This window comes from Tauraco erythrolophus, chromosome 4, assembly GCF_009769465.1.
Source record: "Tauraco erythrolophus isolate bTauEry1 chromosome 4, bTauEry1.pri, whole genome shotgun sequence".
Taxonomy (NCBI): Eukaryota; Metazoa; Chordata; class Aves; order Musophagiformes; family Musophagidae; genus Tauraco; species Tauraco erythrolophus.
Genome location: NC_141468.1, coordinates 60455062 through 60525523, shown reverse-complemented (window position 1 = coordinate 60525523; position 70462 = coordinate 60455062). Strand labels below are relative to the sequence as shown.

Here is a 70462-nt window from a genome sequence, read left to right as displayed (position 1 = left end):
ATGATGCAGGTCTCTGGGAGCCATGCCAGGATCTTCCTGAGTTTTTTTTTTTACCCTAGAAAGGAGCCCTGCTCACAACTAATGCAGTTTTACGTGACCTTTTCACTGCTGGCAATCATGACCAGGAAAAATAGCCCTTTTTGTTAATATTTAAACATCCACCACAAAAAGCACGGGGCCAGCCTCAGCACCTGTTCGGGGCTCTTCCCTGTGCAGCACCACCAGCATTGCTACTCTGATAGCCCCAGTTCTTCCCTTACCTCGAGGTCCTTCCCTCCAGCTCTGCACCCTTCTCTCCCCTCCTCGCCTTCACCAGCAGCTCCTGCCGATGCCTTTCCCGCATCCTGCCCTGCGGCCTCAACAGATTTCCCAGCTCCACTGGCTGTGCGGAGAGCGAGCCCCTGATTGCCATTCAAGCTGGATTCTCATTAGGCAGAAATGCCCCTTCAGGAGATCCATTAACAGTCCATAAGGTTAACTTAATCCAGCCAGTCTTGTGTGGTCTCTGCCCAAATTCCCTATTACATTAACAATCTTGAGCCTTAATTAGCATGTGAGGCAGAGGTGGCGTTATTAATGGAGATAATATGGAGCATTAAGAATAAACAGGCCAGGCTGTCTCTCCCCGACCATGCATGCAAATCCTCTTCTGTGCAGAAATGGCGTGAGCTTTCCCCATGGGCAGCACACACTGAGGGGCTGGTGTGCCCCAGACCAAAAATGAGCCCTGAGACATGCAGCCAGGCTGGTGCAGGAGCACGATGGAGAGGAAACAGGATCACAGAGAGACCCTTCACCTGCTCGGGAGAAGGGCTGCTAATGAGGGGGTGATGGTGTGGCAAGTCCTGGGAGGGAAACCCTTGCACCGGGGAGGAGCAGTCATGTCCCTGGCTAATCCAGCCATCCCATCTTTCTGGGAGGCCCGGGAAAGCAAGGCCAAGGTTGTGTGAATCTCCATTCCCTTGAATGTTTGATTCACACTGCCATATGTATGTACATAGGATGACACGATGGGCATATGCCCTTGAACACCATGAACACCACATACAAGGAGAAGGTTTCTGCCTGATGAGGAACAGGCTGTAGTAACTGGCTGCAGCCGAGGAAGATGCTCTTCACAAGGTTCCTTTCTGGCCACAGAGCCCCAGTACATGGTACAGGACAGGGGGATTCAGGTGAGGGAGGAAAGCAGTCACCTGTGGGATTGGAGAACAAACGGACTGGGACTCCTGCTCGGTGCAGATCCACTGTGCGGTGGGGAAGGGATGAGTCCCTCTTGGGGCAGGCTGGTGGCTGGGTGAACAGGTGGCCGGTCAAATCACCTTGGTCATCACAAGTGAAGCGGCAGCCTGGTGCAGATCCTCTCCCACCCCAGGCAGAGCCAACCACTTCCCTGGGGAGGAGACATCCCAGCTGAGAGGAGGGGAGAACTGGAGCTGCCAGCAGCAGCGAGGCACTGGGGGAGCAAGGGCCATGAACCTCACAGCCTGCCGGCCAGGCTGGGCAAGGAGAGCCCGCGTATGGCCTGCTGCCCTTCTGCCCTCTCGCCAGCAGGAAGCTTTCTTCTAAAACACGCACTTGCAAAATGACTAAGACAAAACAGGGAAGGGGGGAAGCAGAAGAAGCCAAGCCGAGGAAGCGGAGTCTAATGACAGTGCCTCTGGACTGATAATTCACACCTCCAGCAGCACCCAGCCGGCTGGGGAGGGAGCGAGAAGCTTGCCACGGGGACCTGCGCCCATGGAGAACAGCATCCTGCCTTGTTCCTGAGGCCTGACCCACGTCGTGCCAGCCGGACGTAGCTCCGTTGTGGTCAGTGCGTCCCTCCAGACTTTGCAGAGAGGCTTGTGCTGGCAGCAACGGCCCCTAAGCATGGAGTGATATCCCCGCGCCTTGTCCCTAAAGCACCTGCCGGCACTGGGCAGCCTGGCTCAGCGAAGCGGGGTGCTGCTGGGACTGCTCCCTGCCAGGGCAGCCTCAGGATCACGCTCAGCATCAGCCCAGCTGCCTTCGTGAGCCCAGGGGTGCAGCGGGCAACCATGGAGGCCCTGAGGAGAGCCTGGCTCACCCACTTCCCAGCACAGCGAGCTCCTGCTCCCCCGGGCCCACCAGCCAGCCCCTGCCAAATCCATTTGTCCAGTCTTTGGATTGCTACTAATCCTGTTGAGCCATCCTTTAAGTTGCTCTGAGGCAGAGATAGAAAACACAGCCGATGCCTTAAGATGCTTCCCCTGACCTTGTTCAATTCAAGATAAAGGGCTTTGATTTTAAAAATTACAGCGGGGGTCTGTCACTGATCCATCGCACGGATTAAAGGAAAACAAACAGAGACAGAGGATGCAGCTGGCATTAGGTGAGCAGGCAGGGAAGGGGAGGGAGGTTGCAACCAGCATGGAGGAGGAGACAGAAGAAAGGACAGAAAGTAAGAGGGGAGGCAGAAGAAAAAATACCTTCTCCCTCACCATCCCCACACTTTGACTACAGGCGCAAAAGCTTTATACACACTTGTTGTGAAATAATATGACCCACCACCTTCTTTAGTCCGCAAGGAAGAGCAAGGTATCTGCACTGTCCTGTGTTGTGACCAGGCTGGGAAAAGGCTGCTGGAACTGGAGAAGAGCTCCTTGCCTCGTGAGAGGCACCAGTAGGGAGCAGAGATTGAAATTTCGAGGCATAAATGTTTGCTACAGAGAACCTGCCACCACTGTCCCTCCTTCTGATGCTGTTCGGGCCTTTCTGCCTTCACCCCTTGCCCCTTCCTTCACACCAAACCTCTCCCCTCGTCTCCTGCCCTTGCTGACAGCACTATCCCTCACTCTCCCTGCTGCCTGTCCTGACCCAGATCACATTTGACAGCATCTAAGCAGACTTTCCACCACTCACCTCAGTCCCCAACAGCCCTTAATTCAAAGGCTACTCAGAAAAGTTTTCCTCTGTAGGAAATGTCATAAGGGCTATGGAGGGCACCTTCTTCTTTCCCTGTACCCTCCAGTATTGCAAGGTTATTGCAACCCACCAGGGCCTTTTTCTTTCTGGCATGAGCCTGTTTCCTCCCTCTGAACCTCTTCTGTTCAAAGACCACTCACAAGGTGGCGGATGTTTCATTTTAATTCAGTTTTTCTCCATCACCTGGCTGAGGGTCTCAGCTAGCCAGGAAATATGAGAAAATCTTAAATTCAGCAAGGGTTTTGTTACTAAATCTCTCAATCTGCTGTAGAAGAGCCTAGTCCTGACCTGGGAGATGACTCTTGGGTATCTCTTTCAAGCAGATCAAGATGTGCCTGTGCTGTGCTTAGGCCTAGAGACCTCCTCAGTCAGAGACAGAGTCCATGTCCTCTTCTCCTCCCACCCTCCTCCACTGCCCATCACACCAACAGAATATCCAAGCCGTATTTTCCCAAGACCCTTGTGTTTCCAGACTGTCCCACCATCAATCTGCTTATCTGAACATCCTTCAGTCAGAGCCCCAATCAGACCTCCATCACCTCTCAGGTATGTCAATTTCCACCTAGTGATGCCGTGTGTCTTTCTGTCACTACAAAGCTGCATTGCTGTAGCCAAGAAAGAGGCAGTTGGTAGATGTAGAAAAATGAAAGGTGAAGGGCTACTGGAAAAGAGACAATAGAGACTATAAAATGAGACAGGTCTGTAAAACCACAGATGACACAGGAAGGGCAGAGGCAACAAGTATTGACTGTCTCTTCCCACCCAAGAACCAAGGGTCAGCAAATTAAACCAGAAAGTAACAAGCTCAAGACAAATGATAGGAGGTCTTGCATTGCACACTGCATGTTTAGGCTGCAGAACTTCCCACCGTGAGATTTTGTGGCTGCTAAAACTTTAAATGATTTCTTCCCTGGACAAATTCAGGGAAGAAACAAATCCATAGAGACCTATGGATCGTACAACAGATCTTCTAGCACAAGGTTCCTCAGCCACGTCACTGGAGGCTAAAATTCAGAGGAAGTGCTCCTACACAATCGTTCTATCTTTATGTTCTTCCCTCCTTCAGCCACTGTTGGAAATTCTGGACCAGAAGGATCTCATGCCTGGCTCAGTAGGGTCCTTCTTATATTACTACGGCGTTCCATAGCCAGGCTGATCCAGAAGTCACAGACAAATAATAACTATGAGTAACAATATCATTTTGATGCCTCAGATCATATCAGAGATGGATGGACAAGGGAGCAAACGACAGAGCTCGTTCCAAGAAGGATTTTTTTCCCCTCTGCCCTAAGGCTGGAAGGAGAGCTGAGGGTCATTTCAAACAGTGATCCCAGTACACATCCTTGCTGGGAATAACCTCTGTGCTTGAGTGCTAGCCCCCTCAACGCCTTGTTCCAGACTTTTTAAGACCAAGATCCCTTTCCATGTTGACAAACCCAGAGCCCTTTCAGCAGACCATCTGTAACAGGGCCAGCCCCCTTGAATTCCCTTCCATTTCCCTGACCTGTCTATCACACAATTCACAGCAGCCTCTCCACACTAATCCTTTTATTACGATCTGACTCAATTTTCCTGGCCTGTGACTGCAATGGGGAAAAAAAGGAGGGGTGTTAATCCTTCTGACCTTGTTGTCCCAATTCTGGACCATCTGTGACTAGAAAGTCAGAGAGGGGAAATCTGATCCTCCTGACCCCACTGTCCCCATGCCAACTCATCTTTGTCTGGAAAGATAGAACCGCTCGCTTCGCTAGGTTCAGCCTATACTCTCCTAAAAAGTTGTTGTGGCAAAGCCCTTTGTCACCAAGGAGCACTTCCTACAGGATTGCTTCCTAGACTAACTCTCCAGCCAGAGAAGATGGAGGGAGTAATGACCTCCACCTCCATCAGCCTCCATTTCCTCATTCTTCCTGTACCACCTCTCTGCTCCTTCAACAACTGCGTCTGCAGGTTCTCCCCAGCCATGAGACAGGGAATCAATAACAGGAGAAAGATGATCAAACATCTCTCAAAATTTTCCTGGCAATGTTGCATGTGAAGAAGAGGCCTTGCAGATCACTCCACCTTCACCACTGGCCAAGTAGCTTGTTCCTTCCACCTCCTTTCACCACCACATGTTTCCTTGCTGCAAGCAGCTGTGCCTCCATAAACCTGCCAGACTGTTTCATAGTCGGTCTGAGTGCTCACACCAGGAAGCTCGCATGTATCCTCAGGGCCAGCCAAAAATCCTCCCCTTTGCTCAGCCTCATCCCATACCTCTGACTTTGCCCATCTTTTGCCACCTTAAATAATCTCTTCCTTTCCTTGGCATTTACAATCCTCAAATACTTGTAAACTGTTATCATATCATCACTTAGCCAAGCTCTGCATATTTAGTTCTTTTAATCTCCCCTCAGAAATAAGTCCCCCCAGCCCTTTCATCGTTTTTGTTGCTCTCCTCTGAATCCCCTCCAATTTATCACCCTCCTTCAGCTAGCGTAGCACCCAGGTTTGAATGCCAGGTTTTCCAGACTGATCTCTCTAAAGCCTTGGAAATAACATGAATTGGGCCTTTTTTGTGCTTCAAGGTTTGGTGTTTCTGGATGTATTTGAGTGCACAGATGTCCAGAAAGCTAGCTCACCTCATACATGAGGCACCAGATAATACAACTCAAGACTATCTCTTAAAGCACAGGATCTCTCCCCAGCGAGAGGAAGAAGCAGTTTCATGAGAGGTGGGGAGAAAAAGATGCGTGAACAGGTAGGATGGATGCCCTCCAGCTGAACATGGCACACAACTATGAACGCTTATATACTCACACACCTCGAGAAGAGACATCAAGTCCAAGAGATGGAAAAGGTGCATATACACACAGATACACATGTGCTCACGCCACAAATAAACTCACATACAATTACCTGCATCACACACACAGATGCACACAGGAACATGTATACATGGATAATATAGATGAAGCTGAGAAGGAGGGAATGACATACGTGCACACACAGACTTTGTGTACACACAGCTGTAACCTGTGCATACAAGAGGATAGGACAGACAAAGTCTAGCACAAAATGGTTCCCTGCCTGTTCACAAACATACATGTTCTCATACATAAACCAATGTTCTCAGAGGAAGGGTAGCTCATGAAGTCCTCATAGCAACCTGAAAATACACAGACAGCTGTGACCCATCTGGTCTATGGACTGAGTGCATGAGCCACAGAAAGAATGAATACAAACTTATGACACCTTGCCTTAAGGCAACTGGTAGCCTGTACACCATCCTGAGATAGAGTCTGCATATCTATAGCATCTTCCACAGTGATTAGCTTATCACCAAAGCCACTCAGAAATGAGATCATAGAATCATAGAATGGTTTGAGTTGGAAGGGACCTTAAAGATCATCTAGTTCCCCACCCCCTGCCACAGGCAGAGACACCTTCCACCAGATCAGGTTGCTCAAAGTCTCATCCACCCTGGCCTTGAACACCTCCAGGGATGGGGCAGCCACAACTTCTCAGGGCAACCTGTTCTAGTGCCTCACCATCCTCATTGTAAAAAATTTCTTTCTTATATCTAACCTAAATCTACTCCCTTTCAGTTTAAAGCCATTGTCCCTGATGAGTCCTGAGGACTACAGAGGGGAAGAGATTTCCCCATAGGCCAGTTGTGGCAGTGCTAGGGATCCCTCCTGCTTCTCCGTGTCCCCCTCCCCAAGTCATGTTACTGGTGATCCTTCCTCACAACAGTATTTTCTCCATCTCTCTGCTCTCAGACTCTCTGATACCTACAGAATTCAAAACCACCCACAGTTTCTTGCAAACAGTCCTTCTCCTACAGCTTACCAAAACCAGACAGGTGTTAACTTTATGCACACATCTCAGTGTAGGGAAGACCATGGATTCTTGGCCCCTAGACACTTCTTCTCACCTCTGAGAAGTTCATGTTGTGCCATCAGCTTCCCAGAGCATTGCCTGGAACTGAATTCTACACTGAAGGGTTGAAAAGCTGGAGATATACTACCCGAGGTGACTGCAGATGGGAAGGAATGGCCCCAGCACATCAACTGGGTCAGCACAGGAGGATGGATGGGCCTCATCTTCAACAGTAGGACAGATTCTCCTGCAGGGTTTTGATCGTCTGGCTATCTCCGTGTGATTTGTACTACACTATAAAGCACCATGCAGCTACTGTGTCTACCCAAACCAGGGCTGCCTGGGAACCTTAAAGACTCCCTGCAAGAGGCAACAACTAGGCACCAAACCCATCAAGTCATTCACCTTTACCTGGTTCTTAATAGCTTGTTTCCCACCCCTTCTAATGCCATGGAAAGCATGACAACTGCCCGCCCCTCCTTCTGTACCTCAGCTGATCAGCTGGAAGAGGGTTTCCTCTTGGCTTGTGAGTGTTGAGCAAATGAGGTCATTTCTCCTCAGTGACAGAAAATTATTTGGTCAGTCCTGTCTGTGAGGAATGCAATTCACCTCAGGCAATGGCTAGGTACCCCCAAGCTCCCAGGAGACCCAAAGAACTGCTACGATCCCTTAAAGAGGACATCAGGGAACAACAAAACAAGCCATAAAACTAACACCAGCTGGGGAGCACAGGAAAGCCGGGGCACAAATGCAGCTCTTCTAAAGTGAAGCTGTAACTGCTGCCGGACCATCTTGCAACCAAAGCAAATACAACAGCAGTCTTACAGTCACCATCACCTCCAAAGTGCCAAGCTTGACTCATCTGGGTCTTTAAATACAGCTCTCATATGGTTCACAGCTGCAGGAAACCCATCCTGAGCCAGCAGAGAGACAGGGCTGGAGGCAGGTCACAGCCCTTTGGTTGGCTCCCTGAGCTTTGTACTGTCCCCTTCCAGCCCAAAGAGAGGACCTCATCCTCCTAGCGCAGGAGCTGGCTCCCATGCGTTCAGCCTGCCTCCTTCCAGTGGCTCAGCTCCATGTCCTCGGTCATCCCTTTTCCTGTACAGAAAGGCATCAGGGGACACCAAGCTCTGCCTCTGCTCACAGGGTGCTGGGTGAAACCCAAGGAGAGCTCAAGCACCTTCTGTAACTCAGCATCGGGACCAGCTCAAACAATTCCCACCAGCAAAACCTGCAGCGCTACCAGGCAACCTCCAGCTTTCCCCAAACCTGCCAGCAGCCTGGGATCCCTCACTGTTCAAGAGAGCTCTGTTTCTCCATGGAGGAAAAAAGCAAAAGCTCCTCCATTCCCAGAAAAGGAAGATTTTCCTGGAGCACACTTGCTGTTCCTGTCCTACTCTGGTGCCCAGGCATGGATGAGGGCAAGTGTGTTTAAGGGATGTCGCATCCCTCGCATCCCTCTCTCAGAGCTGAGTGCCTCTCACCAGCTCCCAAGAGTGTGAGAACAGAGGTGTTTCCAGTGTGTCCTCTGCCTCCCTCGCTAATATAAGAAACAACTTAGCCCAGGCCCATACTTGCAGGGGACAGAGGAAAAAACACAATATCTGGGATGAGGCAGAGAGCAGCCGGGTCTCTCCTTCTCAGCAAATGTGCTGATATTTTCTGACAGAGCTGCTGACAACTCTGGGAGGTCTCAATAGCCCCTGATGTGACCACTAGCTTTTTCCCCAGGTGAGCAGGGCATTCCACCACTCTTTAACAGGGTCAGCTGAGGCAGCTACGCTCTGCCTGGAGCTGCATCTGGCTTCTGACATGACCCAGGTAGGAATAAACATCACGGACACCATCACAGCTACACTTCCCTCCCTCCTGCCTTCCCCCTCCACCTGTCATTTTTACCTTTCCGATCTTAACCGCAAGCTGCCCCCCAGCAAAACCTACACCTCTGTATGCCCCCCTTTCCCAAATGCCCTCTCTACCCTCCAAGCAGCTTCTGCTCCAGAGCCTGGCTTTGCACCGGCGCAGCGGATCACACAGCATATTCCCAAATACCCGCTTTGCCTGGAGCTGGGTGAAGAGAGGGAAAGGCCACGCATCCACAGTTCTTCCCTCGGTGTCGTAGTTTTTGACGGGGGAAGAGCAATGAAGGCAGCTTGCTTCATGCTGATAAATCCGCATGCTTGTGGGTCAGATGGCCTGAAAGCCAGCCACCTCCCAAAGGAAAATAATGGGGTGAGGAGGGTGGCAGGTGGGGAAGGGGCTGGAGGGGGAGAAGGTTTCTAGGCTAGGGAAATCAATGGGATTAAAGTGGCTGTTTCTCACCCCCGGCACTGCATCGGCACCCCTCTGCTCCCTGCAGCTTCCTTGCTGCTGCTGGTACTGTCTGCACAGAGGGGGAAGGCAAGAGGGGGGCTGTATTTAAATATATTAATAATGCATGTTCCATGCAAATGAAGCTGCCTTTGAATATTACATTACGGATGCTGTCAGGCTGCGCTTCCCGGGACCCAGGAGTGATGGTGTGGGGGGGTCCGGAGGAGATGGGGAGGGATGCAGGTCACCCAAAATTCCCTCATACCCCGGCACAGCCCCCTTTCTCCCCCTCCACTCCAGCTCCCCCACATCACACACACTCCCGCTCCCTCCCACCTCTCAGTGCATGACAAATTCCTTGGCTCACAGCATGCAATGCAGCCAAGCTCCCCAGTCCCCTAGGCCCCCTCCAGGGACATGGACCCCCTCCTCCTCCCTGCTCCCTACATAATCTTTACCCCCGCCTCCTCCAATCTCAGCAATCCTCTCCCAGCTCCATAGCTTGGTTTACAGCTCCCTACCTCCAGACTCGGGAGACGGGTTGTGCTCTCCAGCCTTTAGGGGCAAAGGAAGGGGAGCAGCTCCTAAGTCTGGCCTGCACATGTGCACCCACTTTGCGTGCAGCCAGCAGCAGACGCTTGCATGAGCCCAGCGTGGGTACCAAACGGGTCGTGGGCCATGCGCGGCTGCAAGATGCACGCGCCTGCAGCGCGCAAGCGATGCTCTCCTCCCCGTCGCCGACACCTCCTTCCCTGGGTGCTCGCAAGGGTGTTTGCAAGCGTCTTGTTTGTGCACAGCCACCCCCCGCCTCCACACACGTACACACATGCGATGCACACACGTGTGCTGGCATGCCTGCACGCAGAGCTAGGGGGAAGCCACACCAGCACACACGCGAGGGCATTACGCACAGCAGCTCCCGAATATGCTGCCTGCTGCAGCATTAGCAGATTTATGCTGCCTTTCCCCAGCCAGATCCAAGCTCTGGAATGGGAACAGCAGCAGCTGTGCACTCCTGCCTGTCCTGGGATGAGAATAGGATGCGTCTGTTCGGCTATCTCCCCCACCCCCATGCCTCCTCCTTCCCCCCTCCTCTTGCTCCCATTCATTCATTCATTCAGCTTCTCCTCCCCCCATCCCATGCCCCAAAGCAGGAGGATCCTTATGCATAAAAATGTGGGCATGCTTTCTCTGGTGGAATAAACAGGCACGCAGACACTCTGCAAGCAATGCATATACACGTACATATGCATTTGAGTAGCTGTCCTGGGCCCCTACATAAATATCCAGCTACTGACACCACCACACGCACACTCACACCCGACAGACACCACGCAATGACTTTTCTGCAGCCAGTCAGCCTCCCAGCAGAGCGGTGTAAAAGCAGAGCAGAGACTTACTCACTCCCCTCCATCCAAGCCAGGCAAATGTTCGCACACACACAGACACACACATACACACACACAGACACACACATCACTGTCTGCAAAAGCTCCCCGAGAAAGTTTGCAAAGAGGCAGGGAGCAGGGGGTGGTGGGAAGAGGCTGTCTCCTTCTCCCTCCCAGAACTGCAGGCAATATACATGTATGTCTATGTATCTCTATCCGTGTATGCACATGCACGTATGTGTGAGGGTATATACCTATACCTATACATACATATGTATACACACACAAAGACACACACACACACACACATACATACACATGTATCCCCTCCTCTTGCAAGGTCTGACTAGAGGCAGACCAGTCAAACCCAGCTGCGTGCACCAAGCCCTGGACCTATTCAGCATCCCGAGCCTAGGCGAGTGCACACACACACACACACACACTGAAAGGGAGACCTGTCCCCAAGCCGCTCTCCCTCCCATCACCCATGTGGGCATTAGCACACCGCCCCCCCCCCGCTCCCTCCCCCCCCGCCTCCCCCCAGCCGCTCGCCCATCTCCCTTGCACTCACCCCTTGCCTTCATCCCCAGATCAGAGCCATCCACCCCCCGGGGAGCGAGTGCCTGCACGGGCTGGAGGAGAGAGGCAGTCCATCCATCCTGCCCTTTCCCCCCCCCACCCGGTCCTCCCCCTCCAATCTCAGCCGCGTCTCCGAAAGGCGACACCGACGACAAGAGGGAGCCGAGGACACGCGAGGCGGCTGCACAGGGACCGCACACACACAGACGAACGTGTCACACACACACACACAAATGTGTCACACACACGCACACGTACCTGCTTCTGGAGGGGCGATCGCTCCCGGCTTCCATACGGGGCATGACAGAGGCGAAGCAGAGGCACGAAGGAGCCCGGTCTTCGAGCAACTTGCAGCCCTGCGGATGCGGGGCGGGATGGAGGGGGGAGAGGGGGGATCGCCCACCTTGTGTCACCCCTTGGAGCTGCGCTGTCCCCTGCCCCGCAGCTGTCTCATTCCCGGCCGCACCTAGGCAGCGCTCCCGGCCGCGCACACAAGCGACAGGCGGGGACGGAGCGGCAGCCCGGGGAGGGCACGTACAGCCGGAGGATTTGCTGCCTTCGCCGCAGCCGCATCACTGGGGGAAGAAGGCAGAAAGGGCTGTATTGGCATTTAAACCGCGAGTGATTAATTCGCCACGGGCTCGGCTGATAGGGCTCTGGGACCGGAGCCGGCACCGCTTCTCCCGGCTGGGAAGGCTGTGACGGGCGAAGGTCCCTCTCCCATGGAGCCAGCTCCGAGCTTTCCTCGCCTGCACAGCCAGGGCTCCGGTGCGGGCGGAAAGGGGTGGGCCTCCACCGGAGATATGAGCACACATGCAACAGCTGCTGGGGAGCTGCACACACACACGCACACACATACACCATTTCCCTTACAACAGCTGCCGAAGAGCTACACACGACATACAACAGCTTCTCAGGAACACACACACACACACACACACGTACAAGCGACAGCTCCTGAGGAGCTACACACACACGTATGCATGCAACAGCAGTAACACCTCCTGACACCAGTTTGTCCAACAGTCATGGGAAGGTACACCTTGATACATGCCCCTGAAGTGTTTGCTAAGAAAATCAACACATAAAAATGCAACAGGAGGTGGAGGAACCTTTCATCCACACAAAAGCTGTTGCATTTCTGAGTGTGGCTGTGCTGGGGAGACTGTCTTTCATATACCCCCTCAAACGAGCACACTCAGAAATGCAATAGCTCCTCAGAAATCACCCGAAACCGCATAAGCCTCACGTACACACAACAGCTCACTGGAAGACCTTCCATCTCCCTATGCCCAAACCCACACGTGCTCTTACTGATGGAGACCTCGCCTACAGCCAGAAACAAACATCCATGTGCTGGGGAGGCACAGCTCAGCCCTCAAATACTGCACACAGGCAACAGCTGCCAGGAAACCACCTCAACAAACACAAGGTGACTCTTGAGAAACTACTCGCCAGCCCCTTCACAGAAAGCACAAACACACCTGACAGCTAAATAAATAATCCCTGTGCAGACATGCAGACACACAGACCGGGACTGAAGGGACACGATGCATCCCTTGCACTCACCACAGCTGTGGAGGGACTGCCTGTCTCACTCGGACACACGCAGACATGCAACAGCTGGAAAGAAACTTAGGAACAGAGGACATTGGATGGGAGCTGGCTTCCTGGGATGTGCAATCCAGTCTCCTGCTATTCCAGGCAACCACATCATATAATCTTGCTCAGAAATGTCTCCAGGTCCACCCTAGCACCGAGAGGCTATTTGCTCCTTGCTCAGAGGCTGTTCTGGCCCCTGGCTGCTCTGATGTTCAAAACCTGCCCCAACACCTACATTTGCTCAAGACCAATTCACACCCACATGTTCCTGTGCCATTTGACTGTGTCCTTCGCACAGGCATGCACAGAGGTTGCAACAACAAATGAAAATGCTCCGAAACCTCCACTTGCAGCTGAACAGACACCATCTGCACCCCATCCGCACGCAAACATGCACACACGTAACAGCTGGGCGAAGACATTCCCCTCACCGTAAATATTGATGTGCTTGCAACAGCTTCTAGGAAAACAGATGTCTAACCCTGCCACCAGCAGCACCCACCTGCACGCAGGTACGAACATACAAATGCATGAAACCTCTGATGGGAAGCTAAAGACTTTCTTCATGCAGTCCAAGAACTGTCAAGAAATTACTCTGCCACACATCCCACACTGCAAGCAGCACTGTTATTAAATGCGTTACGTTGTGATGTCCAATTGCATCTAAAGAAGCTCACCTGTGGCCCACCTCCCCTTCCTACTAGTTATGGTATAAATATAGAACAGTGTAGTTACCCCAGGTATCTTATGCCTGCAGACCTATGGAGGAGGATGAGCTCTTTGACCCTCTGCACATCCTTCTCTCTGTTCGGAGATAAATAACCTCACGTAAATCCAAACCCAGCAAGTACAGGACTCCCCCGGGTCTTCTCACATGCATACAACAGCCTCAGGTGCAGGACAGCAAACCCGTGAATACTATACACGGAGCAAACAATCAGTAGCCCTACGGAAATGAGTTGCCTCCTGCAACAACTGCAAAGGACCCATTTCTATTCCTCACAATCAAATCCCAACGATGTAGCAAAAGGAGCCCCAGGCATCACACACCATCTTGATGGCATGAAGAAACAAACTGGTCCACCAGGTACAAACACACAAGGGCAACAGCCCTGTTGAAAATTACACATAGAAAACTTATTGTATCCTCTTTTACTCTAAACCTGCAAACCCAAGGGGGAAAAAACACACACACACAGAGACACACACAGTCATCAGAGACACAAGAGGTGAGCAGCTCTGAGGACATTTCTGGATGTTCCCTGGCCCATTTGTTGATGTTTGTTGCCAGTGGACTAAATGCGAAAGCTACTAACTCCACCTGGGATGAGAAGTAAGCTTCTCTTGGCGACTACAGACTTTTATTTCCTTGCCTTCATCACTCATGACCATGGGGTTTTCCCTCCAAGCTCTTTTAAAGCTAAATGCTAAAGGAAGAGAGACTTGCTTTCATTTTTTTTCTACCTCCTCCAAGAACAGGCACTATCTACTCTTGGAGGGCATTGAAGCTGGAGGAAAGGTTTCCAACTCCGAATCAACGCAGGATTTGCTCCTGCTTGAGTTCGTCCAGCATCATCTCGCAGTCCATTCTGGATGGGTCTCCCAGAGGCTTTCCTGCTGGCACAGGTCCATTCTGGACTCAGAAGTGCTGGGGCAGGATCCTTGCCCTTCCAGGACCCGTGGGGGTCAAATGGGCCTTGCTCATGTTCCCACTGACCCAGCAACAATCCTTAAATCCATCAGAACAGCCTCAAGAAACAAGCAGAAGTAAGCATTGCATCCCCAGCGGTGTGGGACATTTGGGTCCTCGATCTGATTGGAAGCCAGAGGCTTATTTGTCCCTTTGCAGGTGATCATCCAGAAAGTACAGAAGCTCACCCCCATGTTTATTTTGCAGAGGCTCTGACCTTGTCAAAAGCCCTGGAAAGACTCTGTTGTTTGTTACTTCACAAGTAAAAAAAAAAAAAAAAAAAACTTCACCAAGAAAAAAAAACCTCCTAAGGACGTCATAGATACTTTAAATCAGCTGCAGAGGTGCCTCACTCTCTATGTCCGGCCCTACAGAAGAATAATCATCTTTTAATTCTTTTCTGCTGATGTCTCTGAGACCACCACCTCCAGCCAGGCCTGACCTCTTTGCCCCCTTAATGGGGATGGAGATAGCGCTGAGAACCACCTTAGTATACACCTTTCTGCTCAGCTGCTGCTATGTTGGGCTGCTACATCCTCTAAGACCAGAGATGCTGTTAGGGGTGAACAAGGGAGCTGACCTTATTACAGCAATTCCCTAGTGTTATTCCAACATATGCCAGGGAGCTGTTAAGTCCCAGAATAGCCCAGAATCTGAGAGTCACAAAGGTGATGATAAAACTGATTTTTAACCCTTTGTGCCCAGACTGGAGAATCCTGGAGGTAACGTTTGGCATGGACGGTACCTCTAGGGAGTAGGAGCTGGGAGCAGAGGCAGCCGTGCCCCCCCCTCCCCCATCACCTGGCCCTTGTGCCGTTTGCCCGCGTGAGGAGGGAAAAGTCAGGCAGGGAAGGCGGCCAAGGGGTCTGCCTGAGCTGCCTTGGGTGCCTGCTACCGGAGAAGGGAGTCTCGCTGGGACCGTTTCCAGCTCACAGAGCCGGCGGATCAGCCCTTCTCCCTCTCTGCCTCTTTCACTGCCCGCCTCCCCCAGGGGTACCACCGGGTCCCATGGCTGGGGAAAACGAGACCCCAGGAGAAGGCTGGGCTCTGCCCTCGCTGCAGTCAGAATCTCTCCACTGATCTATACTGCGGTGAGCTGTGACAGATTGATTTTACAGCTCTGCTTGGAGCCGGCCGCTGGCCCTGGGCTGTGGATGAATCAGCTTTCTCTGGGCCTTGGCTTTTATTTCATTATTTTCTTGCAACTTCCCTCACAGGCAGCTAAAGAGAGAGCGAGAGGGAGAAAGACAAAGTTGGCAGATTTCCTTCCCTGCTTGCGTGCTCCCAGCCTCCCAGCTTGGCTTTGGGACTCTGGGAGGAGGGAGGGAAGGGATTGTTTTCCAGGGACTGACAGCTGTCAGGAATAAAGACATGAGGCTCCTTCTACATGTTGCAATGGCTGTGGGAGACGGCAAGTACTGCGTAAGCACCACGTAGCATAAAAGGTTCCTGCACTGTTACGCCGATTCCTTGTTCTTTGCCAAATGGAGGGGGACCCGTTTTTCATTACAAGGGGCTACATGTTTGGAAATAACATCCCATGAGTGCATTGGACGTTAACCTGCTCAGAGCCTCCAGGACAGAAGTGCTTCCAGGTTCTCCTCTCTAATAGCTGTGGACCTAGAGGAGGAGGCAAGGGCTGTACACTGCTGTCTTTATCAGGCTGAGAGGTCTCTGAGCATGCTGTAGCTAGGAGGTTCTCCTGGGATGAGGTAGCACCTCCAGGCATGGAATCAACCTTCTTCTCTCTCCTGGCTATGGATGTTGTAGACATTGCCCAGGGGGAGCCAGGCTCAGTCTTAACTCTGTTGGGTTTTGTGCTGTCAAGAAGAAGAGCAACAGCGAACTCAACCACGGAGAGGGCACTGAATCATAGAATGGTTTGGATTGGAAGGGACCTTAAAGATCATCCAGTTCCAACACCCCTGCCATGGGCAAGGACACCTTTCCCTAGATCTAGTTGCTCAAAGCCTCATCCAGCCTGGCCTTGAAATTAAAGAGCAGAAAGATGTTGGGTTTTCCAGCCCTAGTCTGCAACCACAGCGGGACGGTTCAAGCCCTCAAAGGCCCCATTAACAGAAGGCAATCTGGAGCAATTGGTGTTCTGAGGAAGAGCAGAAAATAGAAAGACCAAGCCAGCATGCAACTATCATGTTCCTCTCCACACCCCTAACACCTCAGGAGTGAACAGGAGTGAATCTCTGCTCTATCAGACTTGCTGCTGAAAAATACCATATTCAGAGCTGAAGATCTACTCAGGGGTCCCTCATCTGTGCTGACACCTGCCCTGCAAAGGGAGGAATAACAAAGGGGACCCACCACCAGTTTGGTCAGCTGCAGCCTTCTTCCCACATGCTCATCTCCCAAGAGAGGCTTCACATCAGCATGTGGGGTACGTTCATCACAATGGGTTCAGAATGCCTTGGAGCTTTTTCCTGCCTTGTCACAGAGCTCTCCAACAGTATAGACTGCCTGGTGAAGGAGAGTTCCTCAGAGAAGAAATGGTAGATTTGCTGGAGATAGACAGCTAGGACATGACGTCAGTGGCTCCTCCAGTCTCACACATATCCTTTCTCTCCCCACCTGCTCTTGAGCAAGGATCAGAGAGTGGCCTTGAAGATGGCCAGAATGGCTTAAACCCTCAGAAGGCAAGGGCTATTTGATCTGTAAAGATCAAGGGGTGGGAGGGGAAAGGGAGGGGAAAGGAGGGGAAGGAAGATGGAAAAAGCAGGAGTGAGAGGTTTCCCAGAGGTCTGTCCCAGCAAGAGGGAGGGAGGCAGCAAAGTCCATCTCATCCACTTTGTGTAATCTTTTAATCTCTTGGGTTTTAATCTTTCACATCAGGAATGAGAGACATCATTAAAAGTAGAAGAAAGCCCAGCTGGAAGGGAGATGGGGATGGTGAAGGAGACAAAAAGGTCTTATATTTCTAGGCCTTCTGCCTTCTTCCCTTTCTGTAAGTCTCCCCCACACACGCCCTTTTTCTTCTCTGCTTACAAGCAGTAACATAGGTAATGACCGGACAGACACAGAAACACACACTGGCCCCCAGCACCCGGAGAAAGGTCAGCACCATGGCTTCTGTGCGATGCAGGTCGAGCCCTCCCATGGTGACAGCCCATGGTGGCACAGAGGTGCAAGGCTCAGAGCCCCAAGTTGTCTCAAAAGGCTCTTTCAGAGCCAGAGATGAACAGCAAACGTTGCCCGTGAGGTCTCTTCTTGTTAGAGTCAGGGTGATCTGAAGAAGCCAGCCCACTCCTTACCGGGAGAGAAGAGACAAGTTTTTGGAGGGCAAGGGAGGACCTGGTGGCATCTGACTGCCTCATCCCACAGCATCTCAGCTTGCCCCATCTGTCCAATCCTGTGGATAATAATCCTCACCTTGGAGGGTGATTGTAAGAGGTTAATGAATTAATGTTCATAAAAGCTTTAGATAAAGGGCTAAGGATTATTACTGTTGTTATGCATGGAAACAGCTCCTAAGGAGCGTTTCCCACCTCCTCCCTCCTGCAAGCCTAGGGGATCGTCTGACACAGATCCTGCCACACAGAAACTCCCCCAGAGACCGAATTACAGGGGGGGTAAGGAGAGGGCTGCAGGCTGCCAGGGACACTAATCAGGGGAAGGCAAATTGAGGGCACTCCAACCACCAACCCACACTGGGCCATGGGGCAGAGAGCCTCTCCACTCGCTCTCTAACCCACAGCGACAGGTGCATCCCACTCCCGTCAAAGTTCAGCAGAACAGGGGCCGCTGATTTGGGATCACAGCAAGCCAGCCCCTCCTCTTCTCCTTTCAAGGCTGTCAACTGACCTGAGATAGTTGTGCAAGATACGTTTGCTTTAAAGAAAGCTCAGTCCCAAAAGGAAACCTCTGTGCTGCTGGCTCAGGGCACGATTCAGACACAACCCAGACAGACACTCCCTTCGTGGGCTAGATAGGATCAGATTTTGGTGTCTTAAATCTTGTGCAAAATGTTTTCCAGGCTAGGGATGGGAACTAATTCAATGCAGGAGTCTTAACATTATACATCTCTCCCCTACACACAAGCATAACCTCGAGAGAGAAAAGCCCTTCCTAACTTGCCTACTATAAATACTCCAAACCACTTAAAAAGGCCATGTAAAAAGAGAGCTGGTAATTTGATAGTGGTCTCCACTTAATTAGATTAGGCTCTTCTTGAACTCAAGGGCTGCAAGCAGCTGATCCTCCTTTCTTTCTCAGTATTATCCTGTCAGCTGCCATGCTGACGTGACCATCAAGCTTCCCTCCATGGTTGGTCCTCATGGGATGCTGACAGGGAAACCCTGGGGGACCAAGAGCTGTTGTCAGTCAGTGATACCCAGCAGAGCACTTAAATATGTGCCCCAAATCCTGCACTGAAGTGCCTATTTGATGGAGCAGGGGCAAAGTGTTCCCTTGGTCAGGGCGAAACTTTGGGGCTTGCCCTGCAGCCAGGGTCCGGCGGATGCAGCTGAGACAAGCTTTCTGATGAGACAATAGTTCTTACTGGTCAAGCAATGCTCTTCCTGGCTTTCCTTGTGCCTTCACTTTCCAAAACCTGTGTATCCACGGCAAGAAAATACGTAAACTGGAGTATAGCAAGGAGTATGAAGGCCACAAGGAGACAGAGACTGACCAATTTTTGGCCAAGGTGACTGGCTGAGGACCTTTACAGAACCACATGTGAATGCATGTTGCCATGACATCCTACACTAATGACGAGGGGATGGATAGGTTAAGGGCAAATTATGTTGTCACTGATGACTGGAGATGAAATCATGGTGCTCGCTCATACTCTGGGCAGCTGGATCATGGACCACATCTGTGCCACACAGTGTAGAGCTCCAAATCCCAGAGCAGAGTGTCTGCACCCATACAGCGCCCTGTCTGGGCTACTGAGCACTGCTGAAGATAAACAATGTTGTGCACAGCTCGGTGGCAAAGTTTTTCAATCACATCTGGCATAAAAATCAGCCTCTCTACACTGCAGTGTGTGGGAATTTGCACTTGAGCTAGGCAAATAGTAAACAGCACAGTTGGTCTTCCCTGCAATGAGATACCAAAGGACAGCACTACAATGGTCTTCTCCTCAGGAGACTAGGGCAGATGTTAGTAAACCATACACATAGCCAGAATCTTTTTTTAAAATATCTTGTTTTTCTTATTTCTCACTTAGAGGGAAATAAGTGACCTGTTTGTAGGTTACTGGGGCTAGTTGGCAGAATCTGTAGCCTGAACATCATTGATAATAAGGCAGAAGGTCACCTGGAAGGGAGAGGTGAAGTTGTTCTGGTCTTAGGGCGGCGGATGGACTTGGTCAGTTCTTGAGAACCTTGTCAATTGTCCCTAGCAATGCAGGCAGCCAGTCAGTACCTTTCGCGTGCGCCCAGGTGCTAGTCTCCCTGGACTCTGATCCAGTTCTCACTCAAATCCAGGCTAATTGTGGCACTGCTCTTAAACTGCTGGATTGGACTGACATCCTTCCTACCCAGGTCCTTCAATCTCTACTCAGTGAACTTTATTCTGTCCTTAGCAGGGCTGTATTCTGCACAAGTTGTGCCCTCCATGAAACATCCACAGATTTGGAGGATTAAAATTCCCAGACCTTTGGCTCTCCATCAACATTGGAGGAAGTTGGCTTTAACGACAGATAATTCGCTATTCATTGTGTTCTTAATTAATATTAAAATCTATGTCATTTTTTTTGTTGTTGTGGGTGGGTTTTTTTTAAATCCTCTATCTCTTTGTTATTTATTTGTTTCGATTTTTTTATTTTACCTCGTTAATGTAGTGGTGATTTAGATGCAGTTTCCTCTCTCTGCTGCACTTAATGAGTCGTCAGCTTTATTCACTCTCACCCGCGTCCTCATGGGAGCATGCTTTGATTTTCTAGTGGGTGCATGAAAACACAGATTAAAGCAATTAGACAGAAATAATCTTAGGGAAAGGGGAGAGAGATCCAGAGCGCCTAATTATACCATTTTAATCAAGACACAATTATGCAGAGACTTTTATAGATTATAAATTAACCAAACTCTAAAGGCAGAAAAAATATCATTTTAAATATGGTTCATTATGCTTGTTGTTTCCGCCTTGTGATCTCTCACAAACTGGACTTCAGGGTTCATTTAGAAAAAGTTCAGGATGGGCTTTGCAGGAACAGAAGAGAAATAGACTCGGGAGACCCTGCTTGCGAGGACCAGCGTCTGGAAACAAGCCTCTGGGAGACGATAGGGAAGCACAGCTGCATTTCTCACTCACTGATCTCACCAATCTTTTCCCAATGAACCGAGTTAGTGCACCTGCTGGTAGGCCAGGCTTGGCTGAAGACCTCCAGCTGCCTGCACGGGTCAGGAAAGACCCATTTCTGAGGTCTGGGTTTTGCTTTGCCCTAGCAGGCTACGCCGAGCTGCCAGCAAAGGTCTGTGGGTACTGTAGTCTAAGAAGCAATTTCGCAAGCTACAAACATTCCAATTAGAAACACAGTGAGTGGGCAAACAAAACACATCAGGCTGGATGTGTTTTCTTCTGAACCCTGGAGGAACTTAAGCCAGCTGCTCCAGATTTATAGCTGCTCCAGATTTATAGCTGCTCCAGATTTATTACAGCAAAACTGCAAGGCACTCACGCTCTCGGAGCACGTAGGAAGGTGCTCTGCTCCTGCCATCTCTGCAGAGAAGCCAAGGAGATCCTCCCTCCCCAAGAGCTCCAGGGAACCCTGGTTTCCCATGTAACTGTCATACTGCTTCATGATGGGGAAGGCATCCAGAGCTTAGGCAGAAACAGGCAGGCCAGTTCAGGCACCTCTGATTCTGTGGCTGCAGCCCAGTGAAGCACCATGCTGCCCACTTTTAATGTGAGTGCAGCACTAGCGATCCCTCCTGCACTGCTGTGCAGCACTCCCCGAGCTGTTCCCAAAGAGCTTCCAGGTGTTCAGGAGACAGGAGAGGACTCACTGCAGCAATCCTTGCTTTCCTGTGAGGTTTGCCAACAAGTCTCCTGAAAGGTTTTGTTGCACCGTGGTCTGCACAAAACTCTCCTCCAGAAGAGTCTGCTGCCAGGCACCTCTCACAAGGATGTGTCAACCTATCAGGGCTTCAACAGGTCCCTCGCCATCATCATGGGCACCCTATGCCTTGAGCAGCAGCGCTGAAAAGGCTGCTGTCGTCTCCGTTAAGGGCAACTCTCTCATCTGCCAAGGGACCAGCCTTGACCATCTTCCTCTTGCAAGTCAGTCCTAGTGACACTCATGCAGGTGGGGATGGCTGGGATCTGCCCAGAGCTGGTCTATCCAAGCAACAGGGACACCACTGGGATAGGCAGCTGAGGAAGGACACTGACAGGACTCACTGTTGAGCCTGAGGCTCAGCAGTCCTTCCAAGGAGAGAAAGGCAGCACTTTCCCTCAGCTGCCCAGTGTCGAAGCCATGCTGCACCCGTGGTCTCAGAGGGGAAAACCCTGGGCTGCACACACTGTATCCACCATCCGTGTCCGAGTGGCGAGACCTCTCTGAGCTGACGGAGGCAGACATGGGTAACCGGGAGATTCCTGGGACGTCTCTCCCTTGCAGTCTCCTCACCTATTTACTCCTTCCCCTTCCTCCGGTGAAGAAAGTAGGGCTGCATGTTGCTGCCTTTCATCCCCATTGCCTCCTACACCTAGGACAAAGCCGAGAAGGGTTGTAGGCTTTTGGGGGTGGCCCCGCTACCCACCTGAGGGCTCAGTCCCGTGGGCGAGCGGTGGTACCGGAGTGCCCTCTGCTGGCCCCCAGTTCTGCACTATTCGGACTACCCAAGCCTTGCACACCTCCAGTACCCCCGACAATTTGGGTTTCGGCTTGCCCCTGCCAGGCACCCCCATCCAGCGTGGGCACCGCTCCAGCAGTGGCAGGAGCCAGCACAGCAGCGGGACGGAGTCCTGTTGGTGCTGGATCACAGCCCCAGAGGAGCCAGCACGATGGGGAAGCCGGGACAGGAATGATTTTAAGTCAGAGTTGGGCTCTCCGTGGGTGGATGGGTGGGAGAGTGAAGGCATCACTGTCGCGCTTAGTGGGTGTTACTGCAGAGGTGTAGCAGGGGGTCCCAGGGGCTTTTTGGATATGTTCCCAGTTCCGTGGGAGGAAAAGGCCATCCCTTGCTCCAAGAGGCCAAAAAATATGAGGTGCATTGAAAGGGGCTGAAGAGGAGCACAGTCTCACCTATTAGGCTTAGTGCCATTCAGATGGTTGACCCTGTGGTGGGATAGAGTGGTCCGGCCACTTTGAATGAGTATCCACAGAGCTGGGGCGAAATATCCTGGCCATCCTCCTGCTCTGGGTGTCTATGAGCCTCCACCATACTGAGATGTGCAAGCCTTCATTCTTCACCCTAAATTTTCCTCCAGAGCTCCCCTAGATATCTCCCTGTGTTTTGACTATCTCAATCTACCATGATGAAACTGGCAGGGAAGGCTGGGATCATTCTGCCTGGACTCAGAACACTCAGGTTTGGACCTACCGATGTATTCCTGGGTGTGCTAAGATATCTCCCAAGACTGTGCACTCAGAGTGTGAAGTCCCTCTGCATCTATGCTGATTTACACCAGCAGAAAACCCAACATACTGTCTCTGGGCTCCAGAACTACAGAGGTGACCTTCTATTGCTATCAGCAGAGGACAGAAGGAGAGAGCAACATTACAATCTAAGGAGTTCAGGTCCCTCTGTGGAGCTGGTCACTTTGTGCTTTGGTATCTAAATCATTCAAGCAGGGATAACACTGACCTGACAGATAAGATGTGAGCTAATTAGCAGTGCTTTCTTTGAGCTCCCTCCAAGCTCAAGTGCTGCAGAAATGCTGAATACTGGGTCTGGTTACTGTTCAGGGCAACTGTTAGCTGGAAGGAGGTAATAGAAACTGGATTATCCAGGGAGATGGCTTGGGTTTGAGACTGGGGTGCTGTGTTGAGGTATTTGGGGGCCTATGAGGGAGAGATGCAGTGAGGTGTTGGACATGTCAGTACCAGGGAGCCTGATGGAGGAGTCCCAGATGAGCTCTGGAGGAGAGTCCCTAAGGAGAAACCTCCTCCCACATGTCATGGGTAGGCAGCTGAGCCCTGTGAGTGCTTCCATCAGGAACCGCCTTTTGTAAATGTTACAAAACAGTGACAGTAAAAAAAAAAATACATTGCAGGGGAAGGAGTTTTTTTTTTAAAAGGAGCAAACGAAGACGTCTTTTAGCCTCAGCAAGTGGAACAGTGTTGTGTCTTGCACTGGAGGAAGGCGTTGAAATTGCTTAGACATGCAGTCCATCAAAAGACTTCAGCATGAGATTAACACATAGTGTAGCCACCCTCACTGGGACTGCTCGTGGTCTTGAAATGTCATGCATGGCAGCTCTCTGCTAGGGAGGGAGCCATGAGTGGATATCATTCTTCCCTGGCCGTCATTAAAGTAATGTAAAAAGTAAGCTGACAGCGTCCAAGGTGCAGTAAAAACTTTACTTTCCTTTCCCTCAGCTTTTCATTAAGCACTGCTGAAACCACTGCCCTCTCTCCCCCTCTGACAGTCATCTAAATGTCGAGCCTCAGACAACGCGGAGCCAGCCTCTGCTCCTATTAACCCAAAGTGCTGGAAGAATCACAGGCCAGAAAAACTTTGTCTGGTAGAAATGTAAATGTTACTTTACAGAGGACAACTCCAGCTTGACAGAAAATCCATTGCCTCTTCCAAACAGTTTGTGAGCTTTTGTGGATGCCATGATGTGGCTTGTTGAGCAAGCAGGGTGGAACACAACTGCTATTTTTCCAGACCCATCTACTCAATCTCCAACTGCTGCAGTCCATTTACCTGCAGATAGGCCTGTCACTGCCACAAGGGATCCCATTTTAAAAGGCATCAAAAAAAGTGAAAGGCAGCCAGGACCTCCTTCCCTTCTCCTCACTACTCAAATCCAGATGCCTAAGATGTTGGCATGAATCCCCTTCTCCATGGTCCTCTGGCTAAATCCCAAGCAAGGTGATGTCGTGCTGGGAGTTCCCTGGGCTCCTGTAAATGAAAATTATTTTCTGCAACTGCAATTGAGATCCCATTATCCCAAACTGGATCACTTCCAAGTAGCACGGAAGCCCGCAGCCGGTTTTCTTGCCCGCTGGGTACCAACTCCTACCAAATAAGTCAATGCACATTACTGATGTCCTGGAGCAGTGTTGGAGACCTGCTTCAGGGACATCTCAGGGTTTGAAAGCTCCCAGGGGGAAGCCAGGGATGATTTCTGTGCCACCCAGACTGGGCTCTGAGGAGAGCGGAGAGATAGAAATGCACACTGGACCGGTGGAATGAGCCCTGACTGCAACTCTCTGCAAGCTGCTTCTTTCTCTCCAAGTCTCTAATGGCCTTCTGCCCCATTCCTAGACTTCTTGTTCTGTGTGAGCACAGGCTGTGAGGTAAACAAAGACCAGAGTTCTGCTGAGATACGGGAAATGTTTTTTATCAGAGCCCTACCCAATCTTCCCATCCATCAGTCCAACCGTCTCGCAGGCTGCCTGTAGTTTTAATACCTTCTCTGTGGTTGCTTTCTGCCTCCAACACCCTGGAAGTTCCTCCTCAGATCTGCTGGAAGGCAAGGGCTGTGTGTGAAACAGTTGAGTCCCCTGCAGAGAATGCCAAGCTCCATCAGCTGTAGCAGGGTCCCAGAAAACAAGCACATACTAGGTATTTTGTGCCTGATCTCAACATGTAGAACTCCAGGGCAAAGAGGGCTCTCTGATAAACTCACAGCACTGTGGAAATGACCACAAAGAAACAACCAGGACAGGGAGTGCAAAAAAGAGATAAAAACAGGAAAGCAGTAAAATACATACATTTGAGGGCAGGGGAGACATGAAGAGTAATGTGGAGATGCAGAGCAGCAGAAAGTGAGCAGATGAAATGATATTCACAGAGAGTTAGCTGTAGGGAAAGAAAAGGGGAGAGAAGCATATAGAGAGAAGAGTACAGATGCAAGGAAAGAGAACACAGGGCAGGGAAGAGAAGGGGGAAGTCAGACAGGGAGAAAGGGAGGGATCTGGAGGGATTGCCTGATGTCAAATCTGATAGAAAAGAGGATTTATCTGCAAAAAATAACCCAGATCTAAGCCACAGCTTCAGAGCAGCTGCATACAGAGCCACAGCACTGTATATTTGTTCTTAAGCATGAGCAAAAAAGGGCTGGTGCAGGCTGCAAGCCAAAGCAGGGTCGTGCCACACCGGGAGGCTGTCCGCCAGCCTGTACCAAGACAAAGGCAAAGCAAGGCAAGAGAAGGAAAGACAAGGTGAGACAGAGGAAAGCAAGACGAGGCAAGAGAGGGGAAGGCACGGCAAGGGAGAGGAGGGCAAAGAGAGGCAGGGGAAGGCAAAGAAAGGGAAGGGAAGGAAAGACAAAGGAAGACAAGGGAAGGGAAGGAAAGACAAAGGAAGACAAGGGAAGGGAAGGAAAGACAAAGGAAGACAAGGGAAGGGAAGGCAAGGCAAGGCTGTGGTGGGTCCGTCCCTGTCCAGGGTGCTGACGGGCACCTGCTGCCTCCCAGCCCCAGGCACGCAGTCCTTCTCCTCCTGCCCCCTTCCCGGCCCGGAGACCAGGGGTCATTCCGGGGTCTTCAAACAGTTCCAAAAGCAGTGTGCTTCCTGGAGTGAGCTGAGCAAGGGAAAAAGAAACACACAGTCAACCTTTCCTCTCTCCTGCCAATAATTCCAGCAGCAGGGCTGGACTCTCTAAGGGCAGGACTGGATGACGGGTCATGAAGTGTGTGCCCATGGCTGGGGAGCTGAATGAACATAAGGCATCTCTGGAGCTGCATTTCTGACCTGTCTGGATAGGTCATTGTAAGGATCAGCCATCCTCTTAGCCTCTCTGTGAAGGACAGACCTCACTCCTCCTCAGGCTAGGGTCTCAGTACTCCTAGCCTGTGTTGCCCTGGATAAGTATGGGTGCTCTGTGTCCTCATTGCTGCTGGATCCCAGGCTCTCAGTATCCACACTGGAAGAGCAGAGATTGAGATGGGAGGATGGACTCGGCTGTCCCACCTGCACTTGATCTGTCCAGATTGTATGACCAGGAATCGGTTACACATGTGCTGTGTGTGTTGGGCCACATTTACCAGTAGGGAGCGTTTAGTGAGGAGATTTTTCTCTACATGGCTTACAAAAGGTTTGGTCTGAAAAGTGGTCTTAAAACCAGTCCACCCATCAGGTGGAGAGGTGGTCTGTCTCCACAGCAGCTCAAACCCCTACTGTGGACTTCCAGATCATTTTACAAGATGAAAGGGCTGGAAGGGAGTTGACTTCCTCTGCCCTCAGCTCTAGTATGTGTCTCTGCCTCTTTTCAAACATGTCCTGGCTTCATGGGGTCATTTTTGTTTCAGAAAATTGCAAATCAGCTGCCCCACAGAGGAGAAAGGAGTGCCCAAGAGCCTGAAAGTTGCTCCAAGGGCATCTACAAATTCATATTGGTACAGAGTTGCAGAACAAACCTGTCTTTCCAAGATCAACCTGGTACCCGTTCTTTGTTACCAGCAACCTTGTTTTCCAATCTGACACCAATAATCTGGACCCGAAAAACATGTTTTAAGAGTCAGTCAGAAAAACATCTGACAGAAGGGATGTGAGGTGGCTGGCCCTGCTGCAGGACTAGATAACCTTCCGATAGCTTCAGAACACCACCTCCTGAACTCTCTCTGATTCTAATACGTGACCTAGTCAGAGTGCAAACTCTCTACTCTTGTGTTACCAGACTAGTAACAACATAAACATTTATTTCCAATGCTGAAATCTTGCTCACACTTTACATGTGGCAGGAATCGCTACGGATTCCTGCCACAACCATATAAAACCAAGCACAACTTCATAATCACTATTCTCCAGGTTACCGTGTAAGGCAAAATGCCCTTCAGGGATGCAGATGCACGAGGCATCAGCTGAGTCCCTCTCCTATCAACAGAGCAAATCGAGGAGTCTTTAACCCACTGGGTCCACATTTCATGGGGATGTGCTGCCTGCCAGCAAGCCAGCCCCATCTTTTGGGATGACTGAAGCAAGGAAAATGCACCAGGAAAAGTCAGAACAGAACAGCACAGTCCCAGGCCAGCAGGGATGAACTACCTGCCTTGTGGCATGTCCCCCAGTTGCGCTCTCCTTGGCTGAGCTGTGCCCAGCAGCTGGCTGCCTGAGTCGCTGCCCCTTTCCTGTGGGCCAGCGCCACGTGTCTAAGTTGGAACATTATTCTCCAGTTCTAGGAAATTGGATTAAGGGTCAGAGAATACCGACTGTTATTTACCTTTGATTAAAACCAGCCCTCCTCCCTCCCGGGCTGGAGAGGCCAATGTTGCTGTTATTTACTCTGCTGCCAAACCTGGAGTTCAATCCCTGCCCTGCGGCACTCAATAAAAGCCAACACGGAGGCGGGGGGGGGGCGAGGGTGTACAGCAGGCAAGCAGGCAGGGCTGTGTGGGTGGAAGGGGAGCGATTATCCAGGCCACTAAGTTCAGTTTGTTTCTTTTGCAGTCAGGCTCTGGTTCAGCCAGGACAGGGATGCTGGAAGCGCCCCTGTGGCTCGCAGCGCTGATGGAGATCCAGCCAGGGTGATCTCAAGCCAGCCCCGCTTGCCTCCATGACTGTCTCTTGGTCTTCTCCCCTCACCACATCCCCACCTTCACACAGCTCCCCTTTTTCTTTACCTCCTTCTCTATCTCCCTCCCCTCAGCCTCCATCTTCTCCTCTCCTCCCACTTCCGCGACCTCCCTGCTTCCCCTTTCTGCCTCTTCCTCTCTTCCGCTCCCCCTCCTTCCCACCCTACCTCCGTTTCTCATTCCCTTCATTCTCCTCCTTCCCTCTCCCCCACCCTCCAAGCCGCTATTCCAGGACAATAGAGCAGATGGCAGGCTGTTTGTTTTATGTGTCCCTTTGGAAAATCAGCTCAGCTGTTGATTCTGCGACTTTTTCTAAAAACAGACACCGTCCAACACTAGCTGAATGCTGGGGGAAAGGGAGGGGAGTATGGAGGGGCCCAGCTCTCCCTACCAGCTGCACTGAGACCTTGTCTGTCTGCACCCCACACCATGCTTTTGGGAAGCAGGACTGTCTGAGAGCCTGGAGAGGAGCATTCTCCCCTGCACGCTAGAAGAAACACCATCACAAGCAGACAGAGCCTGGCCAGCTTCTGCAGTCAGCCTCACTCCAGTCAAAGCTGATGGTAATGTGGGGAAGGTGGGGGAGCAAGGAAGGGGCAGAATCTTTTCAGCATATCCATCCTGTTAATTGCCCCACTCTGCTGCTTCTCTGAGTGTTCAGGAAAGTCAAGTTACGTGCGCTCTCCCCAGGCAGAAGACACACAGCACAGAGTAGAGGTTGATGTTCTTTCCAAGACCCACATCTCCTCCTGTGCTACTGGAGTAGCCATAAGTGAGAAGCCACAGGCCAGCATTGAGTGTGTGTGTAGGGGAAGACAGTTCTTGCCTTTTTCTTTCCAGCTTTCCCCTCTTTTTGTCAAACCCCTAAGACCCAAGGTACCAGTCCTCAGGCCAGCATTCATCAGTTGCCAACACAACCATGAAGAGGATGTAGATTTTGTCTGGTTCTTTCTCTTATCCAAACCACTTTCTTCATCCCTTACCTTTCTCTTCCCATATGCTTCTATCAACCATCCTTCAGATCTGTTACTCCATGGTATTTCTAGGCAGAGATGGATCTTTGCTCCTGAACTCCTTCCCCCACCATCCCAAAGACTATCATGTTCTCCCTCCTCAGATGTGACAATACTGTCTCATTGATCTTGTTAGCCCTCCCCTCCTTCCTCACCCTTGTCTGTGCTTGTAAGTGCTTTGGGGTAGGCACCATGTTTCTCTCTGTGCAGCACCAAGTACAACCTGGCCTTGGCTCACAACTGGGGCTGTTAGATTCTCTGCCAGAGCAAATGCTGGATATTCCATGGCATATTCTCCACCCGATATGCTGTGGCCAAAGGCACTAGCTGCAGCTTCTCTCTGTGCCCCATTTCTAGGGGTGGGATGGGGAAAGGAGGGGTTCAGAACAGCAGCATCTGTCCCCATCCAATTGCCCTGTTTAGTTGCACTTTTTCTTATGTTGCTGAAATTAACACTGTCTTCTTCTCAAGCAGCAACAGAAGGGTCAGGGCCAGCAAATCCATGTACAAAGCACTCAGTTTAATTTGCTCTCAAAGTTCACTACAAATCAGATGCAGCTCCCTGCAAAACCAAGGGAGGCTTGATCAAACCACAGCCAGATGTAACATGTGAAAAGGCGTCTTAGCCTTGCAAAATCCTGGAAGGCAATTTGAACATGAGAGATAGGCAAGAAGCCCATTCTTGGGGTCTGCTATTAATCACATACAGCTCAAACAGGGAGAGAGATGAGTTCCCAGATTACTTGGAGTCCAAGTTGGATCAAACAGGGAGCGAAAAAAATCTCAGGCTGTCAAGGAACAGCCTTAAAGAGGCAATACTAGCAGAGCAACAACAGCTCAGCCCTGCACTCCTTTAACCTCCCAGGTAATGAGGCAGAAAGTCTAGAGGAAAAACTCCTGCATCAGCTGGTGAAAACAGATACAGTTATTTGTGATGCTGATCTTATTCCTGGCCTTGTTTATGCCTATGGTAATGCATCCTCTTCAGTGTAGCCGTAAACTCAGCAGTATTTGGGACAGAAGAAAGTCCCAGTTAGTGTGAGATCCCATCTCTGGCACCAGCTGCTAGTAAGTGCCTTTAGGAAGAATATAAGGATGGTCCATGCCTCTCTCTGCATATGCAGTTACCAAATGGAGGAGTCAGTCACCCTCCTTCACCTTTGCATCCTCCCCAGAAGTGTGCTCAGGTGTATACAGCCCAAAAGGCCAAGCCTTTAGCTTGCTGTCTTGTAGGGTTTTTCAGGGATTGAAAACAAAAGAAATTAAATAAACAAATGACAAGAGCTGCCAATCCCACCCCTGGACTGTCTGAAGAGCCTGCGCTTTCAGCAAAGGCAGAGGAAGCCTTGAAATTAAGAGGCAAAATCTGCTGTAAGGAATTGAGTATAACTGTCAGATGAAAACACATCGGCTTCTCTGGAGTGTTGTAAAAAATAAAAAGAAAAAAAGAAGAAGAAGAAAAAGAAAAAGAAAGAAAAAGAAAAAGAAAGAAAAAGAAAAAGAAAAAGAAAAAGAAAAAGAAAAAGAAAAAGAAAAAGAAAAAGAAAAAGAAAAAGAAAAAGAAAAAGAAAAAGAAAAAGAAAAAGAAAAAGAAAAAGAAAAAGAAAAAGAAAAAGAAAAAGAAAAAAAAAGAAAAAAAAGAGGTTTGAGGCCAATCAACCTGATGTCACCTCTTCTGAGGTGAATGCTGACTTGCAGGCCGGCAACCTCTCTGGCACTAGTGGGCTACAATTGCCTTGATCACAAAAAACATCCAGACCTGGAGGTGCAGGCAATGCCCCCTTTCCCACTATTGCTGGGCAGCTCCCAAACAGCACTTTCAGTGCACAGCTTAAAGTCCCCTGCTCTCCTGCAAGGCCTCACTTGGTGGTTTCTTTCCTTCCAATCTGCTTTCTTCTTGTTCCTCTTTCTCACCTTTTGGCTTCTGTTTAGTAAACTGCTCGTCTTTCGAAGGTCGCACCTTTAGCAAGAGGCCTGGGGAGAGAGCCGAAGGCTGCGATCTGAGTACGAGTTGGGTAAATCCCACAGCGGCTTAGAAATCTGTTTTTCTTTGGCAGCAGAGTTGTTAAGAGGAGTTGGCACCAGGGACAGAAGCATTGTCTAGCCTTGCTATTCTTCTCCCTCCCCTCCAAGCCTTTAGCAACAACTACAGTTTCCCACCTATTTCAACTAACTTCTCTTTTCCCCCTAAAGAAAGGATAGTCATTAGCATTTTTTTTGCACTGTCAAATGGGGTTTCCTTATAAAAATTCTTCACAGCTAAGGGGAAAGTGAAGAAAGGATATTGTTAACATGAAAGCCTCACTTAATGCTTTACATTTCAAATACTGTAACTGCTTTTTTTCCCCTCCTTCTCCTTTTTCTGAATCTTCAGTATACAGCTTCAACATCATTAATAGTGTTGGTTGCTATGGTGTTGGGCAGGCGGAGGTCTCTGTATTTGAAACCTTGAACAACACTTAATGTTGTACAACAGCAGGGTCATGCCAACACCTTTGACTTTGACCCCATTTTTCCCAGTAAAATAAAAAGACCACGTCTCCATCCCTTTTAGTTCTTGGGATAGTTTTTTCTCCTGCAACAAGAAAAGGGAGTGTGAGAGAGGGAAGAGCAAGCAATATAAAAAAAGAGAAAGGGGAAAAAAATTAATAGACCTAGTGGAACCTTTCCAAAAACTTTAAGAGCTACATCAGAAAATCATGAAGGAGAACAAAACAAGGCAGTCCCCTGAAAAGTTTCATGTGAGATTGTTTCTCATTTTCCCAAGCAGCTAAACATTTTAATAAACTAGGAAAATGAGGCTGTAAAACCGCAACATCTGACAGCCAGCCCCAGGGGCAGGAACCATTCCTGAAACTAATTTTAACTCAGGTTTTAACGTTGACCAGATTTCATGTGGTGAATGTCCCCTTAAGCTGTCTCTCTGTTCTTAGAGAAAACCTGGTTTCTTTTGTCGACTCCGAGAAGCTATTTTCTTTCCAGCGCATTGTCGTCACAGCCATAACAGGACGTTTCTGTTACTCGTTTCTCTACAGCCCAAGAGATGCCCTGCCCCAGACATCTCCTCATCTGTTCTCAGTTTCCTTATGAGACAAGACATTTTCCAGAGAAGTGGCACTTAACTGCTCCAGCAACGAAGCCTAGTCTTAAACTGGTCTCCTCATGGAACTGCTCAAGGACTCAAGCCGTTTAACACCTGATCTTCAGCCATGCAAAAGGCACCAGGCCAGTTCAGACCACCTGAGGCCAGAATCCAAAGTGGGCTTCCAGTTTCTGTGCCTTGCGTTTCCCCAGATAACAGAGTCTGCTCTACCAGTTTCTTTTCCCTCTCCAGGCACACAAATTGCATTTTGCTTTGACTGTCACCAGGACACCTACAGATAGGACTGGCTTTTTAACTCAAAGACTCAATTAACAACAGTTGAGAGTTTGAAGGGAAAAATAAAGAAGATATATGGGTAGTGTAGATTTCTCTTGAAGATGCTCACTTCTCACGGAAGCATTTTTCATCCTCTGGTTAAGTTCAAACCAAATCATCTGCCCTGTGGGGTAGGACTTCTTTATGCTGCACCTGCATTCCAATAGTTGGGTATCTCTGTTTCAAGCTGTGTTGTTCCTGGGGTCACAGAGCTGCGTGAGCCAAGTGCTTTGCACAACTCAAGGAGTGGCCATTGGCATTAGCCAGTCCCTGTCCCTGCTCAGGATGAATTTCCAGTACAAAGGCACGTTGTGTAAGAGAAGAAAACAGGGCTCTCTGCTGCTTCACAAGCTGGTTAAATGCCAGTAAGAATGACCAGGCTGCAAAACAGTTCTACAGGCTCCTGCGCTGTGCTTCTTCATAAAGTGCTTGTTCATTTCTAGGTCCCCCTATGCTGAGGTGGAAGGTCATTCTGACACCTTTCCTTTAAATCTCCTGTGTGCTATGTAGGAGACGCTGGGGCTCGGGGGTCAGAGTTGGAGGGAGGCAACAGTGTGGCCAGTTTTCTGAAGGGTAGAGACAGAGTGATAGCTGCCCTTGGCTCTTCCAGCCCACCAGCCGCAGGCTTAGTCACACCAGCAGCATCAAAGCTAAGCAGCTCTTCGGAGAAAGGGCATCTGTCCTTTCATCTGGAGATTACAGGAACCTTTCACAGATCCCAGCAGTGTGTTTCGAAAGGCTCTTTAAAGAGAAATATCTGTTTGTGGCACCACCTGCCATTTAAAACGGGCTCTTGGCGTTCCAGCTTTCCCCGCAATGCTCTCCCTCGGCCGTTTAACTGGGTATACAAGGGCAAAACGGTGCCCAAGTTCACTTCCCAGCCAGCAGAACTGCCCAGCTTTCATGCCAGGCTCTGTACTGAGAAAAGGACTCTCCACAAACATGCCGGAAAGCTTGTAACCTATTTGGGCCTGCTCCTTCCCCGTGTTGGGCTCAGCAGGGAGAGCAGGAAGGCAGAAAGCTGCTCTTTGCATCTGGAGGAAAGAAACGCAGAGATATAAAAACTCTTTGCCTTGCTGTTTCCCGTTCCTTCATGGCTTCACCTTTTTTTTTTGGTCAGGGCACAGAGAAGATTATAAAACTGTAACCTCTAATCCGCTGCTGAGCGCTCCTTCTCCATCTCTTCCTTTCTTCTCTCTTTCAGCCAGTCTTAATCCTTTATGTCTCCTCTCTCACAGGTAGGAGTTGGAGTCTAATCTCAGACGACAGGTCGGTAATTAGAGCAAGAGATTATCCTGACTCCATATCAAGAAGGTAAAAAGAGAGGAATAATGCAGAGCCATACACGATCAAGCCTTCAATGTCGGTGCAGGAACCACCTCATCTAGGTCTGTCTTGTCCTGGCTCTCCCACTCCACACCCTCTGCCTTGTCCCAGCAGAGGAGAGGATTCCTGATTCTTTGTACTTGCCGCCCGTCTTCCCTCTGCCGGGCAAGGACTACGCTGTTCCAGCACTCATTCAGCACAGAAATGGTCACATTTTCCATTCATAGACCTCGACTAAGCCAAGACTCAGCCAAGGGGCTGTTGCTGGGAAGAGTGGGCGGTGGGGAAAGATATGGAGGAAGAGGGTCTGCTCAGAGAGGCTGGAGTCACGACACACTATCAGCCATCCTCAGCTGGGCTCTGGTTATCCATACCCAGAGCCATTCTAGTCTAGTGAGAAGAATCCACAGTAAGAAGCTGCAGCAGGTCCCCATCTCTACCCAGATGCCAGCAGTCACCACCCAGTCCTTGATCTGCTCAGGAAGGCATACTGCTCCCATTCCTTGCATGTATCCCAGCACAGGTGGGAAGCCCATCCATGTGTCCAGCCCATGTTATCCATCTTTGGGACAGATCTTGTCTCTTGCCCTGTCACCGGTATTCAGAGAGGACCAAAAAAGCCATCACACAGCCCCAAGACCACCACAGAAAAGGGCAAGTTGGGACCATCGAGCTTCTTCAGTGTCCCACCCACTACACGGACAAGGTGGACGGATGTCACTAGGACCCTCTGGAGCTGAGGTTCAGGCATCACCAGCCGACAGCCTGCAGGCACCAAGGGGTGTCAGGATAGAGATGGCAGTGGAGTGATCGAAACCTGCTGGGGAGAGAGCAAAGGAAGGTCAGGTAACAGTTGTTTACACCAGCACACAGCTGGAGAATGGAAGACCTCTCCCTCATGTCCCATCCCACACCAGATGCCCACCCTGTGCACTACAGAGCTCCAGTCAACACAAGATGTCTTTTCTCAGCAAAGCCAAGCAGTCCAGCCTCCCTCCGACACCTGAATCCAGCTCTGCCCATGTCACTGAAGCCCACGGCTCACCCTGATCATAGGCTGCACCAGCCCCTGTTACACGATTCTGTCGATACTCTTTGTCGCCTAGCTGCTTCCCACCCCTGCCATCTCCAGCCAGGAGCTTCCTACCCATGCTCTGCAAACAACTGTTTCAGGTTTGTCCGCTGAAAGCAGAGAAGGTAAATCAAAGAACGCTTTTGTTTGCAGTCAGCCTGAAGAGAACCTTTTTCTTTTTTCCCTTCAGTTTTCTCAGCAAAACAAAAAAATGAAAAAGCAAGCAGAAATTTCTTTTCCTGAGTTTAAAAGAATATTTCTGTTCCTGTCCCAGAGCTAAAAGGTTAGCTTGTTCAGTCTCAAAATGTGAAATAAACGGCAATACGTTTGCTCAGGAATTGTCCAAATAAAATAGTTTGATATTCCTTTCCTTCCCACTCATCCAAAAAGGTTTGCAAAGCTTGTAAGAGTTCACAAACAGCTCAACACTGGTGTGCTCCTCATCCAACAAGCCATGTGACTGCAAGGTTTCCATCCCTCGCTCTAGACCTCCTGCACCCCATCTGACCTCCTGCACCCCATCCAGACCTCCTGCACCCCACCTCCCTTCCAGTCTATTGTTTGAGGGCTCACACCGCAGCAACACCCAGAGCACTCATGCTTCATACCTTGAGGGATCCTCTTGGGGTGAGAAGGGGCCACTGAGTTCAATGACGTTGAGCTTGTTCTCAAAAACACCGTAGCTGAGGGTGACCTGCAAAGACGGGTGGTAGGAAAGGAGCAGGGAGGATGAGGTGAGTATAGGAGCAAGGAACTTGCTTTGGGCAACAGAAGCTCTTGATCTGGTTCCTTCTCTGCTGGCTTGGCCTCTGCCTTCCACATCTCTGCTGTCTTCCTCCCCATGATGGTCCACTGTGCTAGTCCTTTGCCTCTCCAAGCCCCCTACACCCCTTTTTATCTCCCCATGCAAGGCAGACATGGTGCCATGTCAAAGCCCCTTACCCAGCCAATCATCATTTCTGCTTGTACTTGTGCCACGTTCCCCCAAGGATGCCCGCAATCCTCGCATCGCTCCCCACACATGTGCTCCTCACCACTGAACCCAAGGGAATTGTGACTGGCATCTGTGCTGCTGGCAACATCTGCTCCTTATTTCAAAGAAGCATTTGTCAGGAAATCCTCCCCAAACGAGCAGATGATCGATTCAATCCACATCAGCACCACCAATGGAGCACTGTGCCTGTAAGCTCCCCTTCACTTCTTCCTCACACACCTCCCTCTTGCTCCATTTCCCCTCCTCACCTGCTGCGTGAGCCGAGTTGGGGGGATGAGCTGCAGGTTCTCCAGGTGGGAGTGGAAGAGCGCGTTGGGCAGCAGCTGCCCGCCGACTTTGCACTCAATGATGTAACCCACCGTGCAGTCATCCGGCAGGCGGATGAGCTCCGAAGTGCTTAAGAAGTTCCTGCCACTGGAAGAGGGTGGGTTAGAAAAAGGGTAGAGGGGGATATATGCATGCACTTGGGTGGGAAGTAAATTAAGAACTTAACTGAAAACCAGAGTAAACCTTGGAACTATGCAAAAAATTCCTGAGTTCCACATGCAAAGATTTGGGATTGTGTTTGCTCTTTGACTGCTCCCACCCGTGCTGTCCCATCGCTTGTTGGTGCTGTCCCTGATACCTGTCCAGCTCCTTGGTGAACTGATGGAGAGAGCCAGCAGACTTTGCCAAGTGGCTTTTCCACCTGTTTGGTGAGCTGCACTGAGCCCCTGAGGGGTCAAATAAGTCAGCACAAGAGAAATGGTGGCATCACATGGCCAGGACCAGGAGGAAGAAAAATCAGGACGGTCTCTTGGAGCTTGAATAAGCCATCCATGGCTCCACTGTAATGTAACATCATGCACTTGACCATCCTTTGATGACAGGCTAAATCCAATTTTAAGGCTCTTTTAACTGGAAGCAGCCACACAACATGAAGCATTGTCTACTGTAACACCCTTCAGCTAGCTCAAATGTCTTTTAAGCATTTTAAGACAGCAGTGGCAGACTTCATGCCAGATTAGGTGTTATCTATCCATGCCACTTTCATTTTAGCCTAGATCACAGATCATCCTGCTGTCTGGGTCTACTACAAAATACATATCATGGGCTTCAGCTAAACCAGCCATCTGGTGTGGATCGGATCTGTCTTTCTGGGTATCCACAGACCTGGTTCAGGCTGGCACAGCCTTTGCCTATCAGCGTATGTACATAGAGCCTGTGGTATAACCTAGGACATCCTGGAAAACATCATCTTGTTGTAGGCTGGTGTCCTGGTTTTGGCTGGGACAGAGTTAGTTTCTCTCTTTAGCAGCTAGAATAGTGCTGTGTTTTGGATTTGGTATGGGATTTGTTATGAGAAGAATATTGATAGAGCACTGATGTTTATAGTTGGGCTGAGACATGAAGGACTTTTTCAGTTTCCCTTGTTTTGCTAATGTGCAGGAACACCAACAGGCTGAGGGGAAGCATAGCTCCACAAGGGCCCACAAATCCTCTTATGATTTGAACTTAAATTTAGGATTGAGACCCAAATCAACCAATGGGATATTCCATATCATGCAACGTCATGCCCAGTATATAGATGAGGGTTGACCAGGAAGTTTGGTTCATTCTATCTTTCTTCTGGGGGCACTCTCTTGAACTCGCAGTCTCTCAGAGTTCTCTCTCTCTCCCACTCTCTTTTTGGGCATCTCACTCATATGGAATTGCGGTGTTGGGACTTATTTGTTTTGGAATCATTAGTCTGGGACAGGACATGCGTTGGTCACCAAGTGGTGAGTGATTATACTCTGTATCACTTTTTTGTATATATTATTATTATTATATATATTCATATATTATTATTATTAAACTGTTCTTATCTCAACCCATGAGCCTCCTTCCCTTTTCCCCTTTAATTCTCTTCTCCATTCCCCAGGGGCTGGGGGAGGGTGAGCGAGTGGCTGCGTGGTGTTTAGTTCTCTGCCAGGTTAAACCATGACAGCTGAGCTAACACAAGACTCCGGAGTCTACCTCTGTTCTTCACACATCAAGCTAAGGAAATGGCAGTGGCCACTGTAAGAAGCTGAAGAGGGTTTGGGGTGGGGGAATGGGAAATAATCTCAGGAGGGAGGTACAGGAGGTTGGAAAGGGGCAGATTGAGGAGAGAGGAGATCAGCAAACGGGGAAAGCACTTAGGAAAAGAGTCAGAGGAAGCTGAAAGGGATGGGAAGGAGTGTGGTGAAATAACCCAGAGCTGAAAGGAGTTGGGGAGGGGGGAATATGTCATCCTAGGACCATGTTTGCTGACGTGCTGCTCTCACCTCTTTTAATCAGGGGGCAGACCCACCCACTACATCCTTCCTCCGGTCCCATGTGCTTGCAGATGTACAGCACACGGCGCCGCGCCCTTGCAAACATCCTTGCAAACACCACATGCACAAATCTCGATCTGACACTGCCAGGAACTGACGTGCGTCCGTGCTCCTTGTCCCCACGGACTCCCATACCCACCAGCGGCACAGCTCACCTGGCCCACGGCACCATCTTGCTCGCCAGCTTGCGGCTGATGCAGAAGCCAGCCCCTCCTGTGGCAAACCAGAAGCGCACAGACTTCTAGAGAGAAACAGCAGAGAAAATCCATGGCAGAGGCTCAGATGATACCATGCTCCCTGGGATGGGAATGCTGGAAACTCAGCTTTGATGTCGGGATAAAGACAGCCCTCTTGTCACCCCAGAACCCTGACTGCTGCCCAGAAGAAGGACTCGCCAGCCGTATAGCACGGATTTTGACCTCATATTTGGAGCAGCCAAGTTCCTGCTGGCAGCAGCAAGTGAGCTGGCCAAGGCAGGCTTATCTCCTGGCAGACAAGGTACCCAAAGGCACAGTAGCAACATGGGACTCTCCCTGGGTATATCAATTGAGTCAAGACCTACAACCACATTCAGGCAAGACTGATGAGTTTTCAGCTGTTGCCTGTTGCTCTTTGGACCTGTCTCTCATTGGGGTACATCTATGGCCAACGAGCCAGTGCACTAAAAACAACCCATCAGCCCCATCATTACCACCACAGGCTGTACCGTCTGGTTGTTTGGCAGCGTTTCAGAGGCCCAGATGGGTCGGTTCAGGCTGGGTTTCCCCAGGTAAACGTCCCACATTGCCGAGTAGGAGGACAAGAGCTTCAGGAGGGCCTGAGGGTTCAGGTAGTTGTCGTCATCCAAATGGCAAAACCAGCTGAGGGGGAGATGGGAAAGAAGACACGAGAGGTTTGCAGTAAGGATGGTGCCTCTTGCTCTCAGGGGTCAACCCCAAGGCAGCCCTGCCTCACCTCTGGCTGCTGGCCAGGAAGGCGTCGAACTCAGCAGCCATTTTGCAGGAGAGGGCCAGGTGGCTGTGCTCAGCAGAGCAGTTGGTGAAGATGGCATGGTCGCCTGTCAAGAGAGAGAAGGCTGTAGCTTGGGGTTGGCCTGCTTCATGTAGTCATGGGGAGAACCTCTGGGTGGGAGGGAAGAGGTTTGCTCACAGCCAGCCTTCTCGCGGGCCCCCCCAACAGGCATCCAAGCCCACTGTAACATGGGCTCCATCCTTCCCCCTGCCAGGCAATGAAACCTGGAGAAAGCCAAGCGTCCTGGCCAAGACTAAGCCACATGCCAACCACACTTCCACCCTGCCCACTGCCAGCTAGGGCGCAGGGGCTGAAGGGCTGTCTCTTGGGCTGCGTGTGCCATGTGGCTTCCTCCCATGGATGCTTTAAGGCAGACAGCACCCTGCCTCGAATCAGCTGTGTGCCCTGGGGTAACTCAACTGAAACAAATCATCACCTGGGGTCTTTGTATGTGCCAGACCCCCTCCCGAGGCAGTGACAAGTCAGGGGCTGAAGGTATGGAGGAGAAGGTGGTCTTATAGGACAGGTCATTACCCATTCTCCTTTTCAGGGCATCGTCTTCTTCATCAGTGAAGACATAGGTCTGGGGAAACGAGAAAAGGAGGTTACTCTCAGGGCTAGAGCTAACCCTGCTCCCGGCCACCCACCCCTTCCTCCCCACAGCCGGACTCCCTCCCCGTGGTCACCCTGCTCCATCCCCTGCTGCCATGTCCCTCTCCCAAGCACCTAGGTGACCAGAGGAACAGCCGCGCTCCCTCTTCCCGCACACACTATCGTCAGCACTTATGTTACTTCATTTCTCCCTGCTACTGCCCTGCAAACAGGGAGAAGGGGACCCATGACACCGAGTGAGGGGGTGAGGGAGCCCGGGCTCAAGTGTCAGTGGCAGAAAAATGAAAGCACCATGGTTGAATGATGCTCAGGTTCAAAGGAAAACATCTGTTTGTGTATTAAGTGTGCACAGCCCCCTGCCACTTCCCACCTCCTCCTCCTCCTCTTCCTCCACCCCCAGGCCTCCCTAATCCCCCTCGCTGCCATTGTGTGGCACATCTCCCCCTCTTCAGGGCCAGGCGGGAATCAGGGCTGGTGGAGAAAAGCTTTCCTCAGGCAGAAAATGAGCTTTCACAAAACCAAAAAGGAGTCGCGAGCCGTAAACAGTCTCTCCACCAGCTGCCCACAGGCTGGTTAAACGAAGGACCTGGGCAGAGACAAAGGGGACGAGGCAGGCAGACAACAGCTCCAGGAGCCACCATTCCTCCAAAGGCTCTGACAAGGAGAGTCGAGTCTCTACTTCTCCCCATGCCCACCCAGCGTTTGGGAGACATGCCCCGCCACCATGTCAGGAGGATGTGGCAAGAGAAATGTTCTGCCCCCGAAAGGAAGGCAATGAGGAACCCTCAGAGGACACCTGGCTTGAGCAGAGGCAGTAAGATGGCTTCATCATCTCAAACGTATGGGCTACAGAGACTGGGCCAATTATCCTCCCAGTTGAGCTGCAGCGATGGGTCATGCACGCATTCCTATCCCACTCCATGCATAAAGTCTCCTAGTTAAAACCACTTTCAAGGTGATCACGGGACAAGAAGCAATTAGCTGAGTCTCAGTAAAAGAGTTGCTCTAGGTCAGGGGACCATATCACAACCTTCGGGCAAGGCAGGGATTGTCAGTGGCACGGGATTTCCCTCGCCAGCATGTCAGAGCCAGAAATTTCCACTATGACAAATATTTCATCTTAAGAAAAAGAATTCTGAAACCTTCAAAACTTTCTGATCTTTTAAAAAAAAAAAAGAAACAGAAACGTTGCTGGAAATTACTTGTTTACAGATATAAATCCAACTCTAGAAATCACATGTCTAACAAACATTGTATCTGATTGACTGAAAATAAGAATTTGCACCTTTTCCCCAAGGTTCCCACTTTCTTCTTGATGCAAGGTGGGAAATGTTTTTTTGCAGACATCCAAAATGTTTCTGTGGGAACCCAAGGATGAAGGAATGCTGTCTCCACAGGGAAAACCAGATTGTCCAAAATAACTAGAAAGAGGGAGCTATGAGTGTGGGGTCTAGGCAAATCTGATTTCTCTGGCTCTCCCAAACTCTGATCTCCATGACACACATCACTGCAGTACTCCAGAGATGCTGGAGTATGTGCCCTGACTGTCCAGAAGGAGGTCACAATAGCACAGGCAGTTGCCTGCATCTTTTTCTCCCCATTCCTCACACCCCTGAGAGTGGGCAACCTGGAACAGCAGCTGCTGTCAGCATCCAAGTGACCGCTGCCATGTGTCCCTCAGCAAAGCCACACATGATGGCTGAGACGGCAGAGAGAGAGAGAAGGGCCCCAACTGAAAACCTGCCTGGAGACCATTTCACCCAGTTACACGTCTTTTTCAAGGAGGCACCAGCTACTGTTGTCCATACTAATGGAGTCTCAGAGTGATTCAGAAGGTCTCTCTGGCCATGCTAGATCTGTTCTCCCTGCTGGGGACATGCAAGTAGAAGAACACCTGGTGTCACTTGTGTCCCTGCAGGCAAATACAGTAAACAGAAACAGCTCCCCCATCATATCCACCCTCCTGTTCTCCATCAGACCATTTATGGGGCCATGCAGGATCTCCCATCTTGGTGCCTCAGCATATTGAGATTGGGCCAGGACAGCTGTCAATGCTACTGCGAGGCAGCTGATCCGGGCCTGACGAGGGATGCAGCATGAAAGCATCTCTCCATTGCGGAGCAGAGAAGATGGCTGAGTGGAGAAGGATGTCTGCTGGACGGCAGTGCAAGTAGTGATATGGAGCCACTGGCATCAAGCGGCTTTGCTGGGCATCTCTCCATAAACATAAGAGCCCATGCAATGGATAAACACTAGACTTTGAAACCTCCTCACCCCAAATCAGGAAAGTGACCTAGCAAGGATAAACTTGGAAAAGGGAACAAAGATGTGGAATCTGGCAATCCAGAGCCATGTTCATTTCCCAGGCTCTCGAGGTATCCCTTCTCCAGAAAAAAATCTCTTCCAAAATGCAAACACATCAGCAGGGTTATTGTTATGTCCTGCCTGGAGAACAGATTCAAAATCTACAGTGTGTTCACAACACTGAAAATGTGAAAGCCGGTTCAGGATGAGTTATTCAAAGGTTTCATTTCAATCAGTTGGATGTCTGGGTTTCTAAAATGATGGGAGGTGCCAGGATTAGTTTACGTTACCAAATGAAATGCCATTTCAGATGAGAAACCTAGACTTATCTCCATCAAAACTACTGGGGAAAGAGAGTAAGCTGCTCCAAGATGCTGTCCAGCCTAAACAACCATCGAAAATGACATTTCTGTTTAGATGAAACCTTTTCTGAGGAAAAAGCCTTTTGCTGAAATGACTTCCACATCAAGCTCCAGTAGAAAGTTTGTCCTGGATCAGTTTTCAAGAGGCAGAGCATGGTCCAGCGAAGAGTGCCCACCTCGCGCTTCCCCTTCCCCATCTCCCACCAGCTGCACGTCTTCTCTTCTGTTCAAACAGTGCAGTTGCTCAGAAAATCTCCCTCTCTCTTACCCCAACAGAGTCCAACACCGAGGACTTTTAATTTGGCTTCTGTACGCTCTGTCCTAGCCATAAAAACCACAGCTGTTCCTGCCTCCTGTCACAGCCTGACCTGTGAGGTCTGGGTTGCTTCCTCTGGGAGGATACCATGCAGGTAATCAGCTCTGAAACCAGGCTTGGCATCAGCAGCATGGCCAGCTGATAAAATTTCCCCGCTGGCCACTCACAGAGAAGGACTCACTGAATTGGTGTCCAGCCATGAGTAAGGGGGAGTGACACAGCAAGACGGTGGGTCAGCCCTAGGAGGAGGCATATCAGGGCTTCTGAGACCTGGATCTCTCTGAGACTGGCTCTTAAAGCCTACGCCTCTCTATAAAGACTCAATAATAGGAGGTCTGGTGCTTTATCCCTGGCCCCACAACAATTAAACGTCTTTTGCAAATCGAGAGCTCGCTTTAAAAATCCCTCCAGCAGCAGTATATTTAAAAAAAAAAAAAAAAAAAAAAGCTTTTGGCTTTCATGTACTTCTCTTTACCTCCCTCCCTGCCCCGGCTCCCCCCGCCCTCAAGGCCATTTAGTTAAAAAAGCGGAACAAAAACATGGAAAACTAGGGGGGGGGTGGGGGGGTGGGGAGGAAAACTCTGAGCTTGTGACAAAAATTGATAACAACAAAAAACCACTGTTTTCAAATGACTGGTGCTCCTGTTCAACCCTTCCTTCCTATTTCCCTGCTCAGTCTGTGAAGCTTTTCCTAAAGGCTGGCATCAACACCTCTTCCCAGGTTTGGATATCGTTTGCCTGCCAAACAGAGAGGGCCAGATGAGTCTGGGAAGCTAGTATCTAATTCCTGTCACCAGCAGAATGGCCAGGCACCTAATTCTCAAACACACGAGGAGGGAAAGGTGAGCTGCTCCATAAAGAACCACTCCGAAAGCCCCAGTCACCATATCTTAATGCCAGGACAGCCATGGGGTTGGGTTCGGCTTCTCCAAAGAGCTGCCAGGCTGAGGTCAGGCGGGGAGGAGAAGTGCATCTGGAGGAGGAAGCAGGGCATCTCAGATGCACAGACAGGAGAGGAAGCATGCCCAAAATAGGACACGGCTTCCTGTGACGACCGCAGAAGACCAGACAGTTGCAGCACCATGAAGTGGAAAAACCACCCTTACCCAGCAAACCCTGCACTGCTTCAAGCGCTCTCCTACCCAATACCTCCGCCCTCGGCACCCCTCCTCACTGAGGCCTGAATTTGTCTTCTAGGCGCCTGTCACACACAGAGGCAAAAAAACCCCACCCTTCAGGAGCAGCCCCAGGATCTATTCTTTCTTGAGGAGCAGCTCTGCGAGGGAGGGAGAGAAGTCCCCAGGCTCTGGGGAGTGCTTCTGCCCACCAGTGAGCCAGTCTGCACAGCACCACCAACGTGGTGCCCCACATCGGTTCCTCTAACAGGAAGGAAACTCTCCAAACTCTGCTTTAGCAAAGGATGGAAACATCAGACCCTCGGTTAAAAAAAAAACAAAACACACACATTTAAAAAAGTCAAATATGCACCCACATCACTTCAAGATCATGCACGTGAGGGGATCTTCCCAAGAAAGCAAGGCATGGGTTGTGCTGAGAGGCTGGGGAGTGAACAGGGCTGCAAACACCCCTTCCTGCACTCCAGGAGGTCCTCCAGGTCCTCCTGCCTCGCTCTCCTGCCCGCTGCACCACACCGTCCCGGGGTGAAGGGTGCCCAGGTACAATGTGGGCATCCTGATGGAGAGCCAAGGGGAGCCACTCAGCCTGAAACCTAGCAAGCTCATGGCACTAGGAGGTAGAAAACCACCACTTCAGGACAGTCTGTGCTCTCAGTGTGGTGTGGCCCAGGCAATTTGCAGCCCCCAGTGTTGCTGGTTAAAAAAAGGAAATTAAATCCCTTCCACTTCAAGCTTAAAAAGTCAGGCTTAGGTTAGGGGCAGGTGATGTCTGCTAAGAGTACTCATCCTCCTAGCCTTCATGGGAAAAAGACACACAAGCTTTTCATCCTCTCTGCCAGCCTTTCCCAAGAAGCAGCTACCAGTGAAACATTTTGCTGGGCAGCATCCCCCTTTCAACGTGAACAGAAGTGAGAATTAGGGAAAATGAGGTAAAACACAGGTTAGGACTGCAGTGCTCAGCCTCCCCTTCCTTTAGCCTTTATCCCCCAACATTGACACCCTGTCCCTGCCCCATAACCAAACACCCCCTCTCTACCCCAAATCCACATGCTCACCTGCTCTCTTGCTTGGGATATCCATGTGTCTAAAAGCAGCTCCATCCTGCTCTGGTGAAATCTCTTGGTTGTCTTCACAGCTATGAAAATGTCCCCAAGGGTCAGGCTTCCCTTTGTCCTGTATCCCTCCAGAGAGTAGACTTGCAGTTCCTTCTGCCTCGTGCCACCACCTCCCGTGGCATCCTCTGGGCCCACTTTGCTCCATTGCTCCGGCTTTTCCAACATCTCCTCCCTGAGTCCTGGGTACTGAGTTGTTTCCCGAGTCCCACGGTGCCGCACAGAGAGGAGAGCCACACTGACAAGGAAGACTGTGGCTCCAGAGAGACCACGGATGAGCCGACGGCCCATGGCTCCCTAATTGGTCTCACCACAGCCAGTATTCTATTGAAAAAGGACAACCTCTGCCCGTACCTCCATGTGAAGCTGTCCACTCTTCTCGAAGCCTCCAAAGGAGCACAACCAGCCAAGAGCGAGGTCTGACTAGGATGCAGCCAAGGAATAGGGTGGGTGAAGACCAGAACACCAAAAAGACAGCAGCCCTGGAGGATACCACTGAAGCAAGCGGAATTTTCACAGTCTAAGAAGGCTCGACGACCCAGCGAGGCAGGGACACGTGATAGGAAAACACTCCGAGGTGACTGGCAGGTGGCCGGCACAGCCTGCCAGGAGTACAGCCAGCATCCCCACTCCCGGCGGAGAGGCCGAGGGTCCCAGGCTGGGGGTCGTGGGGGCAGCAAAGGAGATCAGTGCCATGGGTGGTGGGGAGCCTGGACCGAAAGCATCAGTTCCTCAGAAGGCACCAGCGCCCACATCCGCGCCGAGGGCTGCGGGGCGAAGGCGAGCGGCCGGCGCAAGGCTGCGGGGAAGGGGTCGGGTGCCGGACGTGCGGCGGGGGTCCCTCGCCACCTGCTCCCGCCGCGGACCCCGCTGCTGCTCCCGGCCAGCCCCGGTCCCGCCTCCGGGCACGGGGCGGGGCGCCAGCCCCGGGGGGAGGAAGAGGATGGAGGGTGGAGGCGAGGGGGGGGAGCCCTGGATCCGACGGTGGGTTTGGCTCACCGGGGCACGGCCAGGCTGGGACATCTCCGAGGTGACAAACAGCTGATGCGGGAGGACAAACCTGTTGCTCGGCTGTTTTTCCGGCCCCTCTGTGAGAGCCCGGCCCGATCCCTGCAGCCCCGCTCAGCCCCGCGCCCCCGCGGGAGGAGGGGAAGGTGGCGCGGATGGGGCTGGGGTGGAGTTAAGGTGCGGAGTCCTAAATGGTTCTTGGGAAGAACGATGTGTCCCCAGCAAATCCCTCAGCCCCGGACTCTTCCTGTGGGCACTGCTCTGAATTGCTGTCCCTGCCCCCTAACCCCACCCTGCCCCGCCAAAGCAGGACTGTGTGTCGCCTGCTGCCCCACCTTCCATATGCCCCAGAGGCTCAAACTAGGATCTGACCTGCACTTCTGACACCCGCCTCCCCAAACCCTGAGCCTGACTCTCTCACTCTTGAAGGTTACTTTCGCTCTGCCTCCAGCCACCATCTCCCCACCTCCCATCTCACATCCCCCCGGAGATGCCCCAGGACACTCTGCTGACCAAGTGGCTGCAGAGCCAGTGACACTCACAGAAACAGGTACAGTGGCACCAGAGAGAGAGAGAGACAATCTGCTGCCTCCCTTTCAATGTCCAAGGCTCAGCATCACCAGTGGGTTTATATCCCACCCAGGTCCTTGTAGCCTGCAGCAAGGCTGAGCTCACTTGTCCCTTGTGGCTCTTGTGCTGACCAAGACAATGCTTCCTTTTCCCCTTCCCTGGGCAGAGAAGAGAGGGAGGGGCCTCTTCCCTCTCCCAGAGAATCCCTCAGGGAGAGGAAGAAACTGGCACCTCCAGCTCCTTCCCACCACCACCACCCACTGCTGGACATGGCTGTACATCTCCTCCATGCCACCCTCACCCCAGCCCACCAGCTCCCAACAAGGCCAACAAGGCCAGGAGGGCAGTCTGGGGCCATGACACAGAGTATGCTGAGGGTAGCTGAGTAAGTCCTGCATGGAGAAGGCTTTCCACAGGAACAGAGATATCAGAGACCCTGAACAGGCATGAGAGCCCCTCCCAAGACAAAGACCACTGCAGATGGGTAATTTTGGGGTCAGCACCACAGATTGCTGCATGCTGTTGCTGGTTCAGTTGGCTATGGGGTGGATGACCATGAAAGTCCACTTCACATCACCTCTAGGCCACTTTACAGAGCAGCCGGGGGCTACAGAGAGGCAACCAGACCAGGAGGGGGATGATACCCACACCCCCACTCCAGTCCCTGTGCAGTGAGTGTGGGGACAGCAGGATGGTAGTGCTCTACATAAGCTGCCAAAATCAGAGCGCATCCTTAGGGAGCTGCAAGCTGTGGACATCCAATCTCAGCATGCTAAAAAAATAAAAATAAAAAGTAATAAGATGGAAACCCAGGGGAAACTTGGGGGGGACATGGCTCCATGTGGCAAAGGGTCCTCCCCCGCGCACTTGTCAGATCATGGGACCTTAGAAAAGGGGGTCAGGGCAGGGATCAGGGACTCTCTGTTCTGTTCCACACTCACACCATGTGTCTGGACACAGACACTTTCCAGGCACACAGGGAAGACCTCCCTGCAGGGCTAAAACCGTGTGCTCACCCACACTTTCACTCCAGCCCTGTCCTTGGCTACGACTTATTTCTTTGTAAGGAAGAAACCACTGAATCCACTTCTCCTTCCTCCTATGTATTTCTCCAGGTCTCCAAGACTCTGAGCGTTCCCCTGAAGCAAGAACATCTCCAGAGCATCTCCCATATCCCTTCAGAGGGTCTCTGCAGGTTTTATTTTTAGATCCCTTTGAACAGCGATGATTTCTTCCACTGACTTGGGGCAGGGGGGGAGTCATTCACCTTCAGGCCTTACGTTACTGCAGGGATGTGAAGCTGGCATGACTGATCCGCTGCCTCTGTGCTAAATACTGGGATTGCTCCCATGGCTAACCACTGCTCCTGAAACAGAAGTTAACCTCTCTGAGTGCTTCAGCCACACATCAAGCAGCCCCAGGCAGCTGTAAAGGCAGCTTCCACGGTCTGGGGCATTCTGCAGCAATTCCCAGCCCTGGCCTGGGAGACTGTCTGGGAGAGAAAAGGGGGACACAGGCAGAGGATCCTTCAGAAGACTTATAGATATAATTCAAAGCTACCTTGTACAGATCATGGTGCTGGGCAGCAGGTCAGACCCAGCCACATACAAAGCAGAACACGGTTTTGGCTCTGACACCAGAGTGACACCAGGTGAGCACAGCCTGCTTCTCACACTGTGAGACACCTCTTTCTGCTGAGGTGCCAGGGATGGGGGGGCCATTTGGTTCCAGATCCTGCCCTGGGGTGGGCTGGCTGACCCATCATCACAGGGGGTGCATGGAACAGAGACCCCAAACTGCTGCAGGTCTGCTGGGGCAGGGGGGCGGCATGGAAAGGGCTGGTGACTTCCCATGGGGACACACACGCTGCCTTGCAGGTCCCCTCCCTGGAAGGAGAAACCTTGCTCTCGGTGACTCCTTACAGGGGTTGCACAAGGCTGTTACAGCTGGTAATTGGTGCCCAGGGCTGCTAATTACATTCTGCCTCTTACCTAACCCGTGACTCATTCCTCCGAGCAGGCAGCCACCTTCCCAGGGGTACAGAGAAGGTGGGCTGGGGTGTGCAGGGCAGGGAATCGTTTATGTTTGGAGCCCTCTGCCCTGCTTCTCACCCGTGTCCAGAACGAGTTGAAGCTGGATTTTGAAAGCCTCAGGGGAGACAAGAGGGATGAAGAGAGGACCTGGAAGAAGCCTGGGAGCCGGTGAGGCAGTGCTGCCTGCTGCTGGGAGAGCTGGGTGCTGCCAACCTGCCTCCCAGCAACCTTCCTGTGTGTCCCTTTTTCTCCTGACAACGCTGATGCTGGGAGACATCTGGGATGTTTGGTTTTTTTAGGGGGAGGGGTTAGCAGATGCCAAGCTGGGAGCACAGCCTAACTATCCAAAGCGGGGGGGGGGGGTGGGGGGGGGGGGGGGGGTGGGTGGGCGGCGCTTGCTCTTAACGACCTTCAGCCTAGCCCATAAGGCTGGGGATGGGTCCCAGTGCCAGAAGGGGCAGGAGTTGTCGTCAAGCCCTGAATCAGAGTGCCTGATGCAGAGTGTTTTTCCCGGTACTCAAGTGCTACTTTCTTCCCTGCAAAGATGCAAACTCTAATCTCCAAATCCATGCCCGAGTGAACACTTGCTTTGGGACTTGTCTTCTCATGAGCTCAACAAGAGTCCCACTTTGTTTGCCTGCAGGGTAAGCACCCTCCCAGGGGGGCTGGCTGTGCCGGGCTGCATCCCCCTGGAGTGGATGTCGTTTGGGAGCTTTCATCTGGAGCCATGTGTTACACCAGTTCCCCCTTCCCAGGGAGGAGAGCTGCATCGCTCCAGGGCAGAGCTGGGACTTTGCTCTACATTTGAGTGACTGCAGGTTACAATCTTTTCCTTTTCTTTCCTTCCCCCCCTTCACTCTCGTCCTTATAAAAGACACAGGCAACTGGTTTAAAGCCTGAAATAACACCTTACAGGGGACCCGTGAAGATCAGTAAGTTAATCTTTGCTCAGAGCTTCAAAAGTGCATGGCACTCGCAGTGCCCTAATCGCAGGGGCAAGGAGGACACCGAGGACTTGGCTCGCTGGGGCTGGTTGCCCATCTTCTCCCATTGACCCCAAGAGCAGTGGGCTCAGGCCTCTGCCTGGCCTCGTGCCCCACAGAGCTCCCAGAGCCACAGACTCAATTCTCCTTGTGTGCCCCAGAAAAGACCATCTACCACCACAACCACGTCTCCATGGCACGGGTATACTGGCACCCCTTCCCCATAGCAGGGCTGATAATGATGATTGATTAGGAGTCAGGACTGTGCGAGGGTGGGTGAGTACGGCTGCTGCTACTCAAATCCTCCATCTTCCCTCTGCCGGAGTCTGAACCTGCACTCAGACCCATGACAGGGTGAGAACAGACCCCATGGGAGCGGCAAGAAGATCTCCACTCTCCTGGCAGCGTAGCTGGGCTCAGCCTCACTGTTGTCCCCAGGAGGACAAGGTAGCTGGCTTGTCACTTCATGATAACCATGGCACAGAGGGATGCGAAGCTCTAGGGACCTCAGCCAGCTACCTCAAGTGAGCTTTTCCCTGGCTTTCCCAGAGCAACCTGGCCAACACCAGCACTAGGGAGAGGCAAGGGACTGAAAAACAGGGCAAGTAGAAATGGGAGGGAGCTAGCTCCGTGGCACACTCAACCTGTCCTCTCCCCACACCTCTTGTTGCCCTACAACAGCAAAAGCAGTGCTCTTTCCTTCCTCTGGAGAGCTGGGCAGTTGGGCCTCAGCTAGAGGAGCAGAAAATTACCTCGTTGTGCATCACTCGAACCTCCCCAGTAACACACAAGCCCATAGCCTGCCACCCGTTCCCATTATGAATGGTATTTAATTCTCCTTTATGTGTGGTTTGCCAATAAAAGGCTCCATTAATAATTTACAAGCAATAAAGAGTACAGCTCCTATAAAACAAGGGTTTGTTGCAAGCTTAGTGTCACTCCAGCCGCGGAGAGGCATTGGTACACAAGCTGTGCTCCTTGCGCCATGGGGCCAGAGGCGAGGTAGAAACAGGGGAAGAGGGGACCTGGAGCACAAAGTGCTGCAGGGCAGGGGAGACGGAGGTGATGGGAGAAGGGCTTCAAATGTGTGTGAAATATGCTCCTACACAGCCTGATCCCATACAGTTCCCCTATGTTTCCCATCTGGCAATGTGACCACATACCAGAGACAAGGGCAGCCCAAGGTGATGGGGAACAGCCCACTAGGGCGGTTTTCACCACGACAGTAGAAGAGGTCTCTCCAATAAAATACCGATAGCTCAGATGGAAAAGGCAGCATGTGTTACTCCTTGGCTTTTGGTGGCCTCAAGGGGACCAGAGAGGCTACCCCTGGGCACCTCTGCTGCTGGTATCCCCTCAGGAAGGAAGGACATGCTACCTGGAGGAGCCTGGGGAGGCAGGGACCTCTGAGAACATCTCTTGGGCTCAGTAGTTGGCAGTGCCTGCCTGCTCTGCTACCCCCGCCTCAGTCATCACCCTCCTCAATCCACAGTGGGCGAGTTTGTTCCTGGAAGATGCATCCCCGAACCACCTTGGGCAGCTCCTCAGTGTGGTTCCAGGCATGAGGCTCCACGCGGGCCCAGGAGCATGGCAGAGTGTGGAGAGCCTGCTCCCCAGCGCGGCACACCTTCAGCACCTCTGAGTCCCGCTGGCCCGCCTTCCCCAGCAAGCTCCTGGGGAAAACACAGGGACGAGAATTACCCTTGGCATAGAGACACAGGGTGGCAAAAATACCCAGGAACTCCCTCAGACGTAGACAAAGGCAATTTTCCCATCCTTTTTACCCTCACAGCGGCCAACCCCAATACACACACAGCAAGTGCTCTCACCCCAATCCTTGTCCCTTCCTCTGAACAGAGACAAGGGCTTCTCTCTCCTCCCACGATACCCTTCATCCATGCCACTCCATCTTTTCTTACCTGAGTCCTCTAACGTTCTTCTCGGTGACCTCGACATGGATAACGATGGGGTATATTTCACTTTTAATTAGATCCCTCACACTCTGAACTCCCAGCTCTAGCAGGCAGTGTTTATTCTGGAAGGGAAATTGAACAGATTTACTGATTTAAATGGAGAAAAAATAACACCAGCCCCTGACAGTTAGGTTAAATCAAACCCCATATTGTGAAATATCATTGCTTTTCCAATAGTAATTCCATTAAATGTGGGATTTATGGACAGTACCAAGAGGGAAGGGGAAAATTAAAGGGCAGGGTCACCCACTCCATCACTGCCAACCCAAGCCAGGAGGCCACTGGACCCGTCGCTCAGCCAAAGCCCATCTTCACATCCCCTTTGTCATCTTGCAACCCACAGCCCCATGTTTCTCCGTCTGCCCTGAGCAGAGCTTTTGCCGCTTTGGTGAAGACGAGGAACGTGAGAGCAGGGAGGTTGCTTCTGCGTAAGGCATTTCCCATCGCTTTCCCCCCGAATCCCCAGTTGATGTTTCTTTCACCTGAGCTTAACAGAGACTCAGGAAAAAGACCATATCTGCTGCTCAACAACCCAGCACCTAGACCTAAAACATCCTCCAAATTACACAGCCCCCAAGCAAGCAGCTCCTTCTCTATCACCACACCACCCTACCTCTTCCCCCTCTCAGTTGTCCCCTGCTCTTCTCCAATCTGAACGTGGTGCCCCATCCTGGCCCTCTCTCCCCACACCAAACAGCTCAGCACCTTCTCCATAGCCTCCCGGATCATGCGGATTCGCCCACTCTCCCTCCGGTCCTGGGGGACAGTTCTAGACACAGGGTGCTCCTGAGCGTGGGTTGCGCTGGGATCCCCTTCTGCCAGCTTCTCTGCGAGCCAAGAGGAGATATGGAAAGGGAGAGGTCAGCCCCTTCTCCCTCTTGCACGTACTTTCTACCTCAGATCCTGCACGTTTGCTGCCCGCTAATGCTTATTGAATTCAGTGTTTATGGATTCTGGAGAGCAAGTCTAATTATACAACATTACACGTTGGCATGGATCTCCTGCAGCTTTCTGCGTAAAGAACAAGCAAGGTATCACAGCCGAAGACACCTCACAGAGCAAGAGCAGCACTTGGGTTGCAGTACCGTAGCAGCCTAAGCAGCTCACAGCCATTATCCTCCCTTCCCCACTACCACACTGTCTCACCCTCTGTCCATGGCAGAAAAATAATCACTTTATTTTGCCAGGTAGGTTTTCTGGAGTGTTTGTGAGCTGCATGGGCTCGTAGATGGCTCCCAGTGAGCGGCAGGGCTGGGGCAGCAAGAGGAGTGTGCATCTTGGAGTGGGAGGAAGATGAGGGACAAGTTGAACCTCCTTTTGTTGGTGGCAGCCTGAGACACCTCCCCCTGCTCAGAGGCAGAAGGACAGCACCCCACAGCCGAGCCAACACCAAGCAGGGGAGCAGCAGAGAGGTGATGTGAAACAGAGAACTGGGGGCAGAACTGGCAGGACAGTGAGGTCTGGAGCAGTCGAAGCAATGACTAACAGGTGCCCCTGGTAACTCCCAACAGAAGATGACACAACACACACCCACAGAGACCTCACTTGGGAGCCACAGGCTCCGCAGCCCAGCGTGGCTGAAGCAGGCACTGGGCTTTACCTGCTGACTGTGCTGCCCTTGGCAGCTGCCCACGCTGCCCCTGAAACATGAGCAGGGAACCAACAAGGCTTCTAGGAGCCCTAAGATAGAAATAATGTATTTAGGAGAAGGCATGTTTGGAACTGGGTCCAGAGTGTGTTGCAGCTCTTCCAAGCCCCAGGCTGGCTGGGCATCCTCTGCTACCTCTGCCTGGTTGCACAGGTACTTCCCAGGTAGAGCTGGATCCCCCAAAGCCATCTGCTTCCTTAGGGGGCAGCAGGCTCCTGTGGAATCTGGGCTGGCTCACATGAACTTTGCACTGTCTGGGGAGTTCATCAAGGGAAAATACAGGCGGCGAAGGAAAGAGAAATGGCTGGGGGCTCCTGAATCACCTTCCCTCCCTCAAAACAAGCAAAACTGACAGGGGAGAATAGAGGGTTTGCCCTTGGTGTAAAGTCCCCAACCACAGTGGTGGCTTTGAAGCATGTCCCCATGCAATGTGAGGAGGACCCTGCAGAGGGCTCAGTAGGGCAGGATATATGGCCAAGTCATTCAGATAAGGAGCTTGGCAGCCAAAATTTGTAGAGCCATCCTTCTTCAGCAAACCAGATTTTCTTCGATACCTCCATCGCCACCTCCCCCAGAAAATAGGCCGACTTGCTCTTCAGTCCTGCAGTTGGCAAAGGGAGAACTCTAAACACAGGGAAAACAGAGAGATGGAGAAGGGAGGAAAGACAGAGGAAAAGTTGTCCTTTGTAAAAATTCTCTATGGGTGAAAAGCCCTTTCCCCAGCAGCGTCTGCAGCAGTGTGTCAGCTTCATGCTGCCAGTGGAAGGGAGAGGACGACAGCACTAAGTCTGGATCCTCTTGTCCCTGGGCAGGAAGTCATCCTGCAGATCCCACCTCAGCCGGGGCTTCATCTCTGGGAAGAGCCACTCAGAGCAGCAAGGCAATGACATCGCCACCCACTCAAGGGAAGAGAGAGGATCCCCATACCCCAGGAGACCAGAAGGAAGAAGGGCTGTGGGCCAAAGCGACAGGACAGAGTTAAAAATAGGAGGAAATATCTTGCAGACACTCAGTCCAAAAAGGTGACCTGTCAAGGGGTATTGTTTAGGAAGACTTGAGAGACTCCCACACTCATCTGCTGAAGAGACATCTCGTGTCCTCTCCAAGAATCCCATGAGACCACATCTCATAATTCCAGGACTAAGAGCTCCTCTTCCCTGAATTGGACTGACCAAGGCCTCTGCAGAAGTGACCTCCTTGAGCAACATCTTAGCTTCCCATCATATGGCTAAGAAGTGGCAGGAAGCAAAAGGGGAAAGCAGCCTTGGGAAGTAGGAGACTTGTGTACTTTACCGCATTCAGCCACAGGCTCCTAAAACAGCCTCGGACATGTCAACCACTCATTGCTGCCTACCTGCTGGGCACACGTGGAAGTCCATGCGAGAGCTGGGCAGGTCCAGCAGGTTCCTGATGAGCCGTGGCACAATGCAGTTAGGTGACAGCACCACAGGACGAGGTGTCTTGACCACCACAGGGCGCACCAGGCTGTAAGGCTTCAGGCTCATGTCCGAGTCTGGAAGACAGGAATGAAGAAGAGAAAGCCAAAGGTGAGAACACGGGAGATGAGGCTGCCACTAGCCCACAAACCATCCTCTCCTTCCTGTACCATCCCCTTATCTTGACTCATGAAGGCACCTACCAACCATCTTATGTCCCAGGAGAGATCCTATCCTGGGTAAAACGCTCACCCACAGGCAGATACCCCGGCCACAGCCTGCCTTGCCCATTTCCTTGGACTCCCTTGTGTTACACACCAGTTTATTCTCCACAAAAAGTTAGATGACCCCAAGAAGCGCACAAGCAATGGAAAACCCCATAAAGTCTAGGAAAAGAGTACAGGCTTCCCAAAAACATTAGCAGGGTTATAAGACGGATCCTGGGCAAAGAGGCTGAGGCATCCCAGACATCAGACGACTGGGTCTCCAAGGGTGATGGGGCAGGTGCAGGGGTAAAGAGCTCACCTGAGCAGGGGTCTAGCCACAGCTGCTGAGGGGGCTGTTCTGGGCTCCTCTGTGATTTGGATTTCACCAGACGCAGTTGGTCTAAGGCACGTTTCTTTAGCTAAGGAGAAAGTGAGGGCAATAAGGCTGAGAGCATAGACCATTTCACACACACGCAGAGCTGACTGTAGAACACCTGCTGGCAAAGGGGATGGAGCACACATACAAAAAGCATGGGACCATGTCTGCTGCCCATCAGATTCAGTCTGGGAAGTGGGGAGGGGGCAGTAATACTGCCTGGGCTATAAGCCCATGCTCTGTTTGCTAACCCAGCTGCCACTTCTATACGAGTTGGTTTACCAACAGAGAGGTGCAGATTGCGTGCTGAGGTGGTGGGGTGGCCATGGGCACACACACGGGGGTCTCATTGCTGGTGTCTTTGGCTTACATTATTTCTGTGGCCCCTCTGTTGCCCAGGCATCTGGCCCTTCTCCTGGCTCTTCAAAAGCTGGTGAGCCCTGAAAAGACAGAGAGGTTGCACTCAAGCAACTCTAGAGCCCTCAGGGACCGTAGCCTGCTGTGACCCAATTCATCAAATCCCACATCAGGAGAGACCTGCTGAAGCATAGGCATATCAAAGCCCTCGCTCAGCCTCTCAGTCTCTTAAGGACACCCAAACACTACTGCACTGATCCTCCATGCCTCGGACAACCCACACTATCAAGAGGCCAGCCCACACCACTCAGGATTCCTAGGGGATGATGACCACAGACAAATGGGGCAGGTACCCCAGGTACCCTCCCCACCTTTTCCCTCACCCTGGTTACCTGCTGTAGTTGGGCACTGTCCCCTTGTCAAGGTCCCGCATGGTCAAGGGATCGACGCGGGAACAGTACCACTCCAGCCTCCCTTTGTGCATGGTGTCCGTGACGTGGAGGATCTCCCGACACTTGACGCACAGTGCGTAAGGGTCTGATGACTCCAGGAGGGACAAGTTGGTGCGTACATAGAATGAGTCTCCAGAAAACTTCTTCCCTTCTTCTAAGGCTTCCCGCAGAGGCTGGTATCCTGAAGCAAGAGATATAGGTCACCAGTGGGGATACAGGAGACCACCATCACCGACAAGATAGGCAAGTCCCCAGCACAGCTGTGATGCTATGGATTGGGGTCAGGGGTGCAGAGGAGGCAAACAGACAGAAGGTCTGTACCTCCATCTTGTAACTCAGAGGATGCACATGTCACACCAGACAGGGAAAGCTACCGGAGCTACGGCCAACCCCTGTGTCACACATGGTGGCCTAGGACCAAACAGGAGAGGAGAGACAATAACTGAGATTTACCTCCAGGGCTGGGTGGGGGTTCTGGAAAGAGAGGCAGAGAGCTCAGGCTCAAAGGAGACCCAGCTGCCAGGGCCTTACCTTCCAGGTCCAGCTGAAAGACAAGACTGGAGGGCTCATCCCAATGCAGCAGGCTCAGGTAGGCGACCTCCCGCGTGCAGTTCTCCAGGGAAAGCACCTCTTCCTTCAGCAATGGCACCTTCAGCTAGCAAGGACCCAAGGCCATTAGACCCAGGGGCTGGAAGAGCAGGCTCCCCCCCAGCCACCTCACCCATTAGAGTTACACAAGATGCTACACAGCAAGGCAGGCCCAGGGAAAGCTCTGCCTGAGGACGAGGCATCCTCAGTCTGCCTCTGGTTCCCTCCTCTGCCTCCGATATACCTGCTGCCAGCCACCACCCAGTCCGGATGCCGGACTGCTGTGAAAGCAAATGCGCGTGCATGAACGCGTGTGGGAGCCGGGGTGGGAGAGCTGGTTTATTTTCAGTTACAGGTGGGATATTAATTCAAGTAGCGTAGCTGTATTTCAAGTGGTGTTGTTCTTGCCAAATCAAATACCCTTTCCTCCCTCTGGGAGCTTTCTTCAGAGCAATTATTCTCTATAGCTCGGAAGGGTCACAAAGGCCCGAGAAATCTCACTCCAGAATCGATCGCTTCGCTACGGGCACGTGCAGGATGCAGGATGCAAACTGCTGTGAAATACTGCAAGGTGACAGACAACTCCAGGGACATACAGCCACACCGCCATCTTAATCGGTGTGACTCCTTTTTGTTTCTCCCCTCACGGCTGAAGGCAGCATTTCAGGAGGTCTCAGCAATTTTACATGCACAGGTAAATGTGACCTGGCTGCGTGTCTGCGCTGCATAGAGCTCTAGGCAGAGAGCAGTTCTGGGAAACAAGAGAAATGGAGGTGGACTTCAAGCTGGGTAGAGGTCAGCTTGCACTGGAGATCACTCCACACTCCTTGCATCATCCCAGGTGCCTTGCAAACCCACAAAGCGAGCCCATTCCCAGACTCACCTCAATGAGCCGGCACCCTTCCCTGAGTCCTGCATTCTCGACCCGTGAGCCTGGCTTAACCCACTGGACGTAAATCCCTGTCCTGTTCCCTCCAAGGATGGAGATGTCTGCTCCAAGCCTCTTCTCCTGTGGTGAGGGGTTGCTAGGGTGACCCCTGCTAGTGAGCTGTACCACCAGCGACCTGTCAAGGAGAAACATCAAGTCCAGCAACTGAAGTTCACTGTCTTTTCTAAGAACCAGTCCCCCATGCCTTGTGTCCAGCTACAGGGTCTTTATCGCACTGAGCTCTGCGGTACAGAGCTCACAATTCACAGCCATCACCAGGGCACACACAGAGCTTATGAACCCCCATGACCCATTCTACCCCACCAGCCCCAACACCAAAGCCAAGCTGGTCTCTCTGGGTCCTCTCCATACCTAGACAGATGTGTGTCCAGCCCAGGGCAACATCCCCAACCCTGCCACAACATATTAGACAGCACAAAAAACCTGAGGTCCTGCTAGGAAGCAAGGACTATGGGATCTTCATTTTTCTTCTCTCCCACTAGTGAGAAAGAGCCCACAAGGGAGGAGGCAGAAAGGAAGGGTTTCCCAAACATGGTTCCCCAGTGCCATGAAACATCTCCCTGAGCAGCCAGCTCAGAGTGCCCAGCTCAGTGAGCAGCAGTCACCTCCTAGTGATCTCCTCGTGGCTGGGAAGCATGGACAAGCAGATCTCCGACTTCACCCTGGCATAGGTGCTGCTGGAAGAAGAGGAGAAGGCCCCAAGCGAGGCGCTAGCAAAACCACTGCCTAGGAAAGAGAGTAAGAGGGAAAGAGAGGGCACATCACCTCTCCGAGTGCTGCAAGGAGCTCACATTCTTGGGGTGGCAAGGGTTTGTCACCCTCCTCCTGGGCATTTTCTAACATCTGACTGAGAAATTGAGGCTGCAGGGAGGCTTTGAACAGTCACCCTCCTGGAAAGGGTTTCCCATGTCACCCGAGAATAAGCAAATCTTCACTCCCATCATCAACATGACCTTCATCAGGTCAGAAGGCAGCAGCAGCCAGGGACACCTGGATGTGCCCAAAGATCAGCCAGCAGCACCCACCACAGGACTTGCCAGCATCAGGAACTCCACTCCAGATTTCATAGAATCATAGAACAGTTTGGGTTGGAAGGGACCTTAAAGATCATCTAGTTCCATTCCCTCTGCCATGGGCAGGGACACTTTCCACTAGACCAGGTTGCTCAAAGCCTCATCCAACCTGGCCTTCAACACTTCCAGGGATGAGGCACCCATAACTCCTCTGGGCAACCTGTTCCAGTTTACAATCCATCACTCAAACCAATAAAACCCCAGGGTGAAGGCATTTCTTTCTTCTGCTACCTACTCCTCCAACTCTACATCAAGTTCTCCTTCAAAACAGCTCTCTATGAATTAAACAGAGCTGATGTGAATAGCTACCTGTTCTGCAGAGAAAAAGCCAGCTTTTCCAGCCACTGTGCCTGGTGTAGAAGGTGGTGGGACATATGGATTCATAGCACCCTGCTACGGGTGCAGAGCCCTTGCAGTGAGCTGCACAAACCAAAGACATGAGACAGGGTCCATTGTCCAACCCAGCCACCACTTCTTTTTAGCTAAGCCCTTTGGAGAAACTCCCCACCCTGGTACCTGTTGCATCTTCAATGCTGCTAAAGGAGCCACAGGACAAGCTACAAAGGAGACACAAAGGTGAGCTGTGAGGCAGAAATTTTTCCAAAGCCTGTTTGCATCCCGTTCTCAATCCCATCCCCACAGCCTTCCCCCACCCCCCAGCCACCATGCAGCCTCCCGCTAGCCTTCCCCCTCTCAGTCTCCACTCCAAGCTCCCCCCTCTCCTGCCAGCCTACTCTCCCTGGTCCCCACAACCCCCACGGAGGAGACACAGCCTCAAGCAGCCCCCAGTAATCACCTTTTGTAGGGCATGCATCTGTCTTCTCGCTGCCGCCGGAGGATGGAGCCGATGCAAGGGGGGAAGGGGAAAGTGGAAAGGCGGTTGATATCCTTCTCGCTGTCGGGAGTCACCTCCTTGGGCAGAGTGAAAGAGAGATGCCTGCTAACACCAACACCCAGCACTACCTCTCCCTTCCCTTTGGGCTAGGTTGCAGACAGCTCCTGGGGTACCACATGCCTCTTCAAAGATCATCCATGTTCCTCCAAACACCCAGGGGCACCTTGTTTTTCCAAGGACAGATGACACTGCATCCCATCTCTTTGCATGTACAAGCTATGGGAGTGGTCATAGATGAAGCGAATATCCAGTCTCGTCATTGTATCTCACTTTTAGCCACCGCACACCCAGAGGTGTGAGGAACCTGTAGGACTACCCACTTTAGGGTACTCTAGGATGACAGCTCCAAGAGTCAAAGGGAAATTGGTAAGAACCTGGCTCCATTAAAAGCAAAACTATGTTGCTACATCATTCGAAAAAGCTGGGATTTCTCCCCCAGCATGTGTAGATTAAACAGCTTTTTGGGGAGGATAACATCTAACATGGGTCTGTTGATCTCTAGGGTATCATATAGGATTAAGAGTTTCATTTACTCCTCTTTCCCACCCAGCTGAGTGCCACACACTTTGGTGCAGCATTGGCTGGTTTGTCAGAAACCAAGAGAAGAGAGCTTCACACCTGGTATCTGCTCCCACCTTATGCACCGCCTCATGCCCTGTCTTCCACCAAGTCACAGGCCCACAATCAGCCCACTCCAATGTCCCTGTGCCCTTCTTGAGCAGTGTGGGTCCCCACTGCCCTCAGCTGAGGGTCAGCCTCTCATGGTTGAGTGCTCACCATGCTCTGAATGGACGAATCCCCTGGGAATGGGATAGCAGAAACCCCCAGGGCATCCACAAGTCCACTTGTAAAGCTGGTAGGGTTGTCTATGAGGCTCCAGGTGCTGCTGAGGTTGGAGCAGAGGGAGTAGGAAGAGCTGCACATCTGGGAGAGAAGGGACTCCATCATCCCATTGCATCCCCCAGAAATCAGTCCTGACCCCTCTCCCATCTCTGTTCCCCCTTCTCTCTAGCCACCCTCACCTTGCCCAGGCTGCGGCTGCCTTGGCACCGCTGCAGCTGTGCCTCCAGTGTGCTGTTCAGCCCTTCTGCCTGGCTCAGCTTGCTGAGGAGCTCGTCCCTCTCCTCCTCCAGGGCCCGCACGCGTTTGCGGTACTGGTCCTTCTCAATCAGGCTCTGGGAGTATTGTAGCTGCACCCCGTCGCGGCTCTGGATTGCCTGCAAGGAGCCAGGCTGGGAGTGAGATAAAGCAGAGAATCGCACTACTAATCCCCACCTCCCACCCTGCCACGGATGGATAATATCCACTGGGGAAGGAGGGGGTATTCAGAGCAGAGGCAAAAGCCCTGGTCCTGCTGGGAGGTGGAGAACTAAGGGGGAGAGCGGTTCACCTGGTCCCGCTCTTTTTCGATCTCCTCCAGCTGCAGCAGCACTGTGTTCATACGATGCTTGTAGAGATCACAGTCCTTCTGCAGCGTCCGGTATTTCAGCTGCAGATCTTCCACCTCCTGGAGGTACTGACAACAGCAAGCAGCGAGCATTAGCCCTCCTGGAAGCGACAGCTGTGGCTTTCCAGCCCCTTCCCTCCCCTCTCTTTCAGGCCCTGCTCAGTGTGCAGGGCCGGGGGCAGTGATGGATGCTCTACCTTATCCCTCAGCTCTTCGGCCCACTGCAGCTCATTCTGCAGGGAGTTGAGTTTCTGGCAGAGATCCTGCCGGTCGTCTTGGGCCTCCTTCCAGTCGTGCTCCAGGATGTCCAGCAGGATCTGCTCAGAGCCTGGTGCTGGGCCCTCACCGGGTGTCTAGGAGGTGAGAGGGTACCATCACTGCACCACAAGCACCAAGGGGGCACCAGACCAGGGCAGTGAGAGGTAGACTGGCACAACTGCCATCATCACTCCTGCATTAATCTACTGTGCACTCCAAGGCACAAAGTCACACTTGTGAGCACATCCAAAACCCACTGAGCTGGAAACAAGGACCTGTCACTGCCCAGACCCGGAAGCAATGGCGCTCATCACAGCCAAGCAATATGCTCAAAGGAACCCTGATTTCCCCCATCTTTCCAGCGCCCATGTCACCAGCACGGCGGGTGCATCAGACCAGGAGGTGACTTGGAGCCTTCCCTGCCCTGTTGGGTACCTGTAACATGCCCTGCAGCTCCTGCAGTGATGCCGTGAGCCGCTGGTTCTCAGCCCACAGCTCGGACACGGCGTCGGGGTGGCCCCGCTCCTCCACCTCTCGCTGGGGCGGCGCAGACGCCTGTTTCCGCAGCAGGCTGCACTCCTCCTCTAGGCTTGTCACTTTGTATTTCAGCTGGTCCACCTGCAACCCAGGGAGGAAACACAGTCTGACACAAATGGCCCTGCACCTCTGCCTTAGCAGGAAGGTGAAGCAGAAAGGATGCTGGGCAAAAGAAGGGTTCGGAGGCAAAGAATGCGAGGGCTGGGCAACCACGTGAAGGACTATCCTACCGTTGGGCAGAGGTTAGCCCAGCTGCACGCAAAAGCTTTTCCCTGCAGGGCAAAGGAGGTAGATGCACTTGCATAAGCACATTTAGTCTCAGAATCCTCTCTTGGTGCATCCTCAGTGCAGCTGGCCTTGACCACGGGTGGACCAGGGATCTCTGGTGCACTGCCAGGGTCAGCTGTGAGTCTCTCAAAGGCTTCCCGGCTCCTAGAATAGCTGAGAAACAAATTCCCAGCAGAAAAATCCACTGGAGTCTATTCAGTGTGGGGAGGCCACCTCTGGCCTGGGAAGCATTTGAGGTTCAAGCCGCTGGAGGCTGCAGGGAACCACAGATGCACCATCACACCCTGGCCTGCTCTCACACTCCTCCACCAACATGCCACTGGAGACAGAGGAGGTCAGCTACTTTTAGGAGTAAGGAAGGTCCTCACAGACCTATGATGACTGATGAGGTTTATCAGAGAACCCGTTTCATAGTCAGGTAAGGCTCTGAGAGAAAACAAGGCAGGGGAAAGCCATCAAAGCCACTGAGCACTAAGCAGCACTGCCAAAATTGCCAAGGAGAACTGGATTACTTCTGAAAATCTGCCCAAAAGACCTAGAATGACTTTCGGAGACCAGTCACATCTGGACTCTGGAGCAAAGAGGAGAAGGCAGGCTAGGACTTGGTGGCCCACCTTGCTTCCAGGGGGATTCCTCCACCCCACAGTCACCCACAAGCGATTCTCCTCCCTGCTCAGAGGAGGCCCAGGGGAGCTGGCATTGGCAGTGACACCAGATAAAAGGTAGGGGAGGATTCCAGGGCTGGCAGAGCAGGATGAGGAACGAAAGGCAACTACAGGGCTGTGTGCAAGGTCCAGGCCCAGACTAGCAGGGGCAATGCCAGGAGGCAGCAGAGCACTGAGGAAACCAAGTTATTAATAGGCTGAAGGCAGGGCTGTCCTTGCCCAAGCAGGAAATGGGCGCATGTTTGCTAGAGCTGAGAGCTTGGCAGCTGGAGTGCGGTATCACAGATTCCTTCAGGTATGCGGCATGAGTCTTCCAAACGTCATGAGAGAGATGAGGAGGCGGTGGGGAGCGGCGGGAGCGGGGGCAGTGACAGAGTCTGGGCCAAAACACTGCTATGAGCGGTGGGGAGGGCTGGGCAGCTCCAGGCAGCACGTACGCACCCAGCACCCCATGTGCCGGTGGCTGCACGGCCACCATCCTCTCCAGAAAGAGGGAAATGCAAGCCCTTTCCCAGGGAAGGAGTAAATACAAACGGGCAGCTTGAGAGGATCAGCTGCCTGCTGCGTGCCTGTGCTGCCTGGACGCAGTGCAGGTACTTGCCCATCAGCAGGGCAGGCAGCACAGGGCAGCAAAGCATGTGCAGGAGCAGACAGGGCATCTCTGTGTACCAAGGGCCAGGCTGAGAGCCAAGAGATGTTGGGGAACACATCGCCCTGGCAGCAGCTCTGAGGAGTTGGTTCTGGCTCCTCTAGGTGATGTATCTGCAGCTGCCACAGGAGCTGGTGACTTATCTCCAGTTGCCCCAGGGCAGCAGCAACTCTCCCACACAATGCCCATGACTTGGACCCTCTGCCCTGTTCAGGACACGCTCCCCATCAAGAGCAGGGGCACACACCCCAACACACATTGGGGGCCATGCCATCAGCTCCTTCACGCTCATGGGCCACCACACATGGACATCCACATGTATCCCTCTCAGCCATCAGACCCCCACCACCTCCCAGCACCAATTCTCACACTCCCCAGGGCCATACCACCAGCTGCAGGTCCCGGCTCCGCAGCACAGCCATGTTCTTCTCCTCGCAGAGCTGCGCGTAGCGCATGGCCATCATGTAGTTCTCGTCCTTCAGCCTCAGCAACTCCACGCTGTTGGTGTCCCACTCCTCTCTCAGCTGCTGGTAACGCTCCCGCACCTTCAGGAGCTCCTGCAGCTGCTGCTCCAGCCGGGCCTGCTCTTGCTCCAATGCCTGGTTCTTCACCTGGAGCTGGTGCTCCTTCAGCAGGTGCTCCTTCCGCTGAGCCCTCACCTTCTTCACCTCCATCATCAGGAACTGAGTTAGTCCCTCAGGGCCTTCCTCGTCTGGGAGGAGACAAATGAGAATCAGGTCATGGCTGCTGAGACAACGGTAACCCCCAAAAAAGCAACCCAATGCTCTGTTTTCCATCAAGGGGTGCCAAGCTCTCCTGTGGGTTTGCAGCCTTTCTTGTCCCAGGCTTACAGCACCACGGTCTGTCACACACATACATATGGCCCCCTCCCTTCCAGATCCAGAGCACAGAGCTGTTGGGGTTCCTCACATACAAGGCTTCATACATGCAAATGCACAAATTTCCGGCCCTTCCCATGTGAGCAGCAGCTGAAGGGGGGACAGGGTGCTGCCCCTACCCAGGATCATAGAGCAGCGCTGGGCTGGCTCCCTCCCTGTCAACCGGGTGTAGTGCTCTGGGTAGTAAAACTCTAAAGACTCCAGGAAGGCTTCATAGCCTCGCTTCCCACGGCGCCGGAGGATGTCCATCAGGTAACCTGGAAGAAGGGATAAAGAGCAAGGATGAACTCCCTGCAAACCAGAAAGAAAGCAGCACAGACCAGCTGTTTAGCTGATGCCATATGAAATAGCATCTCCACTGTTTCTGCGTCCATCCACAAGAACAAGAATGGCTTGAGGTGTGCGTGCACCCAGAGGGAGGCCCACAGAAGACAAGAGGGAGGTCTGGCTACAGAGCATCTCAGAGGACAACAAAGCCAGAGTAGCACTGCGGTGAGAGGAACCAGGAGGCCACAGCACCACATGATGGGCAGCATCTACTGCGTGTTCAAACCAGGTTGTCCCCCACAAACCCAGCCCACATAACTGCAAGTTCGTGCTTTCTCCCACCTGTCTGGTTGCTTTTGCAAGGGAATCGGCATGAGTTCAGCACCTCCTCCTCATCCTGCTCATCTATCACGCGGCACTGGCGCAGGTATGGGGTGAGCTTCGCAGGGTTCAGGGAGCGGGTCAGCTGGTGCCGTGCGCTCTCAATCTTCTCCCAGATAGTGTCCTCTTCCTCCTCCTGCTCCAAGAGGCTGCAGGCTTGGAGAGGGGCATTCTCCAGGGCTGGGAGGAGAAAAGGGAAGGTCTGAGGAATGACGGAGAAGCACAAGGCAAAAGGCATGAGTAGGCATGGGAGAACACGAGTTGAGGTATAATCCTACAAACGCTTTGGTAGTCTTACAAATGGGACTCAGATACATCAGAAGCCATTTTACATACAAATCGGCCCAGCAGGATCTTGAGTGTCCATCTTGAGTGCCTTAGATATGCAGGAGGCAGAAGGCAGTGGTGCATAAAGGAGATTGGAGCATACACAGTAGGAAGTCTAGGGAAGATGTTATCTTCATTCCTAAAGCACTCTTAAATCCCCCTGATCATCACACACCTTCCCTTTTTCCCCATCCCTGAGAACAGGAAACTCTCAGGACAAGAGTTTTCATAGCCTGGGACATGCTTTCTCATACTGGGGTTGGAGAGGAGGGTTTCCCTGGGGATCCATTTGCCCTGTGCATGCCTAAAGCATCGGTGACCAAATTGAAGTTCTCAGTGGCACCATCCCAATGAGCACCTTGGCTATAGGTACTGGGGAATTGCAGAAGCGTATCTTCCATCTATATTCCACTCATCCGTGTGGAGCCCTGGAAACAGGTAGCAACAAGGCAATCCCTCTGTCAACCAAATAAAGCAAGACGGACCCCCTGAAGTCAATGGACCAAAAACCCTTAGAGCTGTGGTGAACCTGCTCCATTAAGTCCTACAAGCTGTGATGGAGCAGGTGTGCGCAAGGAGCTCTCTTCCCAGCTGTGTATCAACTCAACCAGCATTATCTATTTTCACTTGAGAAATAAAATCTGCTTCACAGGCCAGCACAAATCCTTTTAGCTGGCAAGGCAAAGCACAGCAAAGATCTTCTGACGCCTAGAAGCTCTCTCTCCTCCCCACGGTGCACCATTACCTGCCGCTCTGGTGCTGGTATCAAGTCCAGCTCTCCTACCCCAGCCACACAAACATCCCTAGGGGCAGCTTAGAGGTTCATGTTGCATGAAGGCAGAGTGAAGAAAATCTCCCACTCTTTTTTCTTTTCTTTGGGTTTTGTTTTTTTCTTTCTTGTAGTGAAAATGATATCATGCCATTTCAGACAGCCAACTAGCACAGCAAGGAGGATGGCTGAGCGAGCTGTGCAGAAGTTAATCATCCAAGTAGAAATATGGGAGGCTATGGATGAAGGATAATAGGAAAAGAGAATTGTTGAATCCACAAAAGATACTCAAGTGTCTGATTTCCAGCACCAAAGGGCTTAGGAGCCTAAATACCGATACAGATCTGGATTGTCCTAGGTTGACTAAAGGAAACAAACTGCTTTTCTTGGGGAAACCGATGTCTCTCATTTGGGACAGACTGGCTTGCCACAGACACACAAGTGTGCAGGAGGAGGACGCAACAGCAGCTCACAGAAGTTGCGCTGTTTTGAGCTCCGCTCCTCGGCAGCAGATTTATGCCTTTGAATCAGTTTCTTCTCCAAGAAGCCCAAGCCGGCTGCGCAAGCAGCCACCAGCTTCTCGGCAGGCAGGCTCGGCAGAGAGAGTGAGGGCAGAGGGGTCTGGGAGCCGGCACCCCTCCTCCCGCCCGCCGCGGCCCCTCCAGCCGGAGGGTCAGGGGGCTCACAGCGCTTCCCCTTTGGGCCAGCCCGAAGGCGCCCTTCGAGGAACGGCGAGCTGGAGGCCAGCCCTGAGCAGCTGGCTGGGAAAGAGAAGCGGAGCAAACAACCCCACCACCACCACCCGACCTCAGAGCCCGCGCGAAACCCACGCCCCCCACCGCCCCGGGGCGATGCCGACGGAGCCTCCGCGGGAGAGGGGAGACACAGCAGAGCTGAGCCGCCCCCGAGGGCTCCGCAAGGCGCGGGGAGACGCGCCCGTGCCCCGCTCCCGGCCGAGGGTTCGCCCCTTACCCGCCATCCCCGCCGCCGGGCGGGCTGTGCTCCGCTCCGCGCCCCGCTCCGCACCGCCGCCCGTCTCGCCGCCCCGGCAGGTGTGGCTGAAGCGCTCTCCACACCCCGCTGCACCTTCCCTCCCTCCCTCCCTCCTCCAGCAGGCTGGGAGGGAACCGGCAAGCTCCCGGGCAATGGAGAGCCGAGCCCGGCCCAGCCCTGCTCGCCCCGGTGGCACTCACCGGCGGGGCGGGGTGACTCCTCGCCCCCTTGGTCTCTCCCGGTTTCTGAGACCCTCCAGCCACTCCTCACTTGGGGGAGCCGGGGAAGAGTTTTTCTTTGCCTGTGTCCCGTCTTTCTCCCCCCTTTCCGCAGCCCCGGGCTGGAGCTGATCTCCGGAAGGATGTGGCTTCCCAGCGACTTCTCTTCCGAAACGCACCCGGCTTCACCTCCCGACAGACCGGCGGGGGAAGGGGGTGCCCTGCCCGGGCAAGTGTTGGGGGGGGGGGGTGTCTCTCCTGGCAGGGCGCAGCCTCCCCAGCTCTGCCTGCAGAGAAGAGGTGTGTAAGGGTGAGCCTTTTAGGTTCAAGAACTCCAGAAATTGTAGCCTGGCCACCCAAGGTGTAGGGCTGGTTTTGGATGGAGGGGGGGTTTCAAGCAAGGGGTAGAAAATGAGGGTGGTGGAAAGAAACTCGATCCAGACAGAGAAGAAGCCCTCTAGGGTTAAATTTGGTCCCTAGTCCTCAATAGTGTCTGTGGGTGGAGCTGGGCGTGGAGGCACCCCCGGGGCAGCTTGGCTGAGCTGTAGCCCAGGGCATGCAGGGGCTTGCACCAGCCGGCCGGACCCAGCACTGAGTGCCCCGAGATGGGAAGCCTTCCTCCTCCCCCGGTCCAAGTAGCCACAGCAATCCCAAGAGTAGATCTGTGTGTCCACACAGCATCCCAAAGAGCCCGCACAGGGTAACCTCCACCTCTGCCAGGTATCCAATTGCCCCAATCTGTGCATACCACTGGGACTAGAAGGGGTTTGGGAGAGATAGAATTGAATACTGTAGTTTGATTCTGACATCATATGGCTCCCCCTCCAAGGCTAAGGTGTTTTCCATTTTCTCTAGCAACCCCGTTTCACTCTCATTTCATCACTCTCAAACGTGTCAAACCTCAGACCTCAGTGGCCAGGATAGACAGCACAGGCTCCGTGCAGGAGATTCCCAATGCAATATTGAGCTCATAAGAAATGGGAGTTCACCTGATTCCCCCTAGCCTCGAGGTCAGCCCACAGAGTAGCCCAGAGTAGTGCTGCGCATCCCTCCAGGGCTCTGGCCACAACATGAAGGAGCCCTACATTGCTCCTGCCCCTGCCAACACATTCCCGAAAGGGAGATGCCTCCAGCATCCCACCGCTGTAGTTTCTAGACCCCATCTCTGCATGGAAACCTTTACCTCCTCCTTCAGATAAGTGGAGAAGCCAAAGCAGGGTGAGTATGAAACAATCTTGAAGTATGAACTGGGCTCCCTGCCCTAAAGGATTCCCGCTGCACCCAAAATGAACGTCTTCATTTGTTTCTCCTCCAGGGCCAATGGCAGATGCATCCCCTCTGGTTCCCACAGAGCTCCTGCACCAGCTTCAGCAGGATGGTTTGAGGGAAGGGAGGCTTTAGCAAGACCCCTTCCCCATGCTGCTCTCTTCTTTTCAAGATCAAGCACAACCACCATCTGGGAATTGAGACTGTATGTGTGTGATGCACAGAGCATCACACAGACACATAGTGGTTTTGATGCAAAATATCCACAGGTATTGAGCAAACACCAGGCACACGCGTGCACACGGGGCTTTCAGTAACCACCGCCTCCTCTTGCATGGCATCTGTCCCAACAGGCACCAGTTGACACCTGGAGCGTATGAATTTGCTGCTGACTCACCCTCCCTGTGAAGGGTCCCAACTGCCTCCTCCTCCTCCTCCCTTCCAAGCCCAGCACTGCACGGCTCCCTCCCAAAGGGTACATGCTGACCCAAGACCACCAGCAGAAGGGCACAGCTCCGGTCTCCAGCCCTTACCTCCAGCCAGAGGCATCCAGTTGAGTGATCAAAAGCAAGTACAAGCAAGGCTGCCTGCAGGGAACCCGTTCTGACTCAAGCCCTGACAATTTTTGCCTGCTAGTTATTCTCTGCAAACAACCCAGCTCAAGTTCTCTCTAGTGAAAAGATTTCCTGAGCAGGATGTTATGTGGTGATAGAAGATAAGATCTTCACAGTCACGATAAAAGCCCCAAAACAAGGGTTGGTTTCTCTCATTCACCCAGAGAGAGACCAACTCAAGACTGATGTCAAGGAAACCTCTCCCTCCACAGCCCTGACCCCACGGGCGATGGCTGCGGTGGTGCTTTGTGACTCAGAGCACGAAGACATCAGACAGAGCAGGTCCCACATCAAGCACCATCAGTCTCTCCTTCAGGGAGGGTCTCTTCTGAACTCAGCAGGTGTCCCAGGAGCAGGCAGACCACTCCTGAAGGGTCTGGGCTGGGCAGATGATCCCAACAGGTCAGACAGACACCTCCTGAGAGGAAGGAGATGATCTGTCCCTGTTTTTTGGCCAGGGTAGGGAGGCACAGAGATGAAGAGCCCTTCCCTTCGGAGGGATGCCGTGATCATACAAGACACCCCCGTTTGTCTGAGATGCGCAGTCCACCCGGACTGCACGTGCTTACAGCCAGGTATTACATTTCCAAAATGGCTTAACCGCTAGCAGCTGCTTTTGTGCTGGCACACTCGAGTTCACACTAGGAATGACATTGAGGTGTTTTGGTGGGGGTTTTTGTGTTGGGTCGTTGGCTCATTGTATTTTTTTTTTTTTTTCCAAATCCTAATCAAAATAGTAGCACTCGTAAAACTTTCCAAGCCGCACTGGCTCGCACAGGAAATCTATGACAAGCCAGCAAATGGCGAGCCACGCGTTGTTTCCACTGCCAGAGGAAGGGCTTAGCACACGTGGTCCACAGAGCGTGACAGGCACTGGGTCTTCTGTAGGACCTTGTGGTGCGGGTCCAACCGACAGCACTAAGAGGTCAGTGGGATCCCTCAGTGGGGAGAGAGCCCGTGCTGTGGGGAGCAGGGCTGGATATGCTGCAGCACCACATCATTTGCCTCCTCCTGGAAACAGCTTTAGGAGGGTCTGAGATGGGGAAGGGATTCATTAAATGTTTTGTAAAGTCCTGCCCTGTGTTTTGGGGAGTGCACTATCTTTACAAACCTGCCCTGAAACCTCCTACCCGCGCAGTGTCCATAATATGAGCTAATCAGAACGTCTTCAATAATATATTTCTTCCTTAGTCCTTCACAGCCCAACGATTTGCAAAGATCTACAGCTTCCAGAGAAGTTTTAGGGCAGAGGTTTGCTAAGGTCCAGGGTAGTCTCCCTGTCAGATCGAGGAAAAGAGTTTGAA

At 52.1% G+C, this 70462-nt stretch overlaps 2 protein-coding genes across 3 annotated transcripts; both read right to left on the bottom strand.

The window, feature by feature from the left end:
- Positions 1–34525: 34525 nt before the first annotated feature.
- MFNG (MFNG O-fucosylpeptide 3-beta-N-acetylglucosaminyltransferase) lies at positions 34526–45357 on the bottom strand. 2 transcript variants are annotated; one of them, XM_086610229.1, is made up of 8 exons: positions 44977–45357; positions 39726–39774; positions 39135–39237; positions 38887–39040; positions 38336–38421; positions 36090–36255; positions 35456–35541; positions 34526–34595 (listed from the first exon to the last, which is right to left on the bottom strand). In XM_086610229.1, the coding sequence occupies exons 1-8, from the start codon at positions 45322–45324 to the stop codon at positions 34526–34528; spliced, it is 1062 nt and encodes a 353-aa protein (XP_086466355.1). In that variant the 5' UTR covers positions 45325–45357. The 2 variants fall into 2 exon arrangements, with proteins under 2 accessions (XP_086466355.1, XP_086466354.1); XM_086610228.1 differs by having other exon boundaries at positions 34526–34592.
- A 5735-nt stretch (positions 45358–51092) lies between these two features.
- On the bottom strand, positions 51093–67046 carry CARD10 (caspase recruitment domain family member 10). Its single transcript, XM_086610744.1, is given in 22 exon segments — positions 51093–51300; positions 51547–51662; positions 52306–52427; positions 54603–54761; positions 55210–55309; positions 55637–55706; positions 56016–56256; positions 56607–56730; positions 57547–57727; positions 58218–58338; positions 59202–59242; positions 59482–59597; positions 60358–60504; positions 60603–60797; positions 60971–61096; positions 61225–61380; positions 61721–61903; positions 63811–64136; positions 64443–64580; positions 64933–65175; positions 65178–65264; positions 67040–67046. Coding segments are annotated over 22 exon segments (3207 nt in total).
- Between the last annotated feature and the right edge of the window lie 3416 nt (positions 67047–70462).

What these genes read in the sequence shown, in the direction of transcription:
- MFNG (XM_086610229.1), bottom strand. Translation starts at nt 45,324, where the DNA reads ATGGGCCGTCGGCTCATCCGTGGTCTCTCTGGAGCCACAGTCTTCCTT. An exon ending in AAGATGGTGCCGTGGGCCAG is followed by an intron (nt 36,256 to 38,335) that starts GTGAGCTGTGCC and finishes ACCCTCTTCCAG; the next exon opens with TGGCAGGAACTTCTTAAGCA. An exon ending in CCCCAAGAGGATCCCTCAAG is followed by an intron (nt 34,596 to 35,455) that starts GTATGAAGCATG and finishes CTCTCTCCCCAG; the next exon opens with CAGGTTTCGATCACTCCACT.